Source organism: Dasypus novemcinctus, chromosome 17 (genome assembly GCF_030445035.2).
Source record: "Dasypus novemcinctus isolate mDasNov1 chromosome 17, mDasNov1.1.hap2, whole genome shotgun sequence".
Taxonomy (NCBI): domain Eukaryota; kingdom Metazoa; phylum Chordata; class Mammalia; order Cingulata; family Dasypodidae; genus Dasypus; species Dasypus novemcinctus.
In genome coordinates, this window is record NC_080689.1 from 27455854 (window position 1) to 27516801 (window position 60948).

The 60948-nt window shown below is 42.9% G+C and overlaps 1 protein-coding gene and 1 pseudogene across 1 annotated transcript; one reads left to right on the forward strand and one right to left on the reverse strand.

Moving 5' to 3' along the window:
• The first annotated feature begins 4371 nt into the window (after positions 1–4371).
• TMEM178A (transmembrane protein 178A) lies at positions 4372–59510 on the forward strand. The gene is made up of 4 exons (XM_058278444.2): positions 4372–5529; positions 37615–37728; positions 40526–40663; positions 49539–59510. The coding sequence occupies exons 1-4, from the start codon at positions 5130–5132 to the stop codon at positions 49778–49780; spliced, it is 894 nt and encodes a 297-aa protein (XP_058134427.1). The 5' UTR covers positions 4372–5129; the 3' UTR covers positions 49781–59510.
• LOC131274146 (U5 spliceosomal RNA) lies at positions 51467–51522 on the reverse strand (annotated as a pseudogene).
• Positions 59511–60948: the final 1438 nt, after the last annotated feature.

The window sequence follows — 60948 nt, forward strand, 5'->3', positions numbered from 1 at the left end:
TTCAGTTAGGCACAGGTGGCAATTAATGAGCTACTGTCTGTTAAAACATTATACTCGGAGTGGGATGAACGTGGTTATAGGTTTCTTTGAACATTTTTTCCCCACCATATGTGTTTGAAGGCTCCAAAAAGGAAACAGCTTAATCTAGGAATGTGAAAAATAATGGTGACATTCTGTGGTATGTCAGTGAAATCAGAAGCTTATCAGGCACTGTCTATTTTGAGGGTTTCGTGATATTTTGTGGTTCCAGGCTTCTAGTCAGTGACAAAATGGCACTGCCAAGATGTCTTACCACTTGCGTGGAAATAGAAGAGCACTGGGGAGGTGCTAAAATTTACTTGTGGCTTTGTCCTGTACTAAACTGTCACACATTTGGAAAATATCCCTTTTCCTCCAAGGCCTAACTCAGATAGCATCTATTCCACTTGGCTTATCCATGTTCTTTCCAAAGGAAATTAATCTCTCTGTACTAGGTTTTCCTGTCATATTTTTTAAAATTGTCTTTTTAAAAATATATCACACATCACAAAAATTGTTACGTTAAAAAATATAAGAGCTTCCCATATCCCTTACCCCCCTCACACACACACACACTCCTCTGCTTGTACCAGTGATAGCACTCACTCCAGGCTACCCCTAATTATGACCTTTGGCATTTGCGTCTTCCTCCTCCATTAGCCTAAAGCTCCCTGAGGGTACAGGGCATGCCTTATTCTTCTAGGCATATTCCAGTGGGACCTAGCGCAATAATTTTACAATGGAAGTGTTTACTCTATGTTGTTGGATTCAAATGAAATTGTTTTAGAAGAAAAATTGAGCGTGATGACTTTAACATAAGTTACCTCAAATATTTGCAGAAGAAATGACATATTGTAGATGAATCACACAATTGACTGAAAAAATATCCGATATGACCAAGAAAAAAAATTCATTCTTTATGAAAGCCCATGTGAGGTTTTGATTAAACTGCACAGAATCCAAGTGTTTGAAATGAAGAAGGATAATGCTTTTGATCTCAGCGCTGGGACCAAAGGGTAAAGGTCCTGTTGGAATATTCATGGTTAGTCTAGCATAGGCATGTCAGTAAATCATTGCCCATAGCTCCGTGATAATTGGAAATCTTTGCATATGTGTGTGCATGGACCTTTTTATAAGAGATATATTTATTTAAGGAACTTCATGAATGTAAAGAGAAATATAATGGATGCCATAAAGCACTTAGATATTATGATGTGTTTGGAGAAGGGAGAAGTATTTTGTTTTCTAAATATTTAAACACGGCCAACAAATCGGTTGCAATGTTTAAATGCCAAGGGAATACTTGCAGTAAACAAAGAAGGACTCTAGAGCAATATGTTGGATACTCCACTCTTACCAATAAAAGGGAGTTGGAAACTGAAGGGTGATATAAAGTAACATTTGAGGAAGATGCGCTTGGCAACAGAATCCAGGATAACTCCAGGAAAAAGTAACATCTGAGAAGGTGTGCTTGGCAGTGGTATCCAGGATAACTGCAGGAAGGCATGATATCCTGGAATCACCGGACCAAGGAGGATGCTGTAGTAGCAATCCAGTGGTGAGATAATAAAGGCATGCTGATAGCAAGGGGTAGATATTTAGAAAAAGGAATGGCTAGAAAAGGCATTTCAAAGGAGAAATCCCTGAGTTTGTGAATGAGATAGCTAATTCTAAAATACAGAATCTGAGAGACTGAGTGATTGTCAACACCAGAGAGAGAGAGAGGGAGGGAGGGAAGGAGTTGGGAGAGGCAGCTGGACCCCAGGAGAAATATGTGAGTCTAGTTTTGATCATGTTAAGTTTAATAGTACAGTGAGACACCCAGGTGGAAATTCTTTGGCTCTCTCCCTGTCATTTTAGGACAGTGTTCTCTGAGGAATGCCCTGGGGATATCAGGTCTGGAGACAGCAAAGAGAAATTTAAAACAAGGCAAGAGCAGGCAAAGTTTGAAAACATTGAGGTCACAGAACTGTCAAAGCTGAGACGTGGCAAGTGATCTGGCTGGATATTTGATCTCCCATCATTTTGACTCCCTGCCAGGCTAAACGCCCTCATTCACTGACTGGATGCTGCCTTAGACTTCTGCTTCCACTCATAAGCAGCAGCTAGCTGGTAGTCATCAGAGCATGTCAACTTCATGATTGAAAAATGTACAAAAATATACTTATTCGCAGAGGTTCAAAATACTGATGCCTCCAAATTTGTGTAGTAGAAACATACATCAAGGAAGTATATTCTGAGTGTAATGTCAGTTTGGCTGATATTGTCGCCTTGGCAAAGTTTAATTCATCCTTTGAGAACTAACTCAGAGTTAGTGTCCTATGTAGCCTTCCTGGCTTTTCCAGGCTTTTCCAGGCTTTTCATAGCCCATGTTCCCCTAACACATTGTTCTTACTTCTATGACAGTGCTTGCCTCTTGTTCTATCTATATGTCTGTCACTTGCCATTAGACTGGGAACATCTTAAAGAAGGGAGCCATTTATTCATTTTTTTCATCTCCCAAACTCTACCATAGTGCAGGTTAGTGGGTGATATTTCATTGTTGGATATATCCCAAAGAAAAAAACTTAAAACATGGATGGAGCAATGTGCAGTTGCCGTAGCAAAGCCTGTGTACACATCATATGTCACATCACTGCCGTTACTGCTGCAACAGCAGAGGCAGTGCGCTCATTGCATACTGCTGGCCCATATTTGTAATGTGTGACATTTTAAATGAAATACTGTCAAGGGCAATCCATCATATGGTAACCTTTGGATTATATGCTGAGACTGGTCTTAAACATAGATATAAATGAACTTCAAGGATAATGCTATGTTTGAAGAAGGCTATGATCAAAGAGTTCTGACTGGGAAAATGAGGTAGAACATTATGTCCTTTTAAGTGAAACAGAAGTACCTGAAAAAAGAGGTGTCTTTTGTCTAGCTTTGGGGGAGGGGTGGGGACGACAGGATTATTGTGTGCAGATGATCAGGGGACTCTGAAATGTTGCTGAATATCTATCTCTTGTAGTACATTAGTGTTTGAAACCTTTAGCCCTTGCTAAAGTTTCCTTGGACTTGCAAGATTTATAATAACTTTTATCTAATAAGGCATCGTTTAAAATAAAAGGACACAGGAAAACTTGAGTGAATTTCAGATGTCAACTGTGGACACACAGTTAAAAGTATTCTTTCTGTGCATATCTATAAAGAGCTAGGGTTTTATACATGTTATAGAGTATAAATAAAAGAAAGCTTCTAAGTCTCATCATTTTCGCATAAATCCAGATAAGACTTCTTTGATGAGTTTAGCGTCTCCTGTTAAGGAGAAGCTTATAAGTGAGGGGAACATGAAAAGGATAATTCTTTGTCTTCCTTAATTAGACGAGAGCTCACCATAGATCTCTTCAGAAGCTGTGAGAAAATCCAAGCAATAATTCACCTTGTCAGGTCAGCAGAAATGGGTACTGGGGTCCGATATGACTGAAAGATTTGCTAAGTGATCTACTGTGAATTGAACAGCTCACAGGTGAAGCACTGTCCTCATTGGAAACATTGCCTCTGAGGATACTCGACCACAAACAGCAATGAAAACAAATCCCAGCAAGATTCTTGTACTACCTTTACAGATGTCATTCTAGAGGAAATATGTAAATCACATGAACACCAATTGATGTGGGGCACTAATTAATAAGTCCCATTAAATCGCGGAGTAATGGCATTTAGCATCTAATGAATGCCTCATAATCTCTTGGTCATTAATATTTCATGGCAGAGGAACACAAGAATTGCCATTTCTGGTTTCATCCAGCATGGTTCTCTGTCTCTGACAGTGGTGCCAAGAGCATGAAGTGGCAAAGGGTATAGTACCCCTGCTGTCCAGGCCACACAACATTAAGCAATTAACTCTTTCAATACCTGGGTCCTACTATTTCCCTTTTAGGAAATTTAAATCTGCCTTCCATTCCCAGCATTAACATCTGTAACAGCCAGCGCTGTTGAAGAACAGAAGCTAGTTGAAATGTTGACTTCCCTGAGTAGGACTGCTTTGTTGTTGACCCTCCCAGCCTGTGCAGAAACTTGCACAGAAGAAAATCTTTACTTTGATTTAGTACTGGAGGTTTGCTTTATTCAGAGGCAATAATCACTTCACAGAGCAGGTGCCACTGCAAGAGTGTATTGATCCTATGCTCTTCTAGAAATTCAAGGAGGCCTTCACTCTGGTAAGAGGTGGAGGTAGTCGGCGAGAAAGAAGTCCATCTGAGGAAGCTGAAATGAAGTAGAAGAAAATCTCTGACCAGCATTCTATAGCTCCGGCGGCCCCCCGGGGACTCTGCTTTCAGAAGAGGGGTTGGAGTAGGAAACATGCTTAGAGTTTGCACTGGGCGAGTGAGAGGGAAAGAGCCAGCAGCACCGATTGCTGCCGAGCAGTCCAAGAAGCTGCACCTTCAGGCGGTAGGAGAAAGGGTCTTTAGCTCCAGATCAAGCTTCCAGACTTAAATGCCACGCAGGCCGCCCCGGATACGGTTTGCTCCTGGCTACAAAAGGTGGCACTGATCAAAATCAACTTGAACCAGTGACAAGACTGAGGTCGCCAGAGCAGAGAGCGCGGGAGGTCAGGGGACGGACACATCGATTCCAGGGCAGAGATAAGAAAGGGTCACGGAGAGGAAGGGAGGGACAAAATAAGTGGAGAAAGAGTTGAAGAAAAGTAAGGGAAAGTAGAGACAGGGTTAAGGGGAGAGACGAGGATAAGAGAGAGGTGAGGGCGGTGAGGAGGGATTCAAAAGGGAAGGGGGTCGCTGGAGAGAAGGGAGGACGGGAGGTAGGGAGAGGGGCGCAGAGAGCCAGCGGGGCTGAGGAGCGCAGAGCGAGGCGAGGGGGCCGGAGAGCAGGAGAAGGGCAAGAAAGTGAGAGCCGCGCGGGGGAGGGTGAGGACGCAGGGCCGGGAAGGGGCAGTCGGGAGGTCGCTAGACGAGCTCAGGAAGCGGGAGAGGGAGCGCGTGGGGCTCGAGCCGAGGGCGGCGAGGCCGTGGGAGGGAGGTGGGGGGCGGGTGGGGAAAAGAGGGCGGGAGCGCGGAGGAGAGCCGAGGCCAAGTGCATTGTGTCTGGCGGCGGCGCGGGAAGCCATGGAGCCGCGGGCGCTCTTCACGGCGCTGAGCCTCGGCCTCAGCCTCTGCTCCCTGGGGCTGCTCGTCACGGCCATCTTCACCGACCACTGGTACGAGACGGACCCCCGGCGCCACAAGGAGAGCTGCGAGCGCAGCCGCGCCGGCGCCGACCCCCCGGACCAGAAGAACCGCCTGATGCCGCTGTCGCACCTGCCGCTGCGGGACTCGCCCCCCCTGGGGCGCCGGCTGCTCCCGGGTGGCCCCGGGCGCGCCGACCCCGAGTCCTGGCGCTCGCTGCTGGGGCTCGGCGGGCTGGACGCCGAGTGCGGCCGGCCGCTCTTCGCCACCTACTCGGGCCTCTGGAGGAAGTGCTACTTCCTGGGCATCGATCGGGACATCGACACCCTCATCCTGAAAGGTGAGCGGCGGGCGCGCCCTGCGCCCTGGGCGCCAGCGCGTGCAGCGCAGCCCGCGGCTCCCCAGGGGCGCGCTGTCCTCGCGGCCACCTCCCCGCCGCGGCCCGGCGCTCAGCTCCGGGCACATTCTTTCATCCTTCCCTGCCGCCTTCTTTATCCTTCTCCCTTTCTTCTTTTCCTCTCCTCCCTTCTCTCTCTGTCTTTTTTCTCTTTCCCTGACCCTCCGATTCCTCTCTCATCTGCTCCTCCTCCTCTTTCTTCCTTCCCCATTCCTCCAAGTCTGAGCACAGCTCTCTTCCCCTCCTCTGCATAGCTCCTTCTTTCCTGCCTTTGCCTCCCCCTTATCCTCTTCTTCCTCTCCTTTGGTCCTTCACTGTCGTAACCTGACTTGAAAACGCATGTGTGTGTGTTTTCTTGACGCTGCTCCCCATGAGGATAACAGTCAAGACTCACCCTTTCCAGTCAGACTCCTTTGCTCAAGTTGTGCTTTCCTTTTAGAAATAACCTTTGGAAGAAAAGTGGTGCCGACCTCAGAAGAGGGGAAAGGGCTTTCTCTTGCTTTGTGCTTGGGTTGGCTTCACACTCAACTGAGGCATTCATCTCAGCCGGGCAGGGTAATGTAACCCGGGGCTAAGGGGGCCCGAGGAACCTTGCTCCACGCCACCCAGGTGCAAGGGTATGTGTGTCTTTGACCTTAGGTGCCCTTAGTTCACTGGTGGAGGCAGCGGTTTGCAGATAGGACACCTACTTTTCTCAGCCTTCCTGGTTAAATCCCTCCCACCAACCGCAGTGACTAGGCACCCAGTGGGCAGCAGAGGAGAGAACCTGCCCCAGCTCTTTCAAATGGAGCTTTCCAGACTTGTGTGTGGAATCTCTATATACCCACTCTCTCTTACGGCTGTGACACCTTGTATGGTTGTTTTGTTTGTTATTTAGCACTGAGTTGTAGAGCATCATTGTGTTCTTCTGGAATATATGCAACACCTGACTCTCATGCCAGTGATCAGATAGTTGGACTTTTTTTTTTAGTAATATCATGCACATAAAAATATTCAATTTGTAAGGCTTCCTTCTACCTTTCAGAACTCGACTTTTAATATAAAATGTTCTCTGAGATTAAAAATAATAATAAACCTCATTTTCCTTAGACTCATTATTGCATAAAGGAAAAAAGTCCAAAATCAGTGTATTTTAATATAGTAGCTGGTCAGGAGCATAAAAGCAAATGAACAGATTTGTGCCAAATTGTCGCTTGGAGTGAAACTACATAGAAAGGAGGGGTTAATAATGTGTTGGCCTTCAGAATTTTGTTAGTTGGCTTATTTTTCATTTCTCAAACATGAACTTCCTCCTTCCCATGGCTAGCTCAGTTGGGGACTGCCATCCAAAATCTGCCTGTGGGTGGAAGGACTCCAGCGCTTTTGGGGGAATTGGATACAGTAACCTCCCTTTGGGAAGGTGCCTTTTTCTTTCTTCTCCTACCTGGCATCCAAATCTGATTTCTCCTCCTGAAGATGCTGCATAATTAATTCTGATAGTAGCATAGTACATGAGCAAACTGTAAAAGCAGAATTTGGAGGCTCAGTTATGGAATGCTCATTTAGGCAAGGCAATTTTGAAAGCTAAGCAGAGTAGTCTGTCTTTGGAAATGATAGAACTGCATTTCCTTACACTCTTTGCCTAGAGTATTTGATTGCATGTTAATTGGAAATAGAGTAATGCCTGAAAGAAGCAGGGCAGAGTCCAACCCAACTGCAGGAGAGGGTCCTCCACAAGATACTGCACACCCCCCACCTCTGAGAGCAGCATGGCTAGCTGAGGTGTGTGTCTTCTGGGCCGTCTGGAATCAGATCACTTTAGAGGTTCAAGGGACATTATAGGCCATTGAATTGAAATTCCCACCCATTGTTCCAACTTCCTTCTACAATCTTTCTGATTGATGGTTGTCCAGCCCAGTACATCCAAAAGACAGAACTCATATACTATTTAAAGGAACTAGATTTTTTTTAGTCCAAAATGCATATTTTAGGTATTTTAGATTTTAAAAATCTCAGGTTTATGATATTGATGGTATTTAGCAGACGCTTTGTATGGAACACTAAAGAGTTCTAGGTTGTAATCAGAAGACGCATGGCTCCTTTACTGGCTCTGCTGCTACTCTGCAGTGTGTCCTCCAGCAAGTGTCCAAGCCTCCTTGGCCTTCGGTTTCCTTGTCTGTAATACTAGGAAGGCTGGCTGTTCTTTAGGGAACTTTTTATTTCTTAAAAAAATACTTGGAATATTAACCATGTAAGCTTAGTTTCTTAGGAAGTTAATGAGCTAACACTAGAAAGGACAGGGACAGGCACTGGTACTTTAGAGAATCATACTTTGTTGTTTTGGAGATGGTCACAAATGCCTTGAGTGCTTTTAACATTGTCCTAACCCACCCTGGGTTATGTACGTCTTCTGGGACTCAGTTTCATCATCTATGAAAGGAATGGTTGGTCCCTAACAGCTTTAAAATTTGATGATATATAAATAACGAGAAAGGAAAATGCCACCAACATTTTCCTTTTTGAAAAAAGATGATTTTGGTGTCCATCCTGGGCAAACATTATTGCCCTTTGTTCTGGCATCTGATATTGGTGGCTGCTCTATGAATTTCCTAAGTGAGCCATATAGAACTAGAAATAATGTAAAAATATTCTTACTTTTTTTCTCTGAATTACCTTGTTTTTATGAGTCCTAACATCATTTAGCCATTTTAATTTTAGGAAATGAGGAAAAGTAGACACAGGTGGGAAGGTGGGCTGGGGTGTGAAATTAGTACAAGCGCTGCCTGGGATATTTAGTGGGCTGTCAAGAGGAAGAGAGGTTAGCCTTTATTCATGTGGGCCTAGAAGGCAATGCCAAGAGATGGGTGAAAGTTTCAGGGAGGAAAATAATATGGAAAACATTCTCAAAATTGGAACTGTTTGCATCATCTATCACTGGAGGCCAGACAAGTATTTCTGAGAGATGTAGAGGAGGTAGAGGTATACAATGTGGGCAACGGGGGATTAGTTTAAAAATGATAGGCATGGACTCTGTAGTACTGATCTAATTCAGGAAAATCATAAGAGCCAGGAAAGCATTGATCTCAGAGGGACAAATATTTGAGATTGAGAAAATTGTCAAATTCTGTTTCTCATCCTCGCACTATTATTCTCTTTCACTTCTAGCCCTGAGTGACCCCAGAAGGTCTAGGTTGACTCTTCAACCAAGACCTTCAACAGAAATGGAGGTAAAGTTATTGATAAACCCATTAAGAACCAGGACTAGAATCCTATGCTGCTCTACAAGGCCAATTACCTTTTACCAGCACTGTTTGAATACCACTATTTATCCAGCAGCAGGTCCTCTTAATAGCACTATATTGACCAAGACACATTTCACTATCTTGCCCATTATATAATACTTATCAAATGCTTTAGAGATAATAGGTTCATACTATAGTTTTGTAGTTTACTATCCAATTCAGTAAATATCCATTGAAAGCCAATTTTTGTGCAAGGAATACTAAGAGGATTTTGACTGCACGTATAAGAGTTCTTTGGAGTTTGAGTATCAGTTGGCTCTAAATTATTCTTCCATGTATACTCCTGCTGCAGCACTGACTGACTTTTGATGCTAAGGAGGCTTTGCTAGTCAAAAGGAACAGGTCTCTGATAAATATCCTTCACCCAACAATTTGAGGGGTGCAATAGTTGCACAAGCCTTGGAAGGAATCTGAGCAGCATGGACTCAAAACTTAGGGCCCCAGGTCCCTCCCATGCTATTGGAATGCTAGGGGTTTGAAAGAAGCCTTTAAATGTAGTCAGCAAGGAGGTGGGGAAAACTTTCAGATTGGGATTTTTTTAAAGGATCCAGGAAATGACAAAGGGTGGTTCAAGGTAGGTTCTTCATTCATTCATTCATTCATCCATTTATTCATTCAACAAATATATATTGGGTGCTATATATTGGGTTCTAGGTGCAGAAGATATGGGAATGAACAAAATGGATAAATATACTCTTCCTCATGGAGTTTATATCAAGTAGGGGAGTTTATATTTTCTAGTGGATTATATAGTAGCTACTCTTGGTAGGTTAAGGGAGATTCCTGACAAGAGTCCAAGAGCACTTTGGGAAGGCTGCTAACATTGATAGATAAATCACTGGAAATAGAGTGTAAAGTGATGGAGTACTGTACCCTTCGGGGGGATTCCCAGCCATTCTGTTTCAAGCCCAGTTCTTACACTTAAACTGATGGGTGAGCAGTATGAGAGGAGGACAGATGGAAGGAGACTCAGTTGGAAACATTATATAATGCTTCTTTCAGTTACTGAAAACACTGATTTTAACAAATAAACATTGGTGGGTTTTATGAATACATTATGGGGAACTTTGGAGAAATTAATTTTGAACACAAATTTGAGTCATTGAAATTCATTGGAAATTACAGTTGAAAGCTTTAGATGCTCTTGTATTGACCTTAACTTTAAGTTTCATTGTTTTTAATTACAAATTTTTCATTAAAAACAATTAGCATTACTTTTCAAATAAATGTACTGTTTTTGTAAATCAAATTCTAGAATTATATACTGCCTGTAATAAACAAAAGGAAAATCAATGTTGTAGTGTTTTTTTATTTTGTGAAATTGAAAATGATAAAGTTTCAGAACTGTAAAGATAATTTTGTATTCATAATCTGTTAATTTGTATAAATCATTTGAGATTGCATTCTTGCAACTTGAAATAAAACATATCCTACTGGTTTCAGAAGCATTTTTCCCCTAATGAGATAACTAGGACTATCAAAGACAGTGGGGCATAAATACTTTGTCATTTTGATCTCTGCAAGAAAAAGAAAGAATTGGTAGGAATTCATTGGGTCTGCTCTTCACTCTGCTAATGATTTATCTGCTTCCCCTGTTGCTTATTCTCCATGAAATTAATAGTCTGTACAGGACCCACCAAGTTCTACCTGACACGGAAATAGATTGATGATTTTCTTCAGCTCATTTGCAGACCAGAGTATCGTTTATGTTAGGATAATTATCTCCCAAAAGCAGCTGTATCTAGGGAAGCTGAGAGGGTAGCCTTCTTTCGTCTCCCTTGTCGTTCTCAGACCTTTTCTTGGACCAGAAGATGTTGCTGGCAAAGGGAGCCTCAGTTTTAGGAGTGCTGGGAATATAGAGTTCTTTTCTTTCTTTCTCTAGGTGAGTTGTCTCTGAAATTTTTTGAGCATCATCCTTATAATTTACAGTTATTCACTTTTATAATATGGGCGTGGGCTACTGTACTAACTAACACATTAGATACATCGTAAAACAGACAAACAAATTTTGACAGCATACAGTAATAGATATAATATAAATAGAGGTTAAACTATTTCTGTCCCATACTGAAGTGGATTGCTCGTGTACCCCTTAGCATGTACATAGCCCACTTTGGAGACTGCTTCTCTCTCTGCTGAGTGGTGGAGCCCAGTTTCTCATCTGGACAGAGAAGGGAGTGATTTTTTTCCTATCATGGCTGAAATTTATGTTGGGCCAGTGCATTATTATATCATGCACATTCCTCCTGCGCAGGAGAGAGAAGTGCATTTTATTTCTGTACCATTTCTGGCATTAGACACAGTATTAAATGAGTCCTTTTTGATTAAACAACTGCCAGCTCATACTACACAACTCGTAATGACTGGATTTGTCGTTTGGGCTTGTCTCACAGTATATTGCGGCCGAACATATCCAAGTGTGATGTTCTTAGGTTTCAACGGATTCCGTTGCTAACACTCATGAAGGTTGTCTTGAACAGGAATTAAATTCTCACATGCCATTCTGCTAGCAAAAAAATGATAAAGGAGAAGAAAATATTTGCTTCCATTCTTACCGTGTGCATACAGGAATTGTCTTTTAAGATTAATTTAGAAACACAAAAGTAGATGGTGCTTTAAGTAGTTTGTGATAAAAATTACCAAAGTCTTTGACATTTTCATTCACCATGCTCATGGATAACATTTAGCAATGACTGTGAGAGGGGAGAAAACCAGTTTTGCTGTCATAGAAACTTCACATCCAATTATACCCAAGTTTGCTGTGATTTTTTCCTTAGCTACTGATTTTTCCTCAGAGCTCCAAAAAGAGCCCTCGAACTGCATCAGGCAGACTACTCATAATTGCAAGTGTTCTTGATTGCCATAGAAGATAAGCTGTGGTTGGGGGAGCATCTGGACATTACAATCCACTGAGGGAGTAACGGAGACTCCCAACGTGTACACCAAGAATGAGACTGTGAACTCGTCGGGAGTGGGAACATGAAGGATTTTAGGTGAGCCCTATGGTTTTCCTAACAGTTACAGGAACGAACTCTCCTTTAATCTCCACGTACACCTGCAATGCAGTGTATCCGGATTATCCATCTAGGATCTCTACCAAGCAAGCTGTGGCCTCAGATTGGACAGCGCCTCAAGCCATGACCCCTACCATATCTTTCAGAGGAATTCCACTGTCCTTTGATTATCAATTATGTGACTATCCAGAGGGGCATAGTCCCATTTTCTTTTATTATTTGCTGGTTAAAAGAATAAAAATAATCAGATTGGGTCATTCTCTTCACTTCCCGACTCCTCGTCAAGAGCAACTGGTGGCATGGAAGAAAAAATCTGAAAACAACCAAACTGGAGGACTGGCAAATAATGCAAATAGCAAATCTGTTTCCTCTGGGGGAAAAAAAAAAAGCAGTAGTCAATATTTTGGAATAATTCAGATAAGATGATTTTAATTAAGTAGATTTGCTTTTGATTTAAAAATTTTGGTTTTTCTACGGTTGGTATTTTTCATAAACATCACACCACTGGGATTGTCCAAAGCTTTGAGCAGCTGGTTATAAAGATTTTTTTAATCAAAATAAAGACCTTTGTAAACAGAAAATGGACTTTATCTTCGAAACCTGGTAAAATTTATGATAGTGTATTTTTTCGCTTTCACTTAGTGTTTCCCTGTGGTTACAAGTGATTGCAGTGATTAATCTGTTTCAATTGCAAATTTTAACTAAAAGAATGTAACTGAACTTCTTGGAGCATGAGCGAGTCGGTGTCGGCCGTCATGCCGCTGACAGCCTTTGTTTGCTGCTGAGTAACGGGAAACTACATGCTGCACTCCATCTTTCTTGTAACTCAGCCAGAGAGGCTGATCACAGACCAAACAGTAGTGTCATGGGGACGCCCATCAGGGAATGCATTAGCAAGTGAAAAAAAGGGGAACAACATAAACCCCATTTTAGTTTCCGTAATCTAGAATTACTGAAGACTCACTGAATTATTAACTTGCTGGACATCTCCCCTCCTCTCCTGTGTTCAGACTTTTAAATGTCTGCTTATAGGTAAAATCAAGCAATTCGTTTCTTCCCCTAAGGGCTTAACGGATATAATATGTTCCTTTCTCATTTCTTCAAGTTATCTGACACTATACAAGTAGAAAGGAAAGAGACTCCAGAAATACAAGTGGGAAATTCTAACTATCTAGATAATTCCAGAAGGTTTAATTGCCCCTTTACAACAGGTCACTCTCCTGCAAATCAACACCAGTGCTTCCATCTACTGCACAAATAAGAACGGGCTTGCATACTTGGGGTCTGTAATAGCAGGATAAATGGAGGGCTAGGGCAAGTTTTATTTATTATGGGGGAATGTGAGCATTTGCTCCAATCAACAGGCAGTCAACAAATGCTATCGAGCAGTAGAAAGGAAATGGTTCTGAAAAATAAGCTGCTTCGTGAACTAAATGGGGTGCTGAGTCCTTTCAGTCCCCTCTGGGGGTGTGCTTTCCACAACCATGCCCAAACCAGGGAGGAATGGGTCTGACTAGGTGGGGGTGGGCTGTTGTTTAATTTGGGTTTGAATGCCATTTGTAAAGTCCTCACATTTTTGTAAACTGCTCACAGGAATGTTTACAGATGTCATGGAATTTTAAGCGTTGCAGTCCTATTAGGTGGTACTCAATGATGTTGCCCAGAAAAACAACAGAATTCCTCGCTTGTTATATGGTTGAAAATTATGAAACATATTATCAGAGTGACAGTTTGACCTAGCAGAAGATAAACTCTCGGGGAAAAAAAACCCCAGGAACATGATTGCCAGCCTCAGAGTAATTGAGCCTGGGCCAACCAGAGTTCAGCATTTGTTTTATGCCACTGACACTTAAGAGTCATTTCTAGTCGGTGATTTAATCCTGGTTGGCATCTAATAGAATGCAGGAAAACTGTGCTCTGTTGTAAAACAATGGAAGTACTGTTTGAAGGCTGCTAAACCCAACAGGTATTGGAAAAATAGTGAGATAGCCTGAATGACAAAGAGTGGCAGGAAATGCAACAGTGGATGTTAACACAAACATTTCTGGAGTATACTGTCCTTGTGTTCAGGTGTTTGAAACAAACAAAGCAAAAGACGTGAGAAAATTGTTTATTATTCAGCAATAAAAGATAAACTCCAGCCAGAAAATAGCTGCTGAAGAAGCATCAAAGTCATGTAGTGCTTCCTTTTTTCTCAAGGGTACCTTTTCTTTCTAAAGAAAACTCAAATTGGTCAGAGGAAAATGAGTAAAGACATGTAGAAACAAAAGTTCACAGAGTTGAAAGAAATTTCGAGCAGTGATTCTCACCTGATTTTTGTACTACTGTGCCCATGAGAGGTGATTTTCACTTGTGCTGTAAACTCCTGTCAATTATATGCAATTCAGACATACCAGCTGTAACTCTCCCCTTTTCTCTTTGATAGCATATTAGCAGAATGCCTGTGAGCAAGGGGATGCTGTTATCAGTATAACCTTGAATCGGTTTTAATTTATAAATCTTTCGGACAGGGGGAACCTTCAATTGTGTGTAGAAGAGGCTTGGACACAGCTGTCTGGTTGGCAGTGGGCAGGGGCTGCACAACAAGCATATGGGTTTTATTTAGATTGTGTATAGTTTAAGGGTTGGTGAGCTGGTGGGGATTATGGGCTTGGGTCCTTAAGTCCTCCAGAGTCATCTGTAGGCACCACACTCTTTTGGAAAACTAGTTGCAGTATGAAAAACACATTCCCTAACTGTTAGACCTCTGGACAGTTCCCAACATACCCGATTTAGGAAAGTTAAAAAAAAAAAAGCAATCATAAAAGGGCACAGTTTTGTATGCCTTCCAAATGTGACAGAGTTATTGAAATAAATATGTCCGAGGCCCCTGAGAGGCATTAAACAGTGTGATCCCATATTCTCCTAACCAGGTGCACAGACGATTCTGCAGTAATGTTTTGATTAGGCCATGGGGGAATTTGAGTGCTTCTTACTAATATTAATAGGTCCCAGATTTTTAGTTTGGAAATTTGTGGCATGAGTGCTTTTTAGAGCATGGTTTTATTTCTGAATCATCACACAGTTCTTGTTATAATACTTTTCCACTTTTACCAGCAAGTTAAAATGACAGGCCTGGTTTTTTCCCTGGCCAGGTATGCTCCCACGAATGCCATTTCCTGGAGTTGTTCTCACGTCTGCCCAGGTCAGGTGCAGCTAGATCTGATTAGGTATGCACCATTTTAATTTGGGTTGTGGGTCTAATGTTTAAGAATGCTATTTAAAAAGTGCTTGATAAACAGTTATGTTCTTAGTTAGGTGGGCTTATCATTAAGGGTCTTTCAATGCCAAATAACAAACAAAAAGAGCAAATAAAAATGACAACCTACAAGGAAACGTACTCTCTTTCCTAATAAGAAGTCTGGAGGAAGCCTGCACCCAGGCTGGCTAATTAAAGAGGTTTATCACTGTTGGGCTGTAGTGGCAACAGCATGGACAATTTGCCTTTGGCTTGTCTCTTCCTGGTCACAGCAGTTCCATGAATCATTTCCACAAACAGCACTCTGAAGGTTGGGAATCAGGAGGCCACAGACATTTGTGTCCCTTTTTTGTACCATAATTGTAATTTCCCAGAAGTCCCCCAGCAGGCATCTCAGGTTTCGTTGGTCACAGTTATGTCACATGACCATTCCTAACCCAGTCTCTGGCAAGTGGAATGGAATTAGCATGATTTCTTAGACCAGCCGTCTGAATTTCCTAGAGTGGCTCTAACTGCGTACCACAAATACGGGGACTTAGAACCAGAGACATGTCCTGTCTCAGTTCTGGAGCCTGGAAGTCTGAAATGGAGGTGTTGGCAGGCCAAACTCCATCTGAAGTCTGTAGGGGAGAATCTGGCTCTGGGGCCCCAGGGTTCCATGGCTTATAGAGCAGGGGTTCCTCACGTGACCATCTTCTCTCTCTCTGTCTCCTTTCCCCTTCTTATAAGGACACCAGTTGGTTGGGATTGACTCATGTCCCTTATAGAAGACATGCTCAGGTCCCAACCCCTGGTCCTGTGGGTGTGAACCCATTGTAGACAGGACCTCTGAAGATGCTGTCAGTTAAGGTGTGCCCAGACTGGATGAGGTGGACTTTCATCCAATACGGCAGAAGTCCTTAGAAGCCACGGGGAGCAGTCATGTGGGATTAAGGCCCACCCTCCTCCAGTCTGACCTCATTCTAACTTTACAGTTCCTTCTGTAAAGACCTGATTTCCAAATAAGGTTACCCTGTGAGGTGCTGGGTATTAGGATTTCAGTATCTCTTTTAGAGGATACAATTCAACCCATAACAACCAATGAAGTTTCACCCCCTGGGGCAGGGGCAGGGCCCAGTCTCCCCAGGAAGCACTTGGCTGCCCCACACACCAGAACAGAATCAGGCTTCTGTTAGGCCAAGGAAGGAGAGCAGTGATGTAGGCAACCATAGGGTACGCCGTGGCAGGGAAGTTCAAATATCAAGGAGTGGGGAAGCGGATTTGGCTCAACAGATAGATCATCCGCCTACCACATAGGAGGTCCAGGGTTCAAACCCAGGGCCTCCTGACCCACGTGGTGAGCTGGCCCATGCACGGTGCTGATGCGCATAAGGAGTGCCCTGCCATGCAGGGGTGTCCCCCACCTAGGGGAGCCCCACGTGCAAGGAGTTTGTCCCATATGGAGAGCTGCCCTGTGCAAAAAAACTACAGCCTGCCCAGGAGTGGTGCCGTGCACATGGAGAGCTGACACAGCAAGATGACGCAACAAAAAAAAGACACAGATTCCCGGTGCTGCTGACAAGAATATAAGTGGACACAGAAGAACACACAGCGAATGGACACAGAGAGCAGACAACGGGGGGGGGGGGGGGGGGGGGGGGGAGGGGGGGAGAGGAGAGAAATAAATAAAAAAGAAATCTTTAAAAAAAGTAAATATCAAGGAGTGAGTGAGCCTTGGTCCTACAGTCATTCCTTGGGGAGGGTGGGACTGAGAGGAGAACCCTGATTTCCTGCCAGATTTACCTTTTTCCTCTCCACACCCTGCTCTGATGGATGCGTGGAAGTGCCCTGAAAGCCTTCTGTTTTTCTCTTTGAAGTGTTGTTTGTAACTCTTTAGTCTTTAGTGACCCAGAGACCGCACAGTTGTTTCTAGGGAGGCTCATTTATAATAAGTGCACTTTAAAAAATGGAATTTAAAATGTTTGGAATTTAGCATTTTAAGGGATATAAATATAGTCTGAGAGCAGAGGGTGCAAGTACTCTACGTTTTACATACAATGGCTCGGCCGTCTGCCGCTTCACTCGGTAGCCTTTGCCACCCACCTCCCGCTGCATCTTTCTGTCCCCCAAAGTTTACTGGAAAAGAGCTTCTGGCAGGCCATTATTTTGAGCATGTCCCCCCCCCCCCCCCCCCACAAACCAGTCCAGTTGATAAAATCTCTCCAAGTCACTCTACAACTCTTTTAATTTCTTGGAGGAAGACACTAGCAACACACAGCCTTCAGATCCCTCGGCTGGTAAGCGTGATGACCGGTGCAGCTTCCCAAGCACATCTGTCGGTAATTGCAACAACTCTGAGAAAGAAAACGAGCAAATCACTCTTTGCTGTTGCTTCATGTCCTGGTGTGTTGACAGAGGCACAGGTTCAAATTTTGAGCAACTAAGCTGTTCTTATGTGAAGAAAAGCCACTTTACCCATGTCTGTAATGGGATTTGATAGCCCTTCAAGTTTCTGTGAAGGACCTTTTGCTTTTTCATTTCCAAACGTGGAAGGCCACCTGAGGAGACAGCAGGGTAGCCACGTGTGGCTGGGTCTGCAGGAGTGGGGCCTGGAGCAGAGTGATCCCGATGGACCTCAGTCACTGCGGCCGCCATGGCCAAGGCACACCGCCCCTGCAGCCCTCACATTTCCCCGTGCAATTGCTAATGCTCCTCTCGAAACCAAGAGGCCTATTTAATAAAGAGGCCAATTCCTCTTCAAAGCAGGAATTACAAAGCAAAAAAACAATCTGGCCTGTTGCAGCTGGGCTGAGCTAGCAGGATTTTTGCACAGAAGTCTCAGAAGATGGTGTAAAGCCACAAGGTGTGTGGGTGGGCATATATTTGGCCCACCAGCTTGCATGCCAATTTTTAGGTTCAAAAAGAAGGAAAAAACAAGTGAGCAGGCAGAGAAGGGAAGGGAGAGAAGAAGTCCAGGAAGAGAGGCAGGAAGGAGTCAATGAGCAGCTATTTGGTGAATCCTTGGGAAACCACCTCTGTATTAGAGACATTTTCATCTTTCTAAAATGGAATCTTATGTTGTCTTTCCTTTGGTTAAAAACCTCTGATGGGTTCCTCAACAAGTTAAATATAGAATTGCCATGTGACTCAGCAATTCCACCCTCAGGTGTACAGGCCAAAGAATTGAAAACAGTATTCAAACAACCTTGGACATGAATGTTCACAGCAGTACTATTCACAATAGCCAAGAGCTGGAAACAACCCAAGGTCCACTAGCTGATGAGTGGATAGACAAAATGTGGTACATCTCTATAATGGAATCTTATTCATCCATGGAAAGGAATGAAGTTCTGACACATGCTACAACATGCAGAAAACTAGAAAACATTATGCTAAGTGAAAGAAGCTAGATGCAAAAGGCCACATAATTGTATGATTCCATTTATATGAAATATCCAGAATAGGCAAATCCTAAGAGACAGAAAATTGAGAAGGGCTATGGTGAGTGGCTACTTACTGAGTACAGTTTCCTTCTGGGGTGATAAAAATGTTCTGAAAATAGATAGTGGCGATGGTTGTCTAACCCTTTGAACATACGAAATGCCACTGAATTTTACAATTAAAAATGACTAAAATGACTTTTTAAAAAAATCTGATGGTTTCCCACTGCCCACAGCAGTACACTTCTAAAGTCATCAAAAAACCTTTGCCTTATGGCCCCAACTACCTTTCTTACATACCAGGCCACTTCTGCATGGAATGTAGGATCAGGCTCTATCATATTATTTGCTCTTCCCTCATACCCATATCCTTTCACATCTCCAGGGCATTGCCTCCCCTGTTTCTTGTCTAAAATACCATTCCTCCTTGTCCGTCTGGGCAGTGCCTATTCTTCCTTGAAAGCTTGTTGCCATCCTTCCTTTCTAGCTCTTTTTGACTCTGCTCTCAGCTCTTCCTTCCCTGCAGAATTAATTGCTCTATTATCTGGGAGCCCAGTGTATTTTATCCACAGTTCTATTACAGTACTTTCCTCACTGTATTTTGGTTTGTTTCCTCATTCATTTTACTCTCTACCCTGCTCCCCTTAAACTCAGTGACAGATGCCACTCAGCTTAGTATCTGGCACACACTGATCTTTCTACAGAATGACTGTTGAAAAAATGGAATTTCCTTGATTCAAATCACAGTCAGATTTGATCCCTACTCTCCTCACCCACTGCAGTATTTTTCATTCAGTTCAAGGAGAAGGAGACGGGAGAATTACTCAGTTTTCAAAGACTAGTGACTTAATTCAAAGAAGACAAAATATCAGCATTAAAAAAAAAAGTAGTAATAGTAGTAGATGTAAAGGAAAATTACGGTGTGCTTTTACTTTAAAAGAATTAAGCAAAATCAGTGTAATAGTACCAAAGAGTGCCTCTTCATGGAGGATTTTTCTCATAAAATGTTCTTAATCCTTAACTGAGAGATTAAATTATTATTTAGGCTTTCTTGTCTTTCTGCCTATCTCCACAGGAAGTTCCTACCTTCAAGGAAAGATCCTTGGTCTTTGCTTTCTCACCAGACCTAGTAAGGTGCTTCTCAAATAATAGGAATTCAGCACACAGGTATTGTTTTGAGGAGTTCCTTCAATGTAGCTCCTTATACAGTTTTGGCTTGTTAAATATTCTTATTTCAATAAAAACGTTGCCAGTTAAACAACATAGTCTCCCTCCAGCAGAAAGCAGAGTTGTGAGAATGAATTGTTAAAAGCCTCTTGGTTGCTGCTCTTCTGCGCGCTCTCAGGTGAATTACTCTGTGGTGTCCAGCTTCTAGGGTGGTTCTTCATGCTGAAGAAAGCCAGGAGAACTGTGGGGGTCTGTGGACTTGGCCGGCTTCTGAAGTGCTCTCTCTCCCAGGGGGTTTATTTTGCAGTTTATTGAGGTGAGAGGAGTCAGAAGACTTGGGGCATCTTCTTTATGCTGCTATTAACTAGTTCTATGACCTTGGGCAAGTCACCTTCCCTCTCCCGATCTTGATTACCCTTTTGTAAATGTAGAGGATGGAGCAGTTTAACTTGTCAGGTTTCTTGCAGCATTAACCAGCTGTAATTGTAGGATGCCTAGAAAATAGCAGCTTAATTAACTCAGCAAAGCGTAAGGGATAGAAAAGGTCAGTTCTCTCTGGAAGTAGGTTAACATCAGGACAGCCCAAGACTGAGGGCCTTTCGCTGTTTTCAAATTGTTCAGCCACCTGTCTTTCCTTTGTTTTTTTGAATGTGACACGCTCATTGCTAATTTTCTTTTTTTGTTTCCTGGGGGTTCGCTTCCTATATTGTCCCAGGAATTTCTGTTCTGTAGGAGCAATGCTTGCCATTGTGTTGGAAGGAGTCGACTGCATAATAATTTCTTTCTTCTTAGATAATTTTATAAGGAGTTGGCACTAATCAATTACACCTGGTTTTAGGAACTGGTGTTTGAGTTCTTAGTGGCGAACAAAAAAGGAGTACCCTTTAGGAAATTGCATAGCGAAATGTTGCCTTCCTTGCTTGTTTTAAACTTCCTTGTAGACGTTTCAAAAAGATTTTGATGAATGAAAAAAATTGTGTACTTTTTGTTGTTGTTGCCACAGGAAAAGATTCAAGGGTTATTGCTTCTTTGCTTCATGAGAGTATTTAATACTCATAATCTATGTGAAATTATAGTTCACAATTATCTACTAAACTTCATTTTGTTCAAAAATTTTAGAGATGTGCTCTATGAATTTAATAATCCACTGTGTTAAATACTTGGAAGATATATTTGATCGTTTTAACTTAATTCATATTATGAATCTTCATTTCAGCTTTTTTCCCCCTTAAATGATATTTCTAGGTGGCTCGTGGAGTATTGTAATTGGCGTAATAGCTAATTTCACTGAAAGCCCTGTTCAAAAAATTTGAACATAATATGACTTTTCTTGACCGCCAATTTCCTCCTTTATGCAGATGAAAGTCCATAGCCATGGGAAACGTCTTTGGTCCTTCATGCACTGATTATAGCTCCAGATCGGTTGCTCAACCCCTGATGTTTGAAAGGACCAGTTGCCTTTACTTAATCCTTTCACGGAAGCAGGGGTTGGGTAGACAAGCCAATCATCTGCGTCACCCTCCTCCATGTCAGTCTGGTTCTTACGGAGAAAGCTGGAGCGTGACTTCCAGACGGCAGGATGTGCTCCCTCACCTTTGCTCCTGGCCCAGGCATTTTGCTCGCTTGGAAGATGTATTCAGAGGATAAACCAAAGAGCAGGAAAATAAACCTGTTCAAAACAGGTGAATGAAACAGCACTGCCTGGTGATGGGGCCTCTGGGAAGACACCCCTGTGGAAGGAAGGGACAGCCATCAGATCACAGTCCTACTTTGGTCTCTTGATTTGGGGATATGCGTCTTAGAAGGTTTCTCCATTCTATTGGAGCTTTTGTTGATTTCTTTTACAGGCAGTGACACTAGGAAAGTACAAAATCTATGAGGCGATCATGAACTGGGAAACGGAAGTTCCTCTGTTGCAGCATCTGATATGTTCACCATTCATATGTGGAATACGAGAAAAAAAGCACGGCAACTTCCTTCATCCTAACTTTTAAAAAAAATTAATTTATTTCTTCCCCCTTCCCTCCATTGTCTGCTCCCTGTGTCCATTCACTGTGTGTTCTTCTGTGTCTGCCTGTGTTCTAATGAGGCAGCTCCGGGAACCCATCCTGGGACCTTCCGGAGTTGGGAGAAAGGCAATCATTCTCTTGTGCCACCTCAGCCTAACTCTTAAAGCCATTTTTTAGAAAGAGAAAATGGAGTTGTGTTTTCAGACTGTGCATTTGTGAGTAGGGAGAATAACGGAGGCTCCACCAGTAATCACCATGTGTATGCAGTGGAGAATAGGTTCCCGTGGGGTGGGGGAGATCAGGGAACACTGGGGACCAAGAGTCCCGGCTGTGGGCCCCGTTCCTCCTGCTGCAGGAGGGTCCTTGGGCACACCATGTTAAGCTCTCTAGACCTGTTTCTTCATTTGTAAAGGGAAGGGCTGGACTTCAAGGTTTCTAAGAGTTTTTCAAATAATCGCATTCTATGATATATTTAGAGCATCAGGAAATAGACGGTGTGTTTTCTAAATAGCAAAAGCTTTCTGGGAATCAAAACTTGTCTTTATCTTAACTGGAGGGATATATTTATTCTATGCATTATGCACATCTCTGCCTTCTGAAAGAGAGAGTCCTAAATTTAACTTTTGCTTAATGGACTCAAGGTCATCCTTTTGGTCTATGATATAATAGCTAGGTGCCCTTAGGGAATATGGAAGTGTGTAAAACTGTAGTGTAATTTAAAACTAAGTGACGCAGTCTACTATCTTGTAAAAAAAAAAAAAGATTGTGCTTGCTTTCAAATTTTTTATGCTTATCTCTGTGCCAATGGTCACTTCTTTCAGTTACCCATTGCTTGCCTCTAGCTCTCTTATTTCATATTCTACTTTGCTGCTTCTAGTGGTCTGTAAATAGGTGGCCATAGATGAAGCAGGTTAGAATTAGGCCCGAAGTTAGGGCAAAATGTCCCTAGATGAGGTTTCAGGAGGTACTTCTCTGTGAAGCGTTTGACTTGAGGACTTTATTGTCACTACGTGAGGCCTGGAGGATATTCTTCTGTATGGCAAGAAGGGACCCTTGGGTAAGTACAGCATCAGGGTGTAGGAACTTCCTGTTTGCAGGAGGATGTAAAATGTGACCATCTTTCCTAGAAGAGAAAATGAGTGAGAGCCGGGCAAGATTAGCATAGTCTAAGGAACTATCCGGATGGCTCAGAAATATAAAGGGCTCACCAAGAGGGCCGCTCTGCAGGGTCCGTGTGTGTCCAGATGATTGACAGGCACGGCCAGATCTCATTTGTACGGCATCCCACGCAGGCCTCCTGGTCACAGCCTCTGCGTGCCAGACATCCTCTGCCACGAAAGCCCATTACCATCTCTTTAAGATAAAGGAAATACCGGACAATTGGTGGTAGCGAGGGTTAACTTAGGACCCAGGGCTGCTCAACTTCTAGGTAATCGTTTTTCTGTTGGTAGAAGAGGAAGAAAATGTGAACTGGTAATTCATTTTCTGAGTATTTACAAGCAATTGCCTCTTTAGTAACTTGCAAAATACAGTGTTGTATCGTCCTTTTCAGCATGCATTTGGACACTGACTAATTAGCACTTGTTTAATCTGCAAGCCTGGCAATTTGGGGAGGTCTCCTACCTCCTCCATCCTTTCTCCCCATGGTCTCAACTCACCCCTCTAATAATTCCAAGGATGTTATTTCAGGCCATGGAAGCCACATTAAATATACCGCTGGGTTCCTCTGAACTTTTCTGAAGTTTTGAAAGAAATAATTGAAAATAAGCACCACAAAGGCAAGTCTCACCAGAGGGAGCCGGGGGAGGGAGCTCTCTTTGCTGAGTATTCTGGGCACATATGGAAGAGAAGTGACGTGTTGTGCAGTGGGGCCTGGTGCTTTCCTGGAAACCGTGGCTCACCTGCCCGGGAGGGGGACGGGGATTGCCAGCAGTGTCTACTCTCTGTAGCTGCTGCTTCATCTAGGATCATGTTTGTGTGGCTCCTGCGGGTGATGGGAGGTGAGGGACGTGCTCAGCAATGAAAGAAGTGGGCATGTGTCACAACTGTATATCAGCTCCTTAGCTTTTTCCTCTTTTAACACAATCAGTATGGATGAGGATGAGCACAAATGTAGAAGCAGCTTCTGCTTTCTTCCCTTCTAATGCTGTCCCCTCCTCACTTGTAGAAAGATATTGTCAAAACTGAGCTCAGGATTGTGGAATTACAGTCCCTGCAGCTAGAGCAGTGCAGCCTGCAGCCTTATTTATTCAAGGCATTGGATTGACTTCTTTATTGATTTGGGCTGATAATCATGCAGTCTGTTGGGCTGTTTCTAATTATTTTGGCTATCTTAATTATTGGATTGTGTATGATCTGCCCTGTTCAAATAATTTCTCAGCAAAAAGAATTGAACCAGCTGAAGAGTTCATGCATCTACCTAGTTTCTATGTGCGTTGCCTCTAGCCCTTTGTGTCATATAAAAGGAATCATTTTATTTCCCTGGTTTTTCACTTTTCTCTCTGTGAACACAGAAAGAGTGATATTTATCTTGTGGCTTAAGATTTAGGGTCACTAAATATCAGGCACTATCAAAATGTAAATTGTTGCTATCGGTTTGATAGAGCCATTCATGCTGACTGCCTATAGTTTAAATCTTTATTTTTTCTCATTATAAACGTAACACGTGCTTGCTGTAGAAAATGCAGAAAGTGGTAAAGAAGAAAACAAAAATCATCTGTAAGCCTACAACTTGGACATATAACTCTGTTGAAAGTTTGCTTTATTTTTATGCAAATGGCAAACATATAGGCATATGTAAGCTAATATGATATACACTGCTTTGTATCCAGCATTTAGCTGCAAGAATTTTCCAATTTGAATCATTTTTAATGCATGGTACTTTATTGTGTGGCGGCATTGTCTTCTGGCTGACTAATATTTCCAACTCCCGTATCCCCTTCTATCCCTTGTTTATCCAATTGACAGCATCATCTATGGAAAATAAAACAATCATATCACCATCCTGCTAAAATCCTTCTCTGGCTCCCAGTAGCTCACCAGATGAAGCCCTGCAGTGTGGAAGGAGGTCTTCCCATCTGGTCTCTGCTACTGCGCCTCTTAACTCTTTCTCACCTCTCTTGGGCTCGCACTCCAGCATCACAGAACTTCTCCTCTCCCTGTAAACACTTACCTTTAGGCTTACCTCTCAACCTTCGTTTTTGCTTTCTTCTGTCTGGAAAGTCCATTCCTCCCCTGCCCCCCCACCACCCCAGTGCCACCCACACACTGCGCCATTACCCGACTGGCTCTGACTCAGTTCTAAAATTCATTCTAGGAGGACTTCTCCAATCTCCCCTCGCTGAGAACCTTTTCCTCTTGGCAGCTCTGTAATGGCCTGTTTGTATCTCCATCACTTAAATGACCATTGCCGCCCGCCCCCCCCATTCGTTCACTGCGCTATGACAGAGTGAATTGGTTTTTGTTTTGTTTTGGTTGTTTGTTTTCAAAAATCAATTCTGACCATGTCTTCTCCTTATTTAACTCCTCAGTGTCTTTCACTGAGGCTCACAGTGGACATCTAGTCTCCATGGCCTTCGGGCCCTCCCCACCTTCTCTCTAGCAATGTCTTTCTTGACTCTCCCCTCCCATGCTGCACCCCAGGCCCACAGGCCTCCTTGCTCCTGCAGCTCCACCTGAAGCCCTGCTACCTGCTCTTCCTTCTGCCCGGAAAGGTAAGCCTGCTCATCGAGATGCCTCAGCTTTCTCTCATGGCCTGCCTCCTCTAATCTGGGTCTGGTTTTTGCTCACTTTATAGGCAGGGTCACACTGGGGGGAAAATCACAAGGTCCAATAGCTGAGGTTAGACAAGCTCGTCAACAAAATATGGCTGGATAAGACCAGGTAAGTTAGATGTGACCAAGTGAGGTGACCAAGTGTTTGGTCTCTTCTAGAACTTGAACACCCTCAGAGATAAGTATTCTTAGCCCCATTTTACAAATTAGTTAGTAGTAAAAGAATTCATTTGCTGAAGGTGACAGAATCATAGTTCAATGTCAAGCCAGCTTCTCAGGGAGGGAGGCCATGTGGAATGAAGAACATGTTAGTCCGGGCTTTTTATTAGGGAGTGACAGACCTCCTGGTGTGGGGTTTGCAGAGCCCCATGTATTTGTCTGTGTGTCTCAGGAACAGTTTGGGCAGCAGGCTGCCTCATTGCATGGTCTGGAAACAGGCAGAGAAGTGGTGCACCCAGAAGCAAGGAGCCCTGCAGAGGCTGATTTTACCTCTGCACACTTTAGTTCCTGGAAATTACTGGTGCTTTCCTGGACCTTCTGCACTGCCCTACCCAAGTGGGGGCAGCAGCTGGCCAGGGTGCCCCGGGGTCCTCAGAGACAGAAGAGCTGAGCCCAGAGCAGGCAGGCATCAGGTGCTCAGACTTTGGAAAACTCAGGTACTTCTGGCTCTGTGGGTGTAAACAGAGGTGGGCTTTCCACTTCCAGCCCAGGGCACCTGAAGTTATCCCAGGAGGAGGCATTCAGATTATGGGATGCCCTAGAACCCGTGTTATTCAGCTGCAGGCTTTGCAAAACAGAGGCAAAAAAAAAAAAAAAAAAAAAAAAAAAATCCGTAAAGGATGTTGTCAGAGTTTAAAAAAATTTTCCTTCAGAATTCTCTTAAATTAGGTTTTTCTTTTAATTACCTAGTTATCCTTCAGAAGCTTGGAACAGTCCCATTCCTTATCAACATATTCCTTGTCAATTATGCACAGGCTCAGGCTTCTGGTGCTGAGGGTGATGCTAAGTACAAGGCAGTTGGAAACTTCCCCCACTTGGGTTGAGGCGAGTGACAGGAATGCTAATATGCTGCAGCTCCCGCCTGATGCTGCCGGGGGCTGAAGGGGCTGAGCAGACTGGGGAGCCCCTGCAGGCTGACGGATGTGCACACCAGGGCGGCTGGGGCCGAGCTGCTGCACCCCGGGAAAGGGGGCTGGGTGTTAGCTTCCATTTTTGTGATCCTGGTAAGTTCTGCCTACCCAAATCTCCAAATAGCCGATTTACTTTTCGGAGTGATGCTTTGCAAAACTGCCTGTTGGCACTTTTTTATTTTTTGCCCGGTTGGCTATGTCATCCATGCTGCTTGACACAAAATTAGGGCTGGACACATTTTGTGAGCATGTTCTGACGAGATGTGTGCTGAAATGAGGCGGGGTGTGTGTCTGTGTGTGTTGGCGTATGTACGTGTTATGTGTGTGATGGCAGATACGATGGGCAGCATAGTAGGTTGCAGGTCTGGACAACTGCAGGTTATCTGGTCCTTTCCTTGTTCTCCTACTAGACAGTTCCTATGTCCTAGGCAATCCATATGTCCTTGTTCGGACTAGATGTGGTAAGGCGGTGGTAAACAGAAAGGGAGGCGGCGGACTTGGCCCAGTGGTTAGCGCGTCCGTCTGCCACATGGGAGGTCCGCGGTTCAAACCCCGGGCCTCCTTGACCCGTGTGGATCTGGCCCTTGCGCAGTGCTGATGCGCGCAAGGAGTGCCCTGCCACACAGGGGTGTCCCCCGCGCAGGGGAGCCTCACGCGAAAGGAGTGCGCCCCGTAAGGAAAGCCACCCAGCGCGAAAGAAAGTGCAGCCTGCCCAGGAATGGCGCCACCCACATGGAGAGCTGACACAACAACAAGATGACGCAAGAAAAAGAGACCCATATTCCCATGCTGCTGACAACAACAGAAGCGGACAAAGAAACAAGATCCAGCAAATGGACACAGAGAGCAGACAACCAGGGTGGGGAAGAGAAATAAATAAGTCTTAAAACAAAAAAAAACCAGAAAAGGAATTACAGCCTTCTTTCACGCTGTCATTGACCCTGGACTGGAAGTCAATTTCTAGTTCAGGCTCAAGCACGTGGTGATTATTTGGACTGTTTGAACTATTTGGGTGCATGGGGGAGCGCTGGCAGCAGGATGGGAAATTCAGTTTAGAGCATGCTACCATGGTGGTGGACCCCCTCCCCTCTCCCCGTGCTTGGGCGATTCCCAGCTGGAGGTGTCAGTTCCGCTGGGTCAAGGGTGAGGTTCCTCTTCACCCTCACATTAGCTGTTGAAGCCCCTCACTCCGAGCAGGAGACCCACGTGTGTTCAGGGCTCTCGGACTGCAGAGAGGCCGACTCCCTTCTCCTCTTGGCCCTTCGCGCCCACTTCCCTCACCTTCATCTTGCTTCTCCAGTCACTGCTCCTCTCGTTTTCCCAAGGCCCCAGTCTGGAAAGGTCTATAGTTACCTAAAAGCCTGCTCTGCCAGGAGGCAAAGGGATCTTTCCATGCAGAACTTTGGACACTAATTTTCTTGAGTCTTGTTTCTGTTTCAGTGAGGGGGGCGAGGGGCATGTGCCGCAGGGTGTCAGCAGGAGAGCAGAGGAAATGGAAATGGAAATGGAATGACACAGATTAATACTCTGATAACAGCAATGCCACTTGTCAATCTGTGCCTGCCCGGGCTGTCCTTGTCAATTTAAAGGGATTAATTGGGCATGATCAGGTATAGTCCTAGTGATTCTTATCTAACAGCATCTGTTAAGGTATCTAGGAATTGGCTTTGTAGGCAGGCCCAAATGCAATCCCAGTTCTGCTGCTTGCTGACTGTGGCACTTTAGGCAGATTATTTAACCTTCCTGAGCCTCAGTAAAATGGAGGTTATGAGTAAGCCTATCTCACAGGGGAAATGTGAGTAAAGCTCTCAGCATAGAACCTGGCATGTGGTAGGTTCTCAGCAAATTATTATCATCACTGTTTAGTTTTGTGGCTGTAGGCAGACCACCTGAGGATACTCTGTGCCTTGTTCTCCTTACTTGTAAAATGAGAAGAATGTCTACCTTATATAATTTACAGGGATGAGAAGGCACTTAGAACAGAGCATAGCATGCTATCTAATAAATAAAGAACTTTTATATAATAAATTACTATAATAAATGAAAGTGTGATTATTATTTTCCTGTAACTATGCTAAAGCAATGCTGGCAGTCTCAAAGTGTGCTTATCAGGCAGCAGATTTAGGTAGCGATTTAGAGAAGGCCACGGTGCCATTAGAGGAACCAGAACTGGTGATGGAGGTGGCCAAGGGCAGGGGACCCTGCCCTGTCATCTGCCTGCTGCTGCCACCAATGGCTTTGGACTTGGCTTCTTCCCACCATAAAATTCTTGCCACTGGAAGGTGGTGACTGCCATACTTAGATCTTGTTGGAGTGAATCTTTGGTAATTGGTCTAGTTTGCAGATTTTATTGTCCCTTTATTTCTTTGTCTTCTGGCACCTACAGCGCCATCTAACTACCAGAGAATGGGCTGAAGAAGTAAAGGAAAATGAAATTCAGACTTACCCATTTTGCTTGAACTTGCCTTAGAAAAAGGTGAACATACTCTTTAAAATGACCTCAATTAGTTAAAACACTGTTTTTTAAAATTGATTTCAATAATCCATAAAAGCCCCTGAGCACAACCCTATCAGTTGTCGAGTTGGCTATGTCCCAGACGCTCTCTTTGGCTCCTGCAGGCTGGCCTTGAAGGACTTCCTCGTTTCCATTTATCCTGATGTGTATCTGTGACATATCTCACCATAAATTCAGCTGCCCATCTGGCCAAGGGGACTCGAGAACATTGGTCAGAGTAGCAAATACGTTTAAAAGTTTCTCACAGTCTGAGCAGAGCTATTGCTCTTGTCTGTATTTTCATAAATTAGCTGTACCAAATGTTGCTCTCCTAATCTCCATATACAGTAGTAATTAGTCAATTCAGCTTGATGCAGGGTTCATTTTATAAGGAAAGAAACTTCCGAAACTGTAGCTCAATTAGAAGGATTCCATCAAGATGCCTGGAAGGGACCAACAGTACATTGTTTCTAAGGATAATTTGGCCTGAACACTGCCGATGCTTTCTAACCATGGGCAGCCTTTCTCAAGTAAGTCGCTCTTTTCTGAGTATTTGGGAAATTGCTAAAGTCACCAGTGTTTATAGGTAATCCTGTATCAAGCAGGGCATCTCCCTCTGTCCTTTGCAGAGTTCTGTTTTAGTTTTACTTTGTTAGCTTTTAGTTTTTGTGCTGCCTTATTTGGTTTCAGAGAGTAGGTCCTCAGTCTATGGCACTTGCTAAATAAATGTTGAATGAATGAATGAATAAATGAGTGAAAGAAAGAAGAAATGACAAGATGATTGCCTTGTAGTAACAAAAGGTCGTGGTTGATACCTGATCACTCATATCCTCTCAAATGCTACGGGATGAAATTGCAAGGAATAGTGAAGCCCCTGAGGTCAGGGCTCACACCTCACTGGTTCTACTTAACAAGGGAGGGGGCAGGGAGTGGATGGACGGACACTAACACTTATTAGGCATCTCCTGGGTGCCAGGCACAGTGTTAGGACACGTCTATCCATCTATCTATCTGTCTATCTATCTTTCTATCTATCTATCTAATCTCACATAGGCCTCATGATGATTCTGTGAAATTGTATTACCCCTATTTTACAAATGAGGAAAGAAAGTCTCAGAGTGGTCAAGTTTACTGCACCAAGTCAAGCATCTGGTTTCAAAGTCAATATTCTTTTTTTTTTTTTAAGATTTATTTTTTATTTATTTCTCTCCCCTTCCCCCCACCCCCTGCCCTAGGTGTCTGCTTTCTGTGTCCATTTGCTGTGTGTTCTTCTGTGTCCACTTATATTCTTGTCAGCAGCACCGAGAATCTGTGTCTCTTTTTGTTGCGTCATCTTGCTGCGTCAGCTCTCCGTGTGTGCGGTGCCGCTCCTGGGCAGGCTGCACTTTTTTTTGTGCTGGGGGGCTCTCCTTATGGGGCACATTCCTTGTGCGTGGGGCTCCCCTATGCGGAGGACACCCCTGTGTGGCATGGTACTCCTTGTGCGCGTTAGCACTGTGCATGGGCCAGCTCATCACACGGGTCAGGAGGCCCTGGGTTTGAATCCTGGACCTCCCATGTGGTAGGCGGACACTCCATCCGTTTAGCCAAATCCGCTTCCCCAATATTCTTGTTTATACTCTCACATGCTGATTCTTATACACATATATTAAATGCAGCAAAAAATATTCCCAAATTTCTCCCAATATTTGGAAGCACATAGGTTTAACCTTCCTATTTAAAAAAAAAATTATATTCTTTGATGGTCTCACTGATTTAAAAAATAGTTCTATTGGAGAGGGAAGAAAGCTTAGGATCGCTTTCACATTGACTGATGGCTTCCTGAATCCAGGAGATTTTAACTTTAAGTGTGTAGACCCAACAGCTTTAGACCTATATGCTATTAAGACAGCTTTTGTTCTGACTGTATTGATCTCTCTGAGGTCAGCATGTTGTGACCAGAAGAAGAATAACCGGCAGTGCCTCTCGGCCTGTCCTTATAACATGATATTCTCTGTGGACAGGGAAATCCCACAGCGCGTTGCGGTTTAGCAGCACTGAGTTGATGGCCATATTGGGTTTCATATAAGACAGTGGCTCAGGGAACAGACCTAGGTCTACCTTCCCTCCAGTGGCATCATCGTGTCTCCTTTACCTCCACCAGCAAGTCTGGGATAAGAAAAAAGAACAGGCACTGTCTCCAGTGTCCTGCTGGTGAGGAAGGAAAAGGGGAGGAGGAGAGAGGAACTGGGAGGGAGAGAGAAGCAAGAGTGCTCAGCTGGGGCTGAAATCCGCTCTCAGCCACATAAAATCACATCCTCTCCTTGGCCTCAAATCGTAAATATCTATCACACCAGCCAAGTCACGGACATATGCCCCGTTGGTTCTGAAAAGCTGAGAAGCTCCGGTTTTAAATTTTTAAGTATTTTATTACTTTTTGTTCTAGAAGCAGCATAACTGCAGTAAAGGAGATTGTAAAATTAATACCACAAGCCAGTGGTCACCTCTCACCCTCACCTAGTGACAATTCCTATTTTTGCACAGGATCATGCCGTTTGACTGCTGTTAGTTCTGGAGTGCTCCACTGCCTGTTTTTTTTTTTTAATTTCCTGTGCTAACTATCTCTGAAATGGGTCGAATCTGACTTCTCATTGAGCCTTCCCTCTCTGGTTCCCAGGAATCATATGTTTGCAGTTCAAGAAAGTCACCTGACTCTTTTCTTTAAGGAAGAGTCCAGTGCTCAGAGTTTGTTCAGGTAAATAAAGAAGCAGTGGTAATAATGATGGGAGCGCACACTAAAGGTATTAGATGACTATTTCGTTTAATCCTCCCTATGAGATGAATGTACTATCACAGTCCACCTATCAGCGCTGAGGCAACTGATGCTCAGAGAAGTTACGGAACTCGACGGGCACACAGCTAGAGAATGGTGAAGCCAGACTGCAAATCCAGACTGTCTTGCTCCGAAGACAATATGGATGAACAAAACTGTAATTCCACAACTACTAAGAAGTTGATTCTCCATGAGTAATAAGAAACAATTCTGGCTGAACAAGATAGTATGTTGTGGAGAGGGAATTGAAACCAAGAATGGCCTTTGAACCTTTCTGGCTCTTCTGAATCAAGCCCTCTTGCTCTCATTTGATTTTACTTTAACTGGAGTCTTAGTCCTTCATCTAGAAAGCTCAGCTCTCCAGGATACCATAGCCATCAGCCACGTGTCACTACTGAGCACTTGAAACGAGACCAGCCTAGGAATGTGCTGCAAGTGCAAAGTACAATCCCAGATTTCAAAGTCTTCACATGAAGACAAGAATGTAGAAGATCTTATGAATAATTTTCAGATTATTGCTTGCATGTTAAATTTTACAATATTAAAATTTAATCTCACCTGTCTTTTTTACTTTTTATAATGTGACTCCTAGAAAATTTTAAATTATGTATATGACTTGCATTATATTTCTGCTGGACAGTGCTGCTCTAAACTTAGCTAATTTTGTGCCTCCCTCTTGCCGATTTTGAAGACTTATTGATGGGTTGGAACCATGAAGCCTTCACCTTTAGGATTGGCCTTGGCCAGTGGAGGCTCTAAAAGTCACGTGTGGTCACTAAATTTGTTGGACTTGGCTTATTTATCTAAGTGAGGACTGTTCACACCCAATAAAGGAGGTGTCTGCTTAGTACCTATTTCCCTCCAAAATCAAATCCATTTGACAAGAAAGCAGCTCCCCTGCCCCTGTGACCCCACCATTGAGCTTTCCTTTCAAACTGGAACGTGTGCCGGGAGAGGTGGAGGGAAAAGAATTCTTTACTTTTCTGCCCAGGGCCCAGTTATGGAATTCAAAGGTGCCTTGGAAATGTTTTAGGAAACAACACTGACTTTTCAGTGACCCTTTCATCTGCTAGAGAACCTTAAGCATCAATGTGCTGTTGTCAATAACAGCTTCAGACCTATCCCTGAAATGTCACACCCCCAGGAAGAAGCAGCTACAGCTTCCTCTCTTAAGGAACGTGGGACCTTCAGAGAGAGGTGAAATCTGCACTGCAGGGAATGGCAAAGACTGAGGAATCAAGAGCCTGCTGGTGTGATTCTTCTCATACTTTGATATAAAGTCAGAGGAGCAAGCGACTTACAAAGTCAGAGGAGCAAGATGCACTGAAGGGCTTAATGGATTTTAGATGGTTTTAAGATAAGAAGTGTAGGTAGGGAAGGTCACAGAGACGAGCACTGCAAGATGGGGGGACACTTCTGGGAGCCCCTGTGGATGAGTCACAAGTAAGTATAAGTAAGTCATGTGGGGGGACAGATGGTGGGGTTCTAGAGTCTGGGCTTGATTTAGGGGAAGGCTACTGCATGTTCTTGGACAGGGCATGACAGAACCAGACAATGAAAGCCCTGGTTTTATTTCTCAGAGGGATGAGAAATTTTTGCCTCCCGTTTGTCTAAGGGTAGAAGCTGGCACATTGGCACGACAATAAGATTATTTAATAAACAGTTATATGGCACTTACCATGTGCCAGGCATTCTACTGGGCAATAGCATCTAGATAAAACTTAATAACATTGTTTTGTTTTTATTGTATTTATTTTTAAATATATGCAAAATTAAATTATGGCAAGTAAAATTATTTCCCACGGACAGTAATCAATTTAAAGAATTGTATTAAGTTCATAATACTGAAAGGGGCAGGTGGATATTACAAAAGCCTTAAAGGTTTTCATAATCCATTTTATATGTTCCAGAGGCCCCACATCTTCACATAGCAAATTTATCTAGCAGTGGCGTGCAGGAAGGGCTGGAAGGTGGCAGTGGGTTGGAGAATAGTGGCAAGGAGGCCAGTTAGCAAACTCTTTAGGAGCGAGTTGATTGGCATCTGCACTGAAGTGGTGAGACTGGAGAAGAAACAGGACAGCCATTGGCTGGGCCGTTGTTCAGGAGGCGGATCACGTGCTGCTTGTCTCTTTGTACCTGTGGGTTAGTCTGTGATGTCCATTTGAGAGGGGGGGCATGGCAATGCTGCGGAAGGGTGGCCTTGGGCAAGTTCCAAGAGGTAACTCATAATCAGAAAGCTACCATTTTTTTTTTTTTTTTTTTACAGTGATCCATACTCTGAATTACCTCTTTCATCCCTCATAATAACCCCAGGAGGTATATGTCCTTATTACTCCTCTTACAGATGGGGGAACCAATACTCAGAGAGGTTAAGTAATTTGCCAAAAGTCACACAGCTGAGATTTAAACCCATGTCTGTCTCACTCCAAGGCCTTTAGCTGCCCCATCCTTCATTGATACTGATAACTTTGTACAGCATCCTTTGCTGCTTCTTAGATTTCTTCCTCATTTAAACTAGAGTGTGGTTTTTCTATGACAGTTTGAAGCTGGATTTATCTACATTAGCACTGGAAACGAGAAGTTCATCAGACTGGAAGGCCCATTCCTAAGCCCTGTGTGACATATTTACATGTCTCATTCTATGGTTTGCATCATCATAAAAGTGGCTCTACTTGGCCCTTTAAGAAGCTAATTAATCACTAAATATAGACCACAACTTGTTCTTTTCAGCCCTCTGCATGTTTCTTCCCCTCATTGTGTGATGCCATCTGGTGCTATGAGCTCATGCTTTTTGTGTTCCCTTTCCAGGAGCCAGATTCATTGCTCTCTCAACCCAGAAAGCCAGTTAATTCCAAAGTAGGCGTGCATGGCGTTGAAAAAATTTGAAACTAATGCCTCCTTGTGGATTTTCACAGTATTACTCCTCAGCATAACATTGCATGGAATTTCTGTCTTCCCTCACCTCTGTATATATTGTCTTTTCATCAAAAGGGCCTTAAATCTCCTTGGCAAGCCATCAAGTAACTACAGGTCTTTTTCTGTATGATTTTTGTTGTTTCATTTTGTCAGTTTTGTGCATGTGCTGTATGAAGTCAAACCTAAATAGTATGCTTTCTCCCCAAATCTTTTTGACTTTCTGCTGTGACAGTGGCGGTACCAGGAAATAAAACAGCTCTGACACTGCCACTGTAAAGGGCAGATCTTCACTTCCACTTCCTCTTCTGATTCTGCAAGTCCCTAATCATCTTCTAACGGACTACGGTGCCAGGACCGTAGAACTCCTGCAGACTCAGCTGAGTGCTGGGCTCACCATCAGACCCCCAGTCAGTGGGATCTTTGGATGCAGCTATACTGCCCCATCCAGACTCTCCACTCTCCCCCCCTCCTTTCTCCTCTCACTTCAGAGTTTTGGGCAGTTTAAATTTAGCCTGGGAGCCCAAGGGGACAGAAAAGGTTGGTGATGGGAGCATTGCTTCCCTCATTCCTGGTACATGCTGGACTCCCCCGGGGATGCAGGAGAGCATCGGGCTGGCTCTCCACCTCCTTCTCACCACCCTCTCTGCCTGCCTGCTGGGATCAAACCTGTTGCCAGCAAGAGGCAGAGGAAGAGATTGGCCCTGGGAAGATTTGTCATGATTTAAAAGGAACCGCGTGTCTCCCTAGCACAAAATCTTTGTTAGGTAAGTCCAACGTGTGGACTTCCTCAGGGACAGTTATTTAACGTGTTCTTTGTTTTTTGTTTTCTGCTGTGTAGGGGCCATACTTCATTGTTTTTTGCATGCATGTCTCATAATTTTTTCATTGAGAACTTGACATTTTCAATAGTATAATGTAGCAACTCTAGAAATTAGATTCTCCCTCCTCCCCAGAGTTTGTTGTGGTTGTTCCAGTTGCTGTTTGTTTCTTTAGTGACTTTCCTGAACTAATTCTGTAAAGTCTGTATTCTTTGTCATGTGTAGCTGCTAAAGCCTCTGTTCCGTTCCCTTGGTGGCCAGGTAATGAATGGGCAGAAATATCCTTAACCACTTGGAATCAATAAGTCTCCCAGTCTTGGCAAGGGGCTCTCTGTGCTTGTTGGGGCACACCCTGAACCCTGCTTTAGCCTTCACTTCCTGCTTGTGCAGGGTCTCAAGGTTGGCCAGAAGATGAGTATCAAATGGAATGATAGTTTTGAAAAATACAAATGTAAGCTATTAATACACTGCAGTCCTGTATCTGCTATTGTCCCCATAATATGGACACCTAATGTATATGCAGATTTTTGCTCCTGTCCTGTCTTGATGCCCATCCTCTAGCCCTTACACCTTACAACCCTTGCCATGGGCACACGTTGGAAAAAACCGAAGAGCTTTTGGAGAATATATGGAAAGAAAAGCGTCCAAAAATCAGATAGCCTTGGGCAATTTTTCTTTAATGTGAGGTTCAAGGACTACCTGCATCAGAATTATTCAGGAGGTTTGTTAAAAATCAGATTCAGAGGCTCCTCCAGACCTTTTGATTCAGAACAAGTGATTCTTATGCACACTAATGTCAGAACTTTTTCATGAAGGTGATCCTGTAGGTGCAGCTGACCTGCTCAAGATGTAACTTGCTCAGTTATTAATCTCTTCCTTTCAATGCCTGATTTTTTTTTATTTCAAATTTTTGCACTAATTCAAATTCCACCACTTACAGTTTTATTTGCATTGACAAAGATATTTTTTTAACAGCTGTCAGGGTTAAAGGACTAACATTCATGCCTACCTTTTCCAAAATTAGTTTTTAATCAGATGGTATTTTTTCCTAATGACTGGCCAAGATGACTTACACAAGGAGAAAAAGAAGTGTTTTTCTGTTGTTATTTTGGTTTAAATTAAATTTGAATTGAGGGCAGGTACTTTTCATGGGATTTGCAAGGCTTTGGGAGAATAGTTCCATGTGAATTGCTGCAATAAAAGCTTGGGTGGGGAGGGGCACTAGAAAAAAGCCAATGGGTTCCAGTGAATACACCTACACATTTCACAGTATTGTTCCTAGGGCTAGCCATGTGACCAAAGAAAGGGAGGGCCTTTTTTTTCCTTTCCCTTCCTCCCTTCAATATTACTCTTTCTCTTAGAATCCAGAATCAGGTCAGCACAATTGGAATTAGGATTATGCAATTACAGTTCAGCTGCTCTAGGGTTAAAGAGGCAGTTGAGGATTGTCTGGAAACCTAATCACCACCTAACTCACCACATAGAAGGTTGTCTTTATGGAAAATGTCTTCGGGTTTCCAAATAACTAACTTCCTAAACTCTTGGATGCAACTCATTTGCAGTTAGAGTGTAGGTCAGATAAGATATATTATACATGTAATATATCTAAATTAACTTAAAATTTGAAACTGATTTCTCCCAACCATCTGTATACTTACAGGCCATTTCTTCTTGAGAATTTTGTGTTTAGCTAATGCAAACAGTGTTGGGGAGTATAGATCCTTATAAAATTGCATGCATTCAAAATGAAACATGATTTTGAAAATTATTTCATGTTTCAAGTTTTTACTGCTCCGGCTTGCTTCTTTTAATGAGGGTAATCAAGAAATTGCACTCCCTCCAGCCCGCCCCCTACTCCCTCCCTAGTTTAGGATACATTATTCTGATTCTGTTTTAGTACTCTAGAATTCTATCACAGAAGAACAGACTGGTAAATCGGCTTCTTTTTTTCTTGAAGGTATCGCACAGCGATGCACAGCTATCAAGTACCACTTTTCTCAGCCAATCCGCTTACGAAACATTCCTTTCAATTTGACCAAGACAATACAGCAAGATGAATGGCACCTGCTTCGTAAGTACTTCTGGGCAAGGGTCAGCAAGGAAATGATACCTTTTTGAACGAAAAGCCTTCCCACTGCCCCTCTCAGGTTTGGCTAGAAAGAGGCTCTGTGCTTATCAAGTCAAACTTGGTAAGAGTCTCAGAGGATCATTTTGCTGGAATGTGGATACAACTTGTTTACAAATCGAATGTGTGAAGACCCAAGTATGAGTCCATGTGATCTAGCAGTGAGCAAGTCTGCCTTGGTGGCTTCTGTACACAGGCGACCTGTGTCCTGATTATTTTTTTTACCTAGTTGGGCACAATGACCTGCTCCACCACTGGTCTTAGTAAACCAAGGAGATTATGCCTTAGGTGCTCTTATTTTAATTTTGTTTATACAATATTTATTTTAGCTACCATGTCTGTCTCAGACCTTGCTATTTCTACTAAAATACCTTTATGAGTATATGTTGTGATTTTCCCAAAGGATGTCCATAAACTGTATGTCTCAGAGGCAGGAGCTGCTCTTTTTCTCTGTCAGGAAAATGAGAAACTCTAGGAAGGATCACACATGGTGAAACTAAGAGGGCTGGTATTTACTTGAAAGCTGTTGATTCAAGCTGCTTGGTGACATATAGTTCACGAAAGCAAAAGGTTATGCTGGATTCTTTTCGGCGTTTACCCTCATCAGAGGCTGACATGGTCATTTTCCAATGAAATAAGCAGCAAGGACTTCAGTGCCTTTGTTTGGGAAGCAAGGCCACTGTAGAAAGTCAAGCAGAGTCTCATTCGGAAGTATATCCCTCTGTAGATCAGTAGAAAGGACTCTGTTTTGAATCTCAAACACATAAATGGAAATTTTTAAGAAATTGCCACAGCAGTAGAATATTATAAATATTGTGATTGACAAATTTTTGATTCAAAAAGTCATCAGGATGAAATATGGTTTATTTCTTAAGAGAACTTCCTGAAAGTTCTTTCTAGTTGTCTGGGTTTTAAGGCTCATTTTTCACTAGAACATAGCTAGATTCTTACCTAATTGTTCTTGTCTTCTTTTTGAGAATGTTTGGCATTCTTTGCCTTAACCATCTATCTAGACAGCAACACAAGATACTGCCTTTAGTCAGGCAAGAAAAGATGATCACAGAATCCCAAACAAGAACCTTATCTACTTTCCCCAAGAGCTTGTACCCTGCTATTGGCCAAGGAGACATGTTTGGGCGTACTCCTCTTAATCCTTTCCAAGATTCTCATGGAAAGGTGCTTTTAGCAATTTCATGTATAGCTCTTTCTAAGAAAATCACACTTTGCTGATCTGTATCCCATTTATGGGATAAGCTTGACATGTCTGGAACTAATGCAAATCCTACATGGATTGTATCTGAACCCTGTGCCTTTTAGTGGTTATGGAAAAAGAACTATTACTGGAACCACAGGGAATTCGGGAGGGTGTAAGATAAGAGTGACTGACCTGTCATTATGACTCCTCTGCTCAGATGTGGATATCTCAAAATTGCTTATACCCTAAACATTAAACTCAGCCTCTCTAACTGATAGCCCTGCCTCTGGCCCCTTGCTTAGTGGTATCTATACTTCCTCTTTTAGGCAGATACTGCAGAGATGTCCTGCTTCAATTTGGATGCTCGAGCTAGAAATAGAAATTCCACTAAAAAAAAAGGGATGATTCACATGTGACTAAGGTGCTAAGAGCAAGACTGGAAGCTACCATAACCCACCCCATGTGTAGCATCCCCAAGGCTCCCAGGAGTTGCATGCACCTGTAACAAGGTGGCAGCTGCCTGGCCCTCCCACCTGAGTGGAGAAACCCACACTCCCCATATGGGGCGTGCAGCTTTTGTCTTGGCTCCATGTGCAATCACCCAGGCCAGTTCACTCTCTGGCCTCAGGAGCAACATGTGTATGTGTTTAAGCTAGTTTTGTTAAAAATTAAAAAAGGAAGGAGGGAAACAGAAAGAGAAAGAAAACAACTAGCAGGAGGATAGGACCTAACTTTTGGGCAGCAATCAGTAAGTATATCCAGATGTATATATGCCCAACACTTCTTGGTTTTTGCCAAGGAGGTGGGTCGGAGCTAGGTCCATGGCTCAGTGATTGAGACTGAGTTTTTGAGATAGACAAAACTCAACAGTTGGGCACATGGTGGAGGCTTGCCCCATAGGAAGAGCTTCCCTTTAACCTGGGAGAGTGGGTTGTGGGGCCTGTGTTTTAGAGGAGAGGATGTTTATAAGTAGATGCCTCATATCTGCACTTGGAGCCACAGGCACCATAATTGCCTTCACTTTCTCAAGTCTTTTTTGAAAATAGGTAGGTGTGTATGTAAGTTAAAAAAAAAATTAATAATCCATGCTGCTCAGGCAAAAGTATAATTTAGTATAACTCACTTTTTTAGGTTCTTTCTCCAATGCACTTTAATTATAGCCACTACAGAGGTGGTAACCTACATTTCTCCTGTTCTTTTCAGGGTAACAAAGTTATTTCTCAAATACTACCTCCCTCCTAATTGACTAGGTAACTTCCTATTATGTGAGTTCACCCTGGGATCCTCTGGTCTTTTCTCTGCTTGGTCTGGACTTCTATGTGGATCCAGAGTGAGAGACTGGGATCCTTTAATTTGTCACACCCTACCTGTCCTCTGATAAAATGCCTGGGAAGAGAATTCCCTAATCCTTTGTGGTCCTGTACACCCTAAGCCCGCCCATGTCCCTTACCTAATTTCCACAACTTATCCAAAGCTCTTAATTTTCTAATTTACAATCAGTTTCCTTATTCTTCTCATTTTGTATGTCTGTTTTTGCATTGCGACTAGATTTAAGAAGAATCACCGCCGGCTTCCTGGGCATGGCGGTAGCTGTCCTTCTCTGCGGCTGTATCGTGGCCACAGTCAGCTTCTTCTGGGAGGAAAGCCTGACCCAGCACGTGGCCGGACTCCTGTTCCTCATGACAGGTACGCTCAACACCTCAGGCCTTCTTTTCCGGCAAAGGTTAACGCCACTCTGCGTGCCTGAAACTTCGTTTTGTTATCTCGCAGTTAATCTTATTCTCACTTGTGAGTAAAGAAGCCAGAAGGTCATTGGGTTCTGGTGGGCAATATGGAGTTTAAAGAAAACAACAGTTAAAAATGCAGCCCCAACTCCTCACATTGTGGCCTGTCTTAGTTTGCCAAAGCTGTTATGACAAATACTATGTGATGGGTTAGCTTAAACAGTAAGCGTGCATCGTCTTGTGGTTTTGAAGACTAGAAGTCAGAATCAGAATCAAGGTGTTGGCCAGGCCAGGCTTTCCCCTGGGTCAGTAGCATTCTGGTGACAGCTGGCCTCCATCACGTGGCGATCTCCTTTTCCTTGTGTCTGTTCTTCCAGTTTCTGCCAACTTAGGGATCCTATCTTCTTCCTATGGTTTTCTCTGGTTTCCTGTCTTCAGAAGGTTTCTAGTCGATTATATGAATTAAGTCCCACTGATTCAATTGGCCACACCTTAACTAATAACAGCATCTTCAAAAGGCTCTATTTACAAATGGGCTCATACCACTGGAACACAGATTGAACTTTGAACATGTCTTTTGTGGGGGTGATTCAACCCCATTAGGCTAGTTGGAAATGACTTGAGTTTAATGTCTATGAGCCAGGTCCATTTTTCTGTCCCACGTTTTCAAACTACAGCTCTCGCGCTGGCCTGAATAACTCTGGTCAGAAAACCAGTTTAGGTTTTCTGGATGCTAGTGAAGGTACAGTGGCTGCCAGGACTGTAGCACAGGGAGGCTGAAACCCTAGTTCCCAAGGTTTTGGAGGAGGATTTGAACCTTCAGGACCAGCCATTGAATGGGTGCCTGCCAAGAGAATTCATTTAAAAATCCAAATTATAGCATGAGCACGAGAAAGTGGGGTGCTTTGTGGCAAAGAATCAGAGAGGACGCTGCTGCCCAGAGGATTCCTTTAAGCTTCTGATGGGGCTTAATGGTCATTAAAATCTCCCCCATTTTCTTTCCTCCTATTAGCTGCATCCCCATTTCCCCAACATTTGTCCCCATATACATCAAAGAAGTGCCCTCTCCTTCCCCAACACCAAAGTCTCCCACATCACATCCCTTTGTCAAGGAAACAGAGAAGTTGTGGATCCTAGTACATTTTGAAAGGACACTTTTAATGTAGATAATGCATGAATAATTTAATGTTTTCTTAGCATATAAAACAATTGTTAGCATTAAAATAAATCACAGAGCCATAAAAGTCAGGCCTAGTTAGTGTTCCTTGAGAAGCAGAGGTGCTGGTTAGGTTTTAAATGAAAGGAGGGCTGAAGTTCAGCTTGGAAACCAGCTTTCCTGGGCCAAGTCCACGGTCCCCTTGCTCTCAGTCCCCAGTTCTGATCCATGTGGGCAGGATCCCTTGACTAGCCTGGCTTGAGGGCCCTCGAGATTTAGCACTGAAAGCTGCTTTACAGCTGTCAAATAAGTAAAAACAGAACAAGTAAGCAAAATGACAGCCACAAACACCCATAAAACCCATAAATCTGCCCCAAACTTCTTCATAACTTTGAGTGTGACAATGCAGTCCTGAAGGACTTACAGACACAACGTAAGATTGTTTTTATTTTTGGTGGCCCAAACAATGTCATTGGGATACAGAGAAATCCACTTATGAATCCCATCACTTGAAAAATTAGGTTGCTTAAAAGTTGCCCTTTGTTCTTGCCCAAATCTTGCCCATGTGTTTGCTTCATTTAAAAAAAAAAGCAAAAGGGAAAAATGATTGTGAATATTGCATGGAAAATATTTAGTCTTCTGTGCTTCCACTTAACTCTATGCCATAAGAACCCCCGTGTTGCTACCTTGTTCTTCTACTCACAGTTTTAGTAGCTGCAGATTCAACCATGGGGTGGATGGACTGTGTTGTGTACATCCAGTCCCTTGCTGTGTGATTTAGGGACAGTTGTTTTATTTTCGCTACTATAAAGAATGCATTTAAGTTTCCCTTGTTTAAAGGAATACCTTTAAACAAGTTATTTTTTCAGTAACTGAGAATAACTTCATTAAACCATTGCCTGAGATAAATTAGCGGTAGAACATTCACATGTGGTAGCAGATAGGCGCGAATGAGGGTTAAAAGAATTGGTTTTAATTAAGGAGAAGTGGCTTCAGCAGATCCATTCAGCAGTCACTTCTACAGATTTTTGATGCTAAACTTAGCCCCTTCTAAATGCGCTGGCATCTTCTTTCTCTGCCTGACCTTTTTAGCCAAACCTCCAATGAAGAACACCAGTGACGTGATGGTTTGAGATGTTCAAATGGAAACGCTGCAACAGTCTCTCTCCTTGTGCTTTGTTGCATGCAGACAGCTTTTGATTACCCACAGGAGGAATGGTTCTCTCACATCGGAGAGCCAGGTCTTCCCCCTTCCCCTTCCCTGGGCCTTTCAGGGGGTGCTTGGGTGGGGCCGTGGCAGGCCTCACATCCACCAGGGACCTCCAGTTTAGACTTTTGACATCGTCTCCTTTGAGGTCACTCACATGGTCCCAGAGGCGAACGCTGCCCAGATTGAGGGAAAAAGACACTCATTTTACAGCTTTAAGCTTCTGCCCATGACTAGACCACACTGCTTTTAGTGCACTGTGAATAAATAATTTCATAAATATTAGATTATGCATTCTATTAGACTGCCATAGTAATAGAATTAATGAATATAATGTAAATTCTAAATATAAATATTTTAGAGGGTTCGTTTGTTCAGGACAAACATTTAAAAATGCAATTTTTATGCGTCTGGTGAAGGATTTTTAATTGTCTTTTAATATGCTGGGAGCCTCAAAAAATGGAGCAAGCTTGGGCCACCCTTGGTGGGGGCCTCGTGGCCCTTTCCATAGGCCTTGCCCCGAGCTGCCACTGCTAACTTGGGAGAGAAGGCGTGGCCCCTAACGTTCCCGAGGCAGGGCCTTCCACAGAGCACCCTGACAGCAGAGAAGGAGGGAGCCCATCCAGCAGCCCCAGCAAAGCTTCAGGAGCAGCTGGCACCCACGTGGGGTTATGCATGCCTTAGCTTCAATGCATTCAAATGAACAAAAAAAAGACTCCACTGTCCTAGGTATATTGAATTATCTAGGCTATCCATTGATTGTGACCTAAAATTACAGATCCATAATGATTGGAAATTTTGGGGTCCAGGTGTGTTTTGGAATTCAGGATTTAAAAATTTTCATTTTAAAAAGGTAATATGGTGCCTGTTTCCTACATTATCTAACAGCCACAGCAGGGTCTGGGGCAGCATCTGGAAATCAAATACATTCACATTTTGGCAGCAAAACATATGAATATTCACAGGAAGTGGGATCAATAAAGGCTATAAATAGCCTTGTGTCAGATCAGGTCAGGCTTTGCCACTAAATGAGATTGCTGCAATCTTTCAGAAGAAGATTAGATGGCTTCTGGAATCAGAAATTGCCGATTGTGAATCTGTAGTTTTGTTTTCTTCTGTCTCTCTTAGTCTTGCCAGGTCTTTAGTTAAGACAACTTAGGAATGGCTTTTTGAATGACCTACAAGAAAAGTATCTTGGGGCCTCTTTGCTGGAAGAGCAGAGACCCAAAGACCATCTTTTGAAGAAATGGAAAAGAAAAACCAGGGTTTAAGTCTTTGGGTGTTGCAGCTATGCTATGTATCAAGCAGGGTAACCAGGGTGAAGCAACTTCTACTCCTTTCTGCCCGTAAAGCACATCAAAAGATGGTGGTGAGGGAAACGGACTTGGCCCAGTGGTTAGGGCGTCCGTCTACCACATGGGAGGTCCGCGGTTCAAACCCCAGGCCTCCTTGACCCGTGTGGATCTGACCCATGCGCAGTGCTGATGCGCGCAAGGAGTGCTGTGCCACGCAGGGGTGTCCCCCGCGTAGGGGAGCCCCACGCGCAAGGAGTGCACCCGTAAGGAGAGCCGCCCAGCGCGAGAGAAAGTGCAGCCTGCCCAGGAATGGCGCCGCCCACACTTCCCATGCCGCTGACGACAACAGAAGCGGACAAGGAAACAAGACACAGCAAACAGACACAGAGAACAGACAACCGGGGCGGGGGGGGGGGGGGGGGGGGCGGGAATTAAATAAATAAATAAATAATTTTTAAAAAAAAAAATAGATGGTGGTGAAAAGAGTGGGCCTAGTTCCTCTGATTATATCTTACCAGCTGACCATAGGCACCTCGAAGATTATTGGGAAGTAAATAAGGCTGATGATCTGACATGGTAGCAGAAATTTACTTATTATTATGTCCTAATCCAAAAATATCCTTTCTACCCCTATAATTCTGGGCTTTTCATGGTATCTTCTAATTAAGAATATTGGCAGAACATCTTTTAATATTTTATAAGAAAAGCAGCTACATACAGGACTTTTTCAGAGAACCAGTAATTCTTCACTCTTGAAGATGATGCCAGCAGCAGCCAGGACTCTGCTCGAGCCCCAGGGACTTCTCTCTCCAGGACCACCAGCAGGGCTGAAGAATGTCAGTGGCAAGGCACTCCAAGCTATGTGGGGGAGAAGGCCAGGGGAAGGGAAAACCTGAGCGTCTTGAATCAACCTCTCTCCTCATGGGTCTTTAGGAAAGGCCATTCGATTTTGAGCTTTTTGAATGCCGGGTGGTATAGTTCATCTTCTCATAACCTCTTCACCTACCTGGCACAAAGTAGTTGCTAGCTAGATGGCTACTGATGAAAAGGCAGCATTATCTGAACTACTATGCTATGTAGGTAAGTCCTATGTGGGGGTCATACTGTTATATGTATTATAGCAGGAGCTAATTGGGATGACCCGGCTCTTAGATTGGTAGAAATCAGTGTATTGCTTCCATAGGATTTATTAACTCCACCGTGTAGAACTTACCAGAAGTCTAGAAGGTCCTACTGCCTTTTCTTGAGATGATGCTGGAAAGTGGAGAGTGGAGAGAACACTTGGGTTTCTGAGCACATTGACATCAAGCCAATTATAGCTGTGACTCATTAAATTAAACTACCTATAAGGTCATCAGAACTGGGTTTAGGTCAGTCTCCAGAACATACTTGATAAACAATTGTTAAATAACTGGTCAGATCGCATTTGAAATAGTAAAATTTTTCTAAGACCTATAAAAGGTATAGAAATATATTTAATACATTATACTGTAAAATGTGCATATGAAAACAAAAAATAGAATGCTACACTATCAGAACTGACCTAAAACTAGTATTCTAGCTATAATTTAAAATGCAAGCTTTCGTCATTTAAAATGACACTTATTCTTGATGTCTTGGAGTTTAGGAGGTTTTTGTTTTTGTTTTTTTAATGCTTTGTATTGGTTAGGTCTCCTTTACAAAAAATAGTTTTTTTTTTTAGATTTATTTTTTATTTATTTCTCTCCCCTTCCCCCCCAGTTGTCTGCTCTCTGTGTCCATTCACTGTGTGCTCTTCTGTGACTGCTTCTATCCTTATCAGCAGCACTGGGAATCTGTGTTTCTTTTTGCTGCATCATCTTGTGTGTCAGCTCACCATGTGTGCAGTGCCACTTCTGGGCAGGCTGCACTTTCTTTTGTGCTGGGCAGGTCTCCTTGCACATGGGGCTCCCCTATGCGGGGGACAGCCCTGCGTGGCATGGCACTCCTTGCACGCATCAGCAGTGTGCATGGGCCAGCTCCACACGGGTCAAGGAGGCCTGGGGTTTGAACCCTGGACCTCCCATGTGGTAGGCGGACGCCCTATCCACTGGGCCAAGTCTGCTTCACACAAAAACTTTTCGAAAGTTGAAAATGATGCTTTGACTCTTCTCAGAACCTCCCTTTAATAAGCCAAAAGAGAGCTGCCCAATCCCCAAGTAATAGCTGTGGCAACTCTATATTTACAAACTTTCTTAGAAAGGTGAGGGTCAGAAAAGGAGGGGCTCTTAGATATGCTGTTCTTGTTTGTCTTTTCTTCCTTGCATTCCTCTTGCTCAGAAAAACTTCAAGAGCATCTCAGAAGGAAAAAATATGCCGCTGAATGGGAACATGTAGAAAAGAGAAAGGGCAGGCGGAGCATATTTGTGGGCTATTTACCGTCTTCATTCTCCGCTGAGTGAATAAAGGCAGCAGGAAATAAAGCAAGTTTTTATCAAGAAGGTTTGATGAGTGCCCAATTCGGAAAAAGGCTTAAGTGGCACAGAGATGCATATAGTATCTCAAGAGAAAATGAATTCATAAATGCAAATAAGTTATGTAAAGAAGACAGAGGAACAGTCAAGCTTGCAAGGTAGGATAGACTCAAGGATGAGATTAGTGGCAAAAAGCGTGCCATGAAGGACCATACTTTGGGGTATGGTGGGCTGCAGATTTAGCTTGAGGGAGTTGTAGCTCTCTCACAACTAGGGTGTTAAAAAATTCCATTAGTGACAATATCTGCAGTGCTCATGAGGGAAGCACAGACTAGCGCCCGGGAAAAGCACAACCATTCGTGACACGGAGGGCAGAGAGAGAGCCTCCTTCTGGTTGTGTCCTCAGATAAGATTGTTTCTTATAATGCCTTCCTGATGAGTAAGAAACAATCAGTGGTGTCACGCTAAAATTCATTTCTCCCAAAGTAATTTTATGGAGTTGGCAGGAGAGAGGTGCTAATAAAAATCAGTGCTTAGTATAAAATTAAAGGGCATTTCTACTGAAAGAAAACTACACATAATGTTAAATTTTTCACTTACTTGCATAATACTGAGTGCTAGATTTAAACTAAGCAGTTTCAGGGAATTTTCATGCTACATTTTGGAATAACAGAATTACAGAAAGTTGACAATGTAAGGGGCTTCAGTAATCAAGCCCCTATTTTAATTTTGTTTTAATAGGTGAAGAAACTAAGTTTCCTGGAGGTTGGGTGATTTGAAGGTCATGCAATGACTTAGTAGTAGAGCTGGGACTAGAAGACATGCTTCCTGCATCCCAGCCCAGTGCATTTGGGCATCAAAGGATGCTTAAAACTCTGTTCCTACTCAAGCTTTTAGAGGTCCTTAAAACCGTGGGGCTTGTAAAAAATCCTTGCCTTTAGGCACTTAGCTCTATGCAGACAGTTAAATGCAGAATAGATTTTTTTTCCCCATGAACTACTCAGTATTCCACTATTGTGATTTGCCTGTTGATACTCCAGAGATCAATGTTTTTCTAGCTGTGTATTGTTCTATTACCAGCATTCGCTGAAAGGACCTTGTTATATATAAAGCCTGCCTTTGTTTTGCTGCCTTTGAGAATATTCAGGTAGATGTAAGAATATTTGCTCTTCACAAGGTTTAAAGAAAGCAAAGGAGTAAGGAGTATTCTTTTTTGAATGGTCTATTTCTTTATGAAAGAAAGAAATATTTCCAGTTTGATCTTTCTTTTGGAGAACTCAAAGTAATAAGTTTATTGTAATAATCTAGAGCAAGAAGTAGGAAGATAAGATCTTATCCTTTTAAGAAAAACAGAATCATTTTAGAGTTTAAACACAGAATTAGGCAAAGAGTAGGAAACATTAAATTATCTCAGATCAAGTGTCCTTCTAATTTAGAGCATTTTTTTTTTCTGAATGCACATTTGGAAAAGGATTCAGGCAATATGCCTTTATATGGCTTAATGGAAGCAGAATTCTAGCAATGAAAACAGCATGAAGGTGGTTTTTATTTCTTCCCAATTGCTACTTTTCTGAGCTTGTTTTTCTGCTAGCATTTCTGATCACCAAAGCAATACATTAAAAAAGAAGTGGAATTGGTTCCTTTTAGCCCTCTCCTTCAGTTCCCAAATCTGTGTTTCCATTTCCTATGGAATGCTGCACATCTCCCTAAGGATGTCAAAGCAATTTGCTAACAAATAGATGTTCGCATTGTACTCAGGGGTAAACCAAAGTATAAAGAAGATGTGGCTGGCTGTGCAGGAGTTGGAACAGAACTGGACATTCTGATACTTATTTTGTTTACTAGTCTGTTTTCATTACCCACCTTCATCTCAGCAGTTGCCTCATTCTGATCCCATGTAACCCAAAAGAAGCATCCTTGGGAGACCATTATGTGGAATGGAAACATCTACATACTTGAGTCACTTCTCATCTGTGTTGGGCTCTTGCAGCATTTTTTCAGAGTCCTGATCTGAGTGTTCTGGAAGGACAGTTATACATACACGTGCTGGTATAAAAAAAGTAAAATTTTGGGCCTGTCCATTTTCCTTATGTTAACCAAATTGCCTTTTCTTTTCTCAATGGTTGAAATATATGCTCTCCTACTCAGCTATTTTATAAGCAATTCTAAATTCCTGGATTTAATTTATATTATTTTAAAGCATTTATTCATTCACTAAAAAATGATTTGCTGAATCCCTTTTATGTCAGGCTCTGTGCCTGCAAATATTATTTAGCCATTTGAAAGTACTCATTTAAAATATTTATAGGCAATTTGGTAAGTACTTATGATGTTAATTGAAAAAGAAAACTTTCATGATGGGTATAACTATATAAAAACGTGTCAAATCAGGTCAGAGAAATTTTATATTAGGTTTGAGTGATTATAGAAGACTTTTCTCTTTAAAAAATGGTGGTGTTTTTAAGATTGAAAAATAAAAATACCACTCAAGCAAAATAATTCTGAATAATTCAAGTTGTCAGACTTTCATGTCTGTCTTTTTCACTCTCACCGTGTCCAATACCTGGCATCGTGTCTGAAACATAGAGGTTTTGTCAAGGTTTGTTGAATGGATTAATTCAAGTATAAGAATTGCAGCTCCTTATTAAGTTGGAGTGATCGCTTTCCCAGTTGATCTGATTTTCCCAAAGGCCTGGTAGCAGGCAAAACTGTAACTGACCATTCTGTTCTCTTTGTATTATTTACAGGGATATTTTGCACCATTTCCCTTTGCACTTATGCTGCCAGTATCTCCTATGATTTGAACCGGCTCCCAAAGCTAATTTATAGCCTGCCTGATGATGTGGAACATGGCTACAGCTGGTCTATCTTTTGCGCCTGGTGCAGTTTAGGCTTTATCGTGGCAGCTGGAGGTCTGTGCATCGCTTACCCGTTTATTAGCCGGACCAAGATTGCACATCTAAAGTCTGGCAGGGACTCTACGGTATGACTCTTGCCTGCAAGTTCACTGCTCAGTGGCCCGTCCACAGCGCGGACGACTTTTGAGAGGCGCGTACGAGGCGTCACGTCAGGACCCCAAGCACAGCGAGATCTTTCACATTCCAACCTGTTGCCTGTCAGCCCTTTCTGGATGACGGATATAAAATTGTGCAAAACCTCTCAACCTTTCTAAGGAAAAGAATACTGTGGATTCAAGTGCTTTAATGACTATTTATGCTTTGACTGTGTGATATAGGGAGCAGTGCCATGGAACATTTCTAGGTTTAGAAAAAGAGGAAACTGCAATGGAAAGATTTGTATGCTTTCCATTTATTTCAGAAGGTTTGTATATAACAATTACCTGAGAGTCATTTCTATTTGCAAAATGATTCATAACAAAGTGAGTATAATTTTCTTGTCATTGTACCATGCTTGTTAAATTTTAATGCAGCATCTTCAGAACTTGTCCTAATGGTGTCTTGTTGTGTCAGCACTGAAAATTTGTGCATTATTTGTGGATGTTCCTTGTCTCAAGAAGATTCTCCTTCTGTTGCCTTACCATTATTTTTTTATTTGAAGTCTCTTCTCTGCCTTTGTATTGGAATTGAAATCACAAGAAAAACAGCCCAGCCTATTCTGTGACTCTATGCAGTATTGTTTGAAGTCCTGCCTGTTGTTCAACTTCTGTCTCTGTGTGTTAACTGGATTTCTGCATTAAATGACTGCCCCTTGTTAGTCTGGGTGTGTTTTCTGTCTGTCAGCTGTATCACCAGGTTTCCTTAGCGGATGAGTGCTTCACTGTTTTAAGAAGTGAATTTACTAATTGCTTCATTTCTATTAGGTTGGCCATTATTTATCTTTTGTAGCAATCGCACACTTGCTGCTGATAAAAGATGTAGTTTTCAAACTTCTTCTTAAACCTAACTATCATAGTCTTAATTTTCTCTCTCTTTTATTGCCCTTTCCCGTTTGCCTGGTATTTGTCCTGTGGTAAGGATATATGGTCTCTGGATTTGTCCTTGGACCTCCTAGGTCAGTGGTTTTCAACCTTGGTGGCAATGAGAATCACCTGGGGAATTCTCGAACCACCCCTAAGCAGGGTCCGGCTCCAGTCCAGCGAACTTTGAATTTCCTTGGCTGAGCCCTGGGCTTGAGTATCTTTGAAAAAACTTTCCAGATGATTCTGATGTGTAGCTGGGGTTAAGAGTCACCGTTCCAGGCCAGAGCTGTGGTTCCCTCCTTAGAAACTAAGATTAGCTACTATTCCATTTAACTGATAAGCATGTCAGACAGAGCCATAATAGTAGAGCTGTGATCTTTGTACACTGGACAGTTTACATAAATGGCAACTCAGGAAGGAAGAATGGGAGGGAAGGAAGGGAGGGAGGGAGGAAGGAAGAAAGGAAGGAAGGAAACCACAATGTTTAGCCCTCATCAAAGAAAACACTCAAAATGTTTGCTTCATTTTTTCTCAATCCTTTTCCTATTTATATGTACAGCACAAAAGTTAAAAGCATTCCTTTGTGTTTTCTTGTCTTAAAACAGAGGCGCAGGCACTAGCTGGCCTCTAAGTGTTCCCTTTAACTCCAACTCTATCCTCTATTCTTCCTGCAACATGTGCTAAAGAAGCTATGTAAAGTAGGGGGAAATGCCATATCCAGAAGTAATCAGATTTTGATTTAGTAAAAGATACTTGTTCTTTCCACGGAAATCTTCAGTAAAAGGCAAAAGATTTATATGATCTGAAGAGAAATTAGGGCATAAAAAGGTACTTTTTCTTTTTGTTCTTTTTTATAAAAATTGATCTGGTATGCCTAAAATGGTAATGATAATCTACCCCCACAGAGTAAAGTCTGGTTTCCCCATGACAGTGTCCACTTACTGTCAAGTGAGCCCTTTGGAAGAGGTTAGGAGCTTTCGCCCATGGTTCTGGGCACAGCTGAGACCCTTGGGGACATTGACTGGGGGTCTCACTGGCCTGTTTAATAAACAGTCCCTCTGGATGGGATCACAGGCACATATAAAGGAGCAATTATTTTCATTTATTACTGATGCAGGAAACTCTCAGGACAGGATCACTCTTTGAAGTCTTCTTTAAAGATCCCCACAGAAGATGTCAAGACTCTGCAATATTTATATTCCAACCACCACAGCAGTATTTGAGTGAGAGACTTTTGAAGTTTCAGGGAAACTTCTTAACGTTCGAGGTGAAAATGGAAGAAAGTCTCACAGTGACAGAAGGTTGAAAGGTTCACACACGAGGAAAGATCTGCCCACAAGCCAGGGGAGTTCAGTTAGGATTTGAATGTCTGCTGGCAAGAACCGAGCCTCCCCTGCCTTCCAGCCAAAGCAAGCTCGGAGCAAGGGCGACACACCAGTTGCCCATTTCCTCACTTTCTATTTACTGTCACGGGAGCATGAGCAAATGTTGCCAGTGCTGGGCATTTGGCCCCCAGTTCTCGGGCTTCTCTTAGGGATGTTCTCTTCATTGGCTTGCAAATGAAGAGTGATTAAAATGGCTGTGTAGTACTGTGTAGGACAGAATAATTCGAGATCATTTATGTGTTCTCTGTTTTCCCTTGTTCCACTCCTCGTTGCACTTACAGAGCCAAGCCTGGTTAAGACTTTGTCTCAGGGATTTTTGCAGGGCAGAAATCAGAAGTGGCTGAGCTCGTTGAAGCGACTGTGCGTGTCCAGGAGGGGGGCAGTCCAGATGGGGGACTTGGCAGGCTAGAGGTGCTTAAGGGGATCCCAGCGGCGGGGAGGCAGGTGAGACCATGCAGGGAGCAGGGCCACCCACTCCCTCAAGTTATTCTGGGGTCTCCGGCCTAACCCTGGTGCCAAAGGAGCAGAAACAACGAGTCAGAAGGGCCTTGTACCCTTATGAGGGCACTACTGTGTGTGTATCCCAGGAAATACTGAGAATTCCTCCAGTCTGGCAAGATAGAGCTCTGAAGAGAAAGTAGGCAGATTTACAGAAAAGTGTTTCAATGGGTGTTTCTTGAACAAGTGGAATTGTAGATAAGGAGCATGCCCATCTGCCATAAATGGAGAATATTTACAAAAGAAGGCTTTACCAAAAACCACAGACCCCTCCTTTTAACAGCCTCATCCTCAGCAGCTGGGGAATATTTGCAATGCTAGAGCCCCTGCTGCCCGCCCCGAGGGAACTCCGCCACCTCCTTCTTTGGACCACCACAGACCCTTGATAGAGTCCAGAACGTGGGAAATCACCACAGAATAAAATCCCCTCCCCCATTATATCACTCAGGAAATACTGACAGAATGCCTACTATGTGCCAGGTGCTCTTCTAGCCACATGGGCACCATCAATGAAAGAAAACAAATGTTCCCGCCCTATGAATATTACATTTTAGTAAAATGTAGTAAAGTACAAGGAAAAATTTAAAACCGCTGTTTCAGGCCTTAAATGATTTAATAGATCCAGGATAAAAGTAATTCCTACAGTAATTAAAATAAGTTTCTTTTGAATTACATTTTCATCGGCTCTGTATCTCACTTCACACTTTACTCATTATTTGAATTTCTCCTTGGTGAAATTAAGTTTACACTATTACTTTGGGGGAGGTGTTGTGGGTAGGTTGCCTCTTAAAGATTTCCCATTGAAATTTAAATCTTAGAAGGACAAAGATTTATTACTGCACAGGCAGGTAAGCCTCAGTCACCTGATGGAAGGGGGATGTAGAGGAATTTAGATCCTGGAAACTCAGGTAAGAGCGGCTGTCAGCCCAAGATAGACTGCTCAATGGAAGCTAGTGCATCTAGGATGTCGGTGCCACCAGCCCACTGCCCCCAGCTCAGGCTGTGTCCCCTGCTGGGAACACCCATCCCCACTCTGCCTGGTTCACCTGGACTTTTCCTAGTGTCTGAGCTTCAACACACACCTCCCGGAAACCTTCCTCAAATATGACTCCACTTTCACCCCTTTCCTGACCAGATCCACACTGCATGCTAATTGCCTGTTACCCCCTAACTGGGTTGTAGGCTCTTGCAAAGTGGAAACTGTCTCATGTACTTTGTCTCAGTGCTCAGACCCTGTAACAAGCATACAATAGATGCTCTTAAATATTTGTGAAATAAATGAAGGAATGAATTCAGAGCAACAAAGATAAACTCTCATCTTCTCTGGATAGAACTGACTCCCTTAGCACCAATTTTAGGGAGCCCATAAAAATATACAGTAGTACGATGAGGCTAAATGGAATAAGAAAAGAGCTTGGCAAGCAAGCAAGCCTCATTAGAATAATTAAAGGGACTATTAACCCAAAGTAACCCAGACATAATTTGAAGTATGTCATGAACTAAGTACTATGGAACATTTATTTGATGGCTCAAACATTATTAAGTTAGTAACCTCAATATGGTTCTACACCTCAATTTAAACCTTTTGCATTTATATGCTGGTGTGTTTTAAATCTCTAATTGGAACGCTGAAGGGAATGCTTCAGAAATGACTTTCTTTGAATGCAAATATCTACGCTGACCAAGGACCCTTTGAATTTGCATTTCAATTTTCCCAGGGTTCCTGGCCTTTGACTGGAAGGAGAGGATGTTCTCCTCTAGGGCTCCTGCAGGACAACTCCAAACGTTTGAAGATGCTCAGTGTCCCCACTTGCTCAGAGGAAATTCTCTACAATATGGGACTATTGGGAATATGGCTTTTCAATATGTTTCATTTTAATGTACAACCTATATCTTGCCAGTCTTCAGAGCAAGATTTCTAATTGATCTAAATTCTATTAGAAAATGTCTGCCTGGGGCCTGAATACGGGAAAAACCAATTGGTTGGCTATAAAGGCGATACTTTTTTGTATTTTTTTCCTATTTTTTTTCCCTGCCCTTCAGCATTTGCTGTAGAGATTTATTGCCAGCTGTGTGTAAGGCCCTGGGCTATGCACTGGCCTCAGGTCTCTAAGTGAATGTTTTGCAGATAGGAACTAAGCATAGACTGTGTGGCTAGAGTGGAGAGAGCAAGGGGGCAGCAGTGCCAATGAAGTTGCCTAGAGAGCCAGAACCTTGCAAGCTGCATTGAGGGCTTTAGGTTTATCCTGACAATAGAAAGCAATAAAAGGGTTTAAAAAGGACACTGGTGTGATCTGATTTCCAATTAAGACTATCAGTGTTGCTGCTGGATGGAGAATGAATTGAACGAGGGCAAGGCTGGAGGAGGAGAAGCCAGTCGGGAAGAAGGATGTTGAAGGAATCCAGGAGACACATGATGGCCATGAAGATGGAAAGATGAGGCAGATATAATTTAAAGGTGGAATTGACAAGACTTGCTGGTAAGTTACGTGCCAATTTGATCAAATAGAAGTGACTGAGAAGAAGGTCCAGGCATGAAAGGAAGGCATACAGTGATTGTGAATGAATGCGAGAGGCCCCATTGGCTGCCCCTAGCCTAAATCATGCCTGAGAGACTTGGTCTATTTCAGTTAAACATTTCCCTTTATTGAAGAGCACTGAGAAATTTTGAGAATGTGCACCCCCTTCATTTTAGGGCATCCAGACATTCACAACTGCATCAATCACTGCCCTGAGGATGTGCCGGGGCCCAAGGTACTGATGATGCCTCTTTCTTATGTGGGTGGTGGGCACAGAGGAACTGTACTGACAGGCTCTTCAGGAACTGTTCAAATGTACACATGGCCTAAGAGGTAAATTCCCTTAATATCTGCGTGTATGTGGAATGACGCCCTCTGGGGACAAAAGTGCATGGACACCTTGCTAAAGCAAGGTCCATGGAGGCCCCACTAGGTCTTGATAAGAAGGATGTGGGGCTCCTTTGTCTAGGCTTTCAGGGACCAGTGGCCCAGTCGCAATCCCAGCCAGATCCCCAGCTCATGACATTCATCCTTGAATTAGAATACATCTTTTATTTCTGTCTCCATGACTTTGCCTGTCATTCAAGTGACTGTGAGGAGCATAAAAATACTTGCTTTAGAAAGTTGGCCATGCCTGAACTGAATTTCATTCAGCTGTGGGTTAAGAGGGCTTCAAACTCATTCCCTACATGTAAAACACATCAAATCTCCTCATATTGGTCAAAGCTGTTAAGCATAAAATCTCAAAACAAGCCCAAAGGCCTGAATAAATTGGTGAGGTTTTCTCATTTCTTCCCTGTGATGGTTAAATTCATGTGTCAACTTGGCCAGGTGATGGTGTCCAGTTGTTTGGTCAAGCAAGGCCTGATTGTTGCTGTGAGGATATTACTTGGATTTAAGTCATCAGTAAGTTGATTGCATCTATGACTGGTTACATCTACAATCAACTGAGAAGATTGCCTTCAACAATGAGAGACATCTCAGCCAATCAGTTGAAAGCTATAAAAGAAATGTTGGTTTCAGCAGTCAGAGAATTTCCATTTTTACTTCAGCCAGTCAGCTAGCCAGCTTCTCTTGGAGAATTCATTGAAAACTTCACTAAAGTTCCCAGCTTGCAGCCTGCCCTATAGGAATTTGGACTGGCCCACCCCCACAGTCACGTGAGACAATTCTTATAATAAATCTCATAATGTTTCCTCAATGACTACATACATCCTGAAAGTTCTATTTCCCTAGAGAACCATGACTAATGCAGAATTTGTACCTGGAATGGTTACTGAGGAACAGGATTTTTTTTCCCAATTAATTTGTACTTAATTGCCTTTTTAAAAAAAGATACACAGATCACAAAAAATGTTACATTGAAAAATATAAGAGTTTCCCACCCCCCACCCCTCCACTCCTCCCACATCAATAACCTCTTTCATCATTGTGGCACATTCATTGCATTTGGGAAGAACAGAATCTTAAGGATGAGATTTCTGAGGTGGTTTTGGGCTTTGGGGAATTTGTTCTCTAATCTGATTAGATATATAGGCACTAATGCTGCCATATCCAACAATCAAGATGGCACTGAGAGTCCACGGTGTGATTTGGCAATAGAGATATGCAAAATATTACCACTGGATATGGCTACTCAAATGCTTATAAGAGGTAAGGCTCTGGGTGAGAAAGTATTTGACACCTTAAAAGAGTTTTGGGATGTATAATGGTGTTTGCTGGTTGTTCTTAAATACACTTGATACAGTTGTTAGAGAGATGAACACAATGCTTCAAATCCCCCCCCCCCCGGAAGCTTCACACGAAGGACGTGAAAGTTTCTACGTGTGCCCTGAACGAAGATCTTGTTTCATTGTAGCCGCACACTTGTGATTTCTTAAAACTAGATTGAGTCTTATTATGCAAATAGCTGGATTATTAAACTCCCAGCCTTACAGGGTGTCTGCCATTAAAGTGAGCGTGTTAATTGGAAAGGTATGGGGCCCTGAAAATTGAAATGGGTACAGATGGGTTGATAATGATGATTGTGGGGACATTGAAACCCTAGGTTCTGTTAAGCCTTAGCTGAAAAAACCTGTAATGGTCTGTCGTGAGAAATCAGCCATCCAACTGCCACCTGAGGAGTTTAACCCTGCTGTGCCTGATAAACCTAAAACCACCTCCCTGAGGCAACAGCTCTCATACCTCTGTCTGAAGAGATTAATCCTATTTCACCAGCTGAAACTACAATGGAATGCCCTGAGGTCATTGGCTTGCAGGAGACTTCTAATTCTTTTTATACCAGCTAGCTGAGGTGGGTGCTGAGGGTAAAAGGAATACAGAACGGGCAGTGGAAGGAGGTAGTTCTAAATACGAGCTATGACTACGTGACCAGGTATAGAAACAACTGTTAATGAATATTTCTTCCTTGTTTTGTTATGAGTATGTTTGTATATATAAATTAAGCAAATATCTTTGTTTTCTTCTTTAAGGTTTTATCATATGACACAAATTGTATTAACTACTTCTGGTAGTATTTAAGTTACAGGATATCACGTTTGAGTGAATATTATTCAAGGACTTGTGCCTCTTCCTGGAAAAGTTGGTGCATTTCTGGTGTATGCTGGAGAGTTGTGTATTGGTAGGTAAAAACATGGCAGTTCTTGTTTTAATTTATAGATTAAGTGTGGTTTAAGGAGATGTGTATGGGTGCCAGGTTGACAAGAAGTGGACTTGGTGAAGTTCATGGGCTGACTTGGCTAGGTGATGGTCTCTAGATATTTGGTCAAGCAAGTACTGGCCTGATAGTTACAGGGAGGATATGTTGGATTCTGGGTGTTCATAAAGCAAAACAAAACCAAAACCAAACAAAACCATTTCTCTCTTTTAAAGCACTTGATTCTAAGAGGATGGTGCAGGAGTCAAATTCCTATCAATTCCTAGGTCTTCTTTATTCTTGTAAACTTAGCTAGAAATAAGATGCAGAAAAGAAAGCTCTGATTCTCAAAGTCCTCTGCAATTCTGTGTCTTGACACTGATGAGACACCAAAGGAGAAGAGACAGCGTTTCCTCAGGGACTATTCAGGCCATCCTCTTTCCATACTTTATCTTGTTACTATTACCTCTGCTTTGTAGATGGAGAAACCAAGTTTCAGAGAGTTTTAATAACCTTCCTGCTAAGCAAGATTTGGTTTCTGATGTGCTCACTCCAAAGCTCTTGCTATTTCCACCTTCCCACACAGCCTCTACTTCAACCACCTCAAAGTCATGCAAACACCAACAGTGTGTGTCTAACCATAGTTGAGCTTGTTTCTCAATTTCATACATCTAGATAGGCTCATACTCCACCACTTTTTTTCATAGTTTTCCTTGGAAGTTACTGGCTGCCCCTCAAGTTTTAATCAAGCAGCTGTATTTCTAAATCAGAGCACACCCTGCCCTTTGTAATTCTGTAAAGAATGCCAGACCTATTTTTTTTTTAAAGATTTATTTATTTATTTAATTTCCCCCCTCCCCTGGTTGTCTGTTCTTGGTGTCTATTTGCTGCGTCTTGTTTCTTTGTCCGCTTCTGTTGTCATCAGCGGCACGGGAAGTGTGGGCGGCGCCATTCCTGGGCAGGCTGCACCTTCTTTTCACGCTGGGCGGCTTTCCTCACGGGCGCACTCCTTGAGCATGGGGCTCCCCCACGTGGGGGACACCCTTGCGTGGCACGGCACTCCTTGTGCGCATCAGCGCTGCGCATGGCCAGCTCCACGCGGGTCAAGGAGGCCCGGGGTTTGAACCGCGGACCTCCCATATGGTAGACGGACGCCCTAACCACTGGGCCAAAGTGCGTTTCCCGAGACCTATTTTTATAAGCACAGAATTTCTCCTTACATGATTGACCTTCAATAGACACTATAGTCTGCAGTAGCCTAAAGGTATGACAGCAATTTTAATTACCTTCTTGGCACTTCTCCCACAGAACATTCTGAAAAATTCCCATGTCACTAGGGCTGTTTAAAGATTAATTTTTCAGTGGATAGGTCCTCCTTACTTTGTCCTGTGAAAGCATCCCTGATGGTTTTTTGGTAAATTATTAAAGCAATTATTCAAAAAGGGAGGCTATATAGCCTTGGGGTTAGAGGGCAGGATGGGAACTCAGAGACTCATGAATTTTAGCTCTTGCTTCGGGACTGCCAATTTGTGACCCTGAAAGTCAATCATCTTTTGTGAATCTCCAGAGACTGTTGATGAGCTGATGTACTTTCCAGGGATGTTTGCAATAATTACACATTTAAGAAGTCCAGGGAATGCTTTAAACACCTCTAAAAATTTTTTTTCTTTATTCAAATTGAATGTGAACTAACTTAACAAAAAAAAAAAACCAGTGTGCTAAGTTATACAAACAAAATAAAGCCATCTGATGTTGAGTCAATACAAGTATACCTTCCAAATGTTTTATTACATATCAGAGAGAGTAGTTCATTTTACATTTTCTCTTTGAGAGGTTGATTTTTATGCAGTGGTTAAAAAAAAATAAAAAATAAAAACAAATTTCATGGCAGCCTTGGAAGGTAGATGGAAGCTGTGATTGTTGTCCTCAGTGGAGGAAACTGATTCTTTGTGCATTACCCAAGATCCCTCAGCCAATCTCTGGCAAGGTGACTTATTCCCAGCAAACGAACTAACTAAATTTTGAGGTCAACATAACTGAGCAAGTATCTGTATTCTTGCAAACACGTCAGTGGAGTATGAGCCTCTGCTTTATATGCCTCTGTTATGACTACAGTAAATCACTATCATGACAACATGTTTCTCAAATAAAATGGTCTTAGGAATTGAAACAAAACCAACTGTGAATGGAAATCTAGGGGCGATAACATAAGTGATTGATGCAGTATTGATTCAAAGATGAACCAGTTCTTAGAGTTTTCCAAATAGAGTAACAGTTTAAAGAGGGTTTACAGGAGTGGGGAATCATTTTCAAGAGAAATGCAGTTAAGGTGAGGAAAGAACAAGGATGAGTTGAAGGTATGTGGGTGAGGGCAGAGATGCACTTGGAACCATTTGGAATAGGAAAGGTGAATGGCCCTCTTCTTACAACCTAGTCAAAAAAATACTGCAGGGAGCCAGAAGAGGGAAGTGTGCAAGGGGTTAACATGAAATTTAGTAAATTTCACTATTTCTTACAGCAAACAGCGAGTGGATCTGTAATACGCCTACGTAATCAAGAAGGGTGTCACAGAAAATGTCAAGCTTTTACCTATTAACGACTGAATAATTCCATACTTTCCAATATCACAAAGGAAGAAAAACAAAACTTCCTTCAGTGAGTAACAGCAGAAGATTTTTCTTTTTCTTCTGTGACATTGGAAAGCATGAGTTCTGTCAATCCCGGGTCGGGGTGGAGCGGGGGAGCTGTTAGCCTCCTGGAGCTTGCTGGCTCTGTTTGTGTCTGGCAGATGACCATGTACCTGTTTGGGGTCAGTGTGTTGAAGGAATGAAGGAAGGAGTGAATGAAGTACTACAGACATGGTGGTCCCCTGAATTTGTAGTCTTGCTGCCTTATAGCCTCTATTTCTCAGGGTTACTTTTGGTGTGTGTGACTCCAGACCAGAATTCTTTATGGTCTCTTTAAAAGCAGACCCTAGTAGCAAAATGGTGTGGGATCTCAGTGAAAATAGGGACCTCCCAACACCATGGAAACAGAAACATATATCATAGGTGAATGACACGGTCCATTCATTTGCTCACACATTTGTAAGTTCATTCAGCTTTCAAATCTTCTAGTGCCTAGTACCGGCCAGAGAATGCTCTAGGTGCAGGAGATAAATGGTGAGCAAAACAAGGAGCTGCCTTTGTAATGTTGGGGACA

Bases quoted from the DNA above. Each gene is read 5' to 3' on its own strand.
- TMEM178A (XM_058278444.2), top strand. From the start codon at position 5,130: ATGGAGCCGCGGGCGCTCTTCACGGCGCTGAGCCTCGGCCTCAGCCTC. The intron at 37,729-40,525 runs GTAAGTACTTCT...CATTGCGACTAG, and splicing joins AGATGAATGGCACCTGCTTC to ATTTAAGAAGAATCACCGCC. The intron at 40,664-49,538 runs GTACGCTCAACA...TATTATTTACAG, and splicing joins ACTCCTGTTCCTCATGACAG to GGATATTTTGCACCATTTCC.